Below are 72,089 nucleotides of genomic sequence, written 5' to 3' on the forward strand. Positions count from 1 at the left end.
AAGACAGTACTGGGGACATATCCAAAACCACAAGGAACCCCCGACCCAGCAAATCTAGGGAGTATAATACCTCCTAATGCCAACCTTCTATGAGCTTGGAAACATAGGAATGTAGATGCTCCGTATACCCTAGTTAGAAGTACTACTGATAGTGTTTTGACCTTGATTCAGCATACATATTGAACATATTGAAGAGTCAGTATGAGACGCGGAATCAGACAAGGATCCAAAACCTGGAGAATCAACTTACAGTAGAGAAGTTTGATGAAGGAGAGATAGCGGAGGTGTTCATAACCTGAATCAAAAATCTATGTAACCAGATGGCTAGTGCTGGGATACAAAAGACTAGCGAAGAGCTAGCTCGGCGGTGTCTCCGGGTATGTCCACCAAGGTTTGATGGACTGGTAATAGTGCTTAACACTCAGGTGAGACCCCAACCATTGTCATTTGAGGAGTTCTGTGCTTTACTTATGGAGGAGGAATTGAGGCTTAAAGCTCGAGATGGAGGCGGCAATGGGGATGCTGCTTTCTCTACCACTGCGAAAGGTAAAGGTGGTTCCTCCACCAAAGGTGAGTCCTCTACTAGTGGTGAAAAAAAGAAGAAGGGCGGAAAGAAGAAGTTTCAAGGAGAATGCTTCTACTACAAAAAGAAGGGCCATATGATTGCAAATTGTCGAGTCAAGAAAGTAGATGACAAAAATGGTATCCTGAAGAAGACAAATAAGGGGAAAGAGATAGCTAACACAGTGGAAGTAGAGTTGGATCTATTTCTGGCCATTGAGGAAGAGTGTTCCTCAGCTCAAGAAGCTTCAACCACTGATTCATGGGTGTTGGATAGTGGTGCCTCCCGTCACTTGACCTGCAAGAAGGGTCTATATTGTTCCATGCAGCCTCTACAGGAACCCATCACCATGACGGTTGGTAATAATGCAAAATGCCTGTTGAGGGTACAGGTACGGTTTCATTTATTTCTGTGAATGGAGATGTTAAGAAAATATCTAATGTGCTATATGTTCCACTAATCAAGAGAAATTTGCTATCAGTTGCTTCCATAACTGACCTTGACCATGAGATGAGGTTCAACAAGACAGGAGCAAAAATTTTGGATAGTGCAGGCAATCTTGTTGGCACAAGAGTAAGGAGGAACAACCTCTATGAGCTAAGTGTTGGGATATCTCAAGGTGTATGCCTCAGGCACACCTTGGTTTCTATGTGTGAGTGCTAGAGGCACAGTTAGGTGCCCAGAAGCACAGTTAGGTGGTGGAGAGCCACATAGGATGATTGAGAGAATCTAGGAGCAAATTGAGGAGATGATTGTGGAGCTCTGAAGTCATCAGTGATGTCAGTGAGCATGTATGAGGTGCCTACTTAAGGACCTCACTCTTCTTCATTCCATAATGCAAGTATTGTGAGTTTGTGTCCACTCTTTTCTTTCCTTTCAGCTTACCAACATGGTATTAGAGCCCTTTAATCCCCCTTGAGCCCATTTCTGCCACATCATCTTCTTCTTCCCCATTTTCCTCCTTCTTTCCAAAATCTTTGAGAGCTTGGTTCTCTGCCTACAAACAACCATTGCCCAAACCCTTTGAGCTGTAAACTCCTCTAGTATGGGCAAACTTCCACCTACAAGCAATTGAGAAAAAAACGTCTCTGTTGGCTGCCATTCTCCAAACAGCGCATTTCTTCTATTGCTCAATACTCCCTGCCTGCTCTGCCATTGCTTGAGCCCTCTTAGGAGTAGATGGGCGACGTCAAGACAAAGATTTTGAGCCATTTTTCAGCTCATTTGATTCAGTAACAAAGGAGAAATCGTCAAAATTCAGGTTCAGTCTGCAACAACTCCCCCGGGCAATAGCGCACGCCATTTCGTCCAACCTCTGTGCTGGATCCTCTCTAGTATATGAGCTTTCTTTTGCTTTAGAAATCCCTCTTTTCCTTGCTTTGAAGAGTGAGCTACAAGCCCTCCAAGTTCAGCCTATTGGTTTTGATAGTTTTGACAAGTTTTTGAAGAAGATGCTACATAAGATGCTATTCTAGCATTTCTGGTTTTTTGAAACTTTCAATAACTTCAGTACAAGTGTGGCTTCAGTTTTGTTTTGAATTGCTAGACCTTGTTTTTATTGGAAAGTATTCATTTTAGCCACCTCTATGAAGCATGTAAGAAGAAGCATCATTGTTTGAAATTTGGTCACAAGACTTTGCTACATTAAATGCTTATATTTTGAAGCAGTTCAATTGTTATTCTAAGCCCTGTAAGAGAGAAGACACTGCCCAATACTTGGGTTAGACCCTCTCATGGCTTGCTTATGCAAAATATGTGAAAAGCCTAAACATAAAGCAATGTCTTGTTATGCTACAAAGGATGAAAATGCCAACCTGACTTCCTTGTTGAAGATTGCCAAATAAATGGTTGCCAAAAAGGAAGCAACTACAAAGCCAGAGATCTACCCTCTCATGGCACCTTCATTTGACTCCAAGTACAAGAAAAAGATGAAGGTCAGATACCTAAGATATGCTTCTCTACACAACTATGGAGATGACAAGATAATTGTTCTCTTGAAGGATATGATTTTCAGATCCACCTGTTCTATCATAGTACCATCTTATAAGGCACTAGACACTGCCCATGTGGTAAGACCTTGCCTTGACATGGATATTTTTCCTCCACAAGATGAGGCATCCCATGAAGATTATGCATTTTAAATCATCTCTATGTATGCTCTAGATCTCTCTTTTTATGTCAAGGTACTCAGCCTGGATAGTCCTCCAAAATGAATGAAATAAAATATTGTGTTTTTGTGTGTTCTGTAAACACCTCTGGTCACCTTATGATGTAGGCCATGTGTATGTTTTGCTCCATGGTACCTCCTACAAACATTGTGTGCATGTACATGCAGGGGAGATAACCATTGGAAGGTCTTATTGTATCCCTTTTGTTTACCTTACACCCATGGGAACCCTTGCTAGCATGAGAACCTAGCCATAGATTTATCCTTGACCACCATGAGATGGCATGAGAAACTATGAGACTAGATGTATCCTTGACATAGCCTGAGGCATTCCCTTGAGGGGGGGTTTGTTGAGATATCTCAAGGTGTATGCCTCACGCATACCTTGGTTTCTATGTGTGAGTGCTAGAGGCACAATTAGGTGCCCACAAGCATAGTTAGGCGGTGGAGAGCCACATAGGATGATTGAGAAAATCTAGGAGCAGATTGAGGAGATGATTGTGGAGCTCTGAAGTCATCAGTGATGTCAGTGAGCATGTATGAGGTGCCTACTTAAGGACCTCACTCTTCTTCATTCCATAATGCAAGTATTCTAAGTTTGTGTCCACTCTTTGCTTTCCTTTCAGCTTACCAACACTAAGTGCTCTTACAACCACCGCTGGAGTGGGCACAAGCAGACTTTGGCATGAAAGATTCGGCCACATCGGATTTGCAGTGCTGAAGGAGATGCAAAAGCAAGGTATGGTTGTTCACTTACCTGCAGTCATAGAAATCAAAGAACCATGTGAAGCTTGCATGATGGGCAAGCAACAGAGAAAGGCATTCCCACAAGAAAGCAAGAATAGAGAAAATGCTCCTCTAGAGTTGGTGCATGTTGATTTGTGCGGTAAGATGCCTACACAGGCCTTGGGGGGATCTTCCTATTTTTTATTGATTGTTGACGACTATAGTAGGAAGATGTGGGTGTACTTTCTTCACGAAAAGGCTCAAGCTTTTGGTAAATTTAAAGAATGGCTACAGATTGTTGAAAATGAAATAGGGAGAAAAGTGAAGAAAATCAGATCGGATGGTGGTGGTGAGTTTGTTTTTATAGAGTTTGGAGATTTTTGCAAGAGCAAAGGGATCAAGCGACAAGCGATGACACCACATACGCCTCATCAAAATTCAGTTGTTGAACGCCGAATGCAGACCATGGTGGAGATGGGGAGGTGTATGTTGAAAGGTGCTAGACTGCCAAAGGCTATCAATACTACGATTTACATCCTTAATTGCAGCTATACAAAGGCACTCAAAGGTAAAACACCACATGAGGCTTACAGCGGTAAGAAGCCATCTATCTCCCACTTCAGAACGTTTGGGTGTGAATGCTATGCACATGTACCAGACAAAGAGAGAAACAAGCTACAACCAAAAAGCACCAAATGTATCTTCTTAAGCTATTGTGATGAGAAGAAAGCCTATAAGTCATATGACCAAGAGGCAAAGAAGATCATAGCGAGCCGCAATGTGGTGTTCAGGGAGTAGCCACATGCAGAGGAGGTAGAGAAGAGCTCTTCCACTTTATCATCAAGCGAAGAGGTAATTCACTATGGACCTATCTTAGGAGCTATAAAGGAGGAGGAAATATTAGATGATGAAGGTATAAGTCACCTACCTATTGTTACACCACCGGAAAAGCCATTGTTGTGATGGGTAAGGTAGCTCTATGACCATAATAACCAGATGCCTATGTCTATTGAGCAGCATGCAGATGGACCAAGGCAGTCTCAGAGAATTGAGGAGCAAAAGAGGGCTTCTACTCACATAGTCAATATGGCCTTGATGGCTGAAATTATTGCAGAAGTAAAGGAACCTGTGAGTTTGGAGGAAGCATTTTAGACCAAGATTGGAAAACTGCTATACAAGTAGAATATGACAGCATCATGAAGAATGAAACTTGGGAGCTAGTAGCTCGACCACCTAATAGAAAGGTTATTGGCACCAAGTGGGTTTGGAAGGTAAAGTACAAGGCCGATGGGACTTTGGAAAAGTACAAAGCCAGATTGGTTGCACAAGGATTTTCGCAGGTAAAGGGTTTGATTTTTAGGAATCTTTCGCTCCGACTACCAGAATGACCACTATTCGCATAGTACTATCAATGGCTGCTCATAAAAAAGTGGCTAGTTTATCAAATGGATGTTAAATTAGCATTCTTGAATGGTGACCTCAAGGAGGAGGTGTACATGGCTCAGCCACCTAGATTTGAGGCCCCCCATTCTAAGAACAGGGTATGTAAGCTAAAGAAGGCTTTGTACGGGCTGAAACAAGCCCCAAGAGCATGGTACCAATGGATAGACAAATTCTTTCATAAATTAAACTTCAAAAGATGTGCCTCAGATGCTAACTTGTATGTGTACAGGAAAGGTGGAAAAACTGCTATTATTGTTCTATATGTGGATGATCTCCTTATTACAGGTAATATGAAGACATGATCCAGTAGACTAGAAAGGCATTGAGCATGGAGTTTGAGATGACAGACTTAGGCTTGATGCACTATTGTTTGGGGATTGAAGTCTGACAAGAGCCAGGCAAGATCTTCATCTCTCAGCAAAAATATGCAAGGGAGATCTTGAAGGCATTTGGTATGCCTGACTGCAAGGAGATAGCTACACCTATGGAGGTAAATGCGAGGTTGTCTATGGAGGATGCCTCACCACTAGTAGACATCGAGAGCTACAAGAAGTTGGTCGGCAATCTCATCTATCTGTGCAACACCAGACCAGAAATCAATTTTGTTGTTGGTGTTTTGAGCAGGTTCTACAATAAGCCCCAGGGAATCATTGGAATGCAGGGATGTGGGTGCTTAGGTATGTGAAGGGCACTCTTGATTATGGCATCACCTATGGTACGGGCACTTCCTTGGCTGGTCATTATGACTCAGATTGGGCTAGAGATGTTGATTCCAGGAAATCAGTTTCTGGATATTGTTTCTCTTTAGGTTCAGGTATCTTCTCTTGGACCAGTAAGAAACAACCAACAATGGCATTGTATTCTACTGAGGTTGAGTACAAGGCAGCATGCTTTACTGCATGTGAAGTAGTGTGGCTGAGGAGGATGTTATGGCACATGGGAGTGCAAGAGGATGAGGCAACTGTGATGAGGTGTGACAATCAAAGTTGCATGGCCATTGCTAAAAATCCAGTGTTTCATGCGTGCACAAAACATATAGAGATTCAGTGTCACTATATGCATGATTTGATCGAGGACGGGATAGTGGAATTGGTCTACTGTCCAATAGAGCAAAATGGAGCAAATATCTTTACCAAGTCACTCGGGAAGGATCAGCTTCAGGGTCATCTTTAGAGACTCGACATTGGGCTGAGAAGGTAGTTCACCTGAGTGGACATTGAGGGGGGGTGTTAGATATGCTCAATGCCCCACCCTCTTGGTAACCACCAGTGGTCCAAGGTGCTCAAGTTGTAAGGCCCCCATATGAGGAGAAGCCACGTGTGAGCCCAGGACACTGGACGGATCCTGACTTGCATGTCAGATGAGGTCTATCAGTGAGACTGTTGATGTTATAAAGGTGATTGCATCGGGGCCCCTCATTCATGCTGGGGACCCCGTATTCTTGTTGGGGCCCCTTATTCTTGCTGCAATGGTATAGGGAATATTCCCTAAATATTCCATGGATGACTAGTTGGTTCCATCGACCAGGTTGACTGGTCGGCTCCATTGACTAGGTCGACTAGTCGACTCCACCGACTACATTGATCTGACTACTGCCCGTGAAGGCAAAAGATATGGACGTGTACATGGCACCTTTGATAGATGAGTTACAGATATTATGGAGAGGAGTGCGGGTCTTTGATATTTCCAGAGCTCCTAGACATACCAATGATATTTTGTTCAGGGGTATCTTGATGTGGACCATGCATGACTACCCAGGATATGGAGAGTGCGCAGGTACGTGGTTGTGTCTCTACAAGTATAATATAGGATTATGCTTTTGTGATTCTCTTTCGCACGCATGTCTTATACTAACACATTCATGCACGCATGTAGGACTTGTTACAAGTGGATATCATGCTTGTCCTATTTGTGGACTGTGGACCGGGTTTGAAATCGCTTGCATGATACTCCAAGCATATGAGGGAAAATGTTTATGAAGGTCATGCTCAATACCTTCTGTCAGACCATCTCGCACGTGGAGGTCAGCTTGATCCACCACCATCATATTTAAAGGCAAGTGACTGGATTCAGGCTTGGAGGGTGAATGGAGAGGAACCTCCTCCTGGTATGAAGAGGCTATCAATCTTTCACGAGCTTCCTTATTGGGGTCAGTTACAAATCAATCATCTCTTGGATCCCATGTATATCTTCAAGAATGTGGGGGCTACTATTTGGGCACACTTGGTTGGTTCCAAGGACTTGAGAGGAGTGCGAGAAGACTTGCATGCTATGAATAGGATGTCTCGTTTTTTGCCCCAAGTGCATGCTTCGAGAAAAGTTGTCCTCTTGAAAGTAAAGTGGATCCTCTCTACGAGGGAGGAGGCAGTGGTCAAGGCGGACATTGCCTCTTTTCAAACACCGACAGGGTACATGTGTTTCTTGAAAGGAGCATTTTCAAAGGATAATAAGCTTAGTGGGATCAAGTCCCATGATTGGCACAAGGTCTTACATGTACTCTAAGCTGTAGAATTAGTATACCGATCTCGATACCGATAATAGTGATATGTTAGCGTAATTATGATTATGTTATATTATTGACATGACTTCTTTGTTGCTTTGATAGTTCATCCTCCCAATTACAATAAAAGGGTGCTTACAAGAAGATGTTAGAAATGCTATATTCAAGATCAGTGGTATTTTGAGGTATGCTTACTATCAAATCACATTGATTGGATTTTCTTCAATTTAAGCTGATTAATCTGTAGACTGATTATGAAAATATCTTACATGGACATGTGAAATAGGTGGATATCTCAAAAAGAGACCTCCATATCAAGCATCGAGAAGGCTAGGGTGGAATCCATCGAAGCCATATGCTTGCTTGAGAAGCACTTTCCCTCGAGCATTATGACAACTCAAGTCCACTTGCTTGTGCACATAGTTGATGAGGTGGCTATTGCAGGTACCGTTCATAGTCAATGGATGTTTTTTCTCGAGCGGTTTATGAAAACTTTGAAGGGATTTGTAAGACAAAAAGCAAGACTAGAAGCAAGCATGGCAGAGGGATGGCTTGTGCAAGAGTCATTAGTATATATCACAGAGTTTCTTGCATCCACGGATCCCGATATGCCGCAAGCTTGGCATAACAAGGATGATGATCACATCATTGGTGAGGTTCCCTAAGGAAAAGGAATTGAAAGAAAGATAAGCGAAGAGAGAATGGAGAAATTCAATAAGTTTTGTATCCTCAATAGCCCTGAGATGCAGAAGTGGATTGAGAGATATGAAGCGGCCAAAGCAGAAAGAATAAATGCAAGGACAAGATTCAGAGTAATGTATAGGCGATCACAACCATATCCACGGGATCTGGCTCTTCTCCCCACACACATGTCACTTGATTGGTTATAACTGGCTCTACGTAAATCCGAACGCGATGGAGAGACAACAAATGAGCGCGGGCGAGAGTTATCATCTAGATGTATGATGCATGTAAGTTTCTTACCTCTTGACGTAATTAAGTAATTATTTGTGGCAATATACACTATAAAATAGATGCATCTTTATTTTTCATCCGGATCGTTCTGATCCAAGATAGAGATGTGGATATGGAGATGCCACTACCAATGCCGGATCCAATTGATCCCCCGATGATTCTAGCAAAGAAGATGAAGATCACCATATGAGCCAAGAGGAAGATGCGCATAATGACATTGCACGAGAGGAAGATGGAGATCACGATATTGAGGAAGAAGACAACGATCATCAAGAATCACCACACTTTATTGAAGAAGATAATCAAGTACTTTTAGGTGAATGTACGATGCTAGAGTACGATGATGATATAGGAGATCAACTCGATATAGAGTTAGAGATAGACTTGTTTGGTGTGTTAGAGTTGGCTCAAGATGAAACAGTTGATGTAAATACTTTTCATTGATTTTTTTCATCTCAAACTTGGACATGAATATATGAGCTTCAAAGGCTTGATGTACATGCTCTCATACTTTTATTCCCTCAAAAGATCAAACATGTATGAAAATTTAAAAAAATTTGTCATTGGAAAAAACTAACTTTTAAGGCCTATATGTATAGAAAAGCTCTCTGAAAAACGTCACTAGAAAATAGTATCTTAGTGTCACTATATAGTGACGCTTATATTTTTGACAAACGTCGCTATATAGCGACTTTAGAAATCGTCACTATATAGTGACGTTTGCTTAATATCGCTATATAGTGACGCTTTATGAGATGCGCTTCCCATACCGATGATTAGCACCCCGCATTCGCTAAATGTCGGTACTTAAACGTTACAATAGGATCTGTGTGTAGTAGTGATAATAAAACAAACATAATCTTTACCTTCAGCATATGCTTCTTCTTAGCAACTTCTTTGAATAAATGCTTCAAAGTGCATCATTGGGATTTTTTTGATGGGTGAATGCTTTAGCAAAATTTCCTTGGGGGGCTTGCTTGGAGAAGCATAAATCAAAGGCAATGATTTTGGAGTAGGTGGTGATGCACCCTTATCCATGTAAGAGATGCTGCAGGGCGGCCTAAGCAAAAAAAAGGTGGACGTTTTGCAAATGTAATATGCAAAGCAAAAGACAATTGTAGTATAAACAATAGTGAAAAACTACATGGTATCCCTAGTCAAAGAAATCGTAATGTGCAGAACTTTAAAAAATAAAATAATCTCTCATTCGGACTATACGTGCCTTTAGAAACCAGAATCTGTTATAAAACTGTGTATTCAAGTTTTTGGTCAAATGCTCATTACTATCTCGGAGACTAAGAAGGGGCTTGGTAGGCACAAGTAATGAAGCATATGAAATAAACACATGCTTACGATAGGGGAACACTGTCCTAACGACTAAATTTTATCTCGATACCGCTTCAACAGGAGGTGGAAATCATTGAAGTGGAGACGGCCTATCTGCTGCTAATAGCTGTGCATCCAAAAAAATTTAAGAATGCTTGCAGCAAACACTTCTAGTAATAGACTTAGAACAAATGATGCTTTTAGAACGGTTTCCCACTGCTTGTTTCGCCAACTAGAGAACAACATATTTCGTATCAAAACACTCAACCCGACTGAGAAATCTAGTAATCGTTCGCTTGTCTTTACAACAAACGGAAAGGTCCACTGGCGATAATATTTCTAACTTCAGAAGAAACACCTTTATGCAGTGCTACAGGTAGAGAGAAAGTACGGGAGGCGAGCAATGTACTCATAAAAAAGCAACGATGGAAAGATGAGGCACAACAAAATGTTATCTAACTACAAGCAAAGAAAGAAATGTCACGTAATCAAATATGTGAAAAATCAATTTTTAGAGACTGCTCGCAGACAACGCAAATAAAGAAGTGCGAAGGAGGGGATTACCGTCCACCGCAGACTTGGCTTTACGAAAATTGTCCACTGCCTAGTTGACAATGGCCTTCCCAAAAGGCGGAGTCATGGGAGATTCCTGCACGATTTCAGGACATGCCTTGGAAAGTCCTGCACATGCAAATAAAGAGTGTAACGAATTATGAATAAGATTGAAAACAAGGAATGATGATTGAAAACACAAAACAAAATTGAGTGAGCACCCGTTACAAAGGCTCCACTATTGGTCTCCATGAAGTCTCTCGATCAATATTCTACTCCTGCCATGATCGTTACTCGTCCGCTGGTATGAGCAATGAGAAGTACTTACGCCTCACACCTCTCCAATTTATAGGTTAAAGGTAAGGTCGAAGGAGATAGACCACGACAAACAGAAAATATTCTTCAAATATTTGATTCAGAGGTATTACATGCATAGCGGAAGAAGTCGCTGGGGTGCCCATATCTTCAATAATCACCATTACTCATGACTAATAGAGGCAAAAGAAGACGATGGAAATGAGCCGCCAAAGTTGACTGAAACGTTATGAATTGCATATTCTCGATAATAACATAGCAGCAGGCATGGGAGAGGCACCGCAAAAGCAGTCCCAACTCCCCGGAATCCATGTCCCAATAGTTACAAAGTACAAAGTCTTGCATTTCAAAACTTCAGAAATAGCAAAGTCACGAAGGTGTGGAAGGCAAGCAAGCCGGTACGGTTAGACGTGCAAAACGAAGGCATGAAATTGTGCAAAAACCAGACGAAGGAAGATACCTAAGACCTTCATAAATCCGTCAATTTTGACATTGATTTCGTCGTCGTGGTTGATCCTCCTCTCAATTTTATCAACATGCAATTATAGGCAACTCTCCACCCACAACTATGCCCATCTTCCTACTCTACTACTAAATGGCTTTGGAAGTCTAGTGAGTCTTTGTACTGTCCTGTTTCTCTGATAGCAGATACCAACTTCTCAATCGACCTACTCATCATGACATATTAAAAAAACTTAGTGTGTCTATTACATAAGGTACATAATATAGAAGTAACAACAGATTAATAGAATACTTACATTTACACTGAGCCATGAAAGCCTACAATCGAGGTAACAAACCAACAATAGTTGTCTTCAAGGTCCCAAACCACCAAACTCTAATGTTCCCTACATGAATAATTAAGAACCATTATTATTTAACCGTAATGTTACCAATATAAGATGAAAATAAAGGTTGCCATTATACTTACATCTTGTGATATGCCATAAATAGGACTCGCACACCATGTAAATGTAAAGGTTGTAACCATTTACAAACATCAGCTATCGTCTTTCTGCTATCGCTAAGTATAGGAGAAAGGAGGGAATCCAACTTATACACATGGTTTTGTACGGCTCTACCAAATCGTGAGATAACTATACTGCACCAACAAATAAATGAATATTAGCTTATTATATTTAATCAAAATATTGAATTATCAAGCAGAGAAAAAGTTTGTATCAAACCTGAGAATGGCCATCATAACGTTGTTATTGACCTCATTTGAAGCTCTAGAGAGGATTGAAATCTCCTCTCCCCCAAATTCAAGATACTGAGGTCTATGTTGAATCATAACCCTAACATTAAAAGAGCTTCCCAATTCTTCCAATGAAGCCATGTTTGTAGAGTTGAGGTCTTCTATCCCCTTTGACTCTTTGATGGCATTCATTTTGCACTCCTCTGAGCCATTATCTATTTACCTTGTGGGAGGGTCCATAATGTCACCCTTAATGATTGCTCGAATGGTACATGTTATAAATGCATAGAGATAAAGTACCAAAAAGCAATTGTAGCCCACCCTCCATCCACAATTATAGATGTGGCTATTCTCTTGATGTGATACCTGACATGTTATATACTCTATTTGTTGTGCCAAGTCACATTGCCACATTACTGTGTCGATAGCACCTACTAACTTCCGAGCTGATCTGCACATCAAAACATATAACAATGGTGAAAATGTGCATTGCATATCAATCTACATGTCAAGAAGTGACAACAAGTGTAGTCTATACTTACTCTAACATAGTGCCATGGACGGATGTCATTGAGTTGGCAAAGAAGCACTTCTTAGCAAAGATGTCCACGACTACCAGACTCCAATGTGAGCTGCATTATCAATAAAGAATAATTACTATGTTTGAGATAATTCTAGCAATGCAATAGAAAAAACAAGTAGGGTTTGATGCTTACTTCTCATAATATGCTGTAAAAATAACTCACACATCATTCATAGGAACGTGCTTCAACCACTTGCAAACATCCTCTATGGTTTCTTCTTTGTTGCTAAGCACTTTTGAAATACGAGGATCGAGCACATATGAAACGCTTTGTATATTTTGTGGAAAATTTGCTATAACATTACTATATTTAAAAAAAAAGTATTAGCTTCTTGGGTTTAATCAAAACAAGCAAAGTATAAAGCCAAGGAAAAGGCTGCATCAAACCTGAGGATGGTTGTAATGACTTTGACATTAACCTCTTTCTTAGGATTCAAGAGGATTGAAATCTCTTCTTCACCAAATTCAAAAAAATGAGGTTGTTGTCGAATTAACAACATAGCGGTGAATGAACTTCCAATCTACTCCAATAGATTCATATTTTCATGACTCATCTTATTGAGAGAGTAGTCTACATCGTATTCTTCTTCACTTGCTATGTCTTCTACATCCTCCTTCTACTATAAAAATATAAAAAAGTTATGCGATGTACACATCCCAAATAAAGGCTTAAACAAGCAGATAAGGTTTCATACATGCTTTCATTAAACTGACTCTCTCCTCCTCTTGGAGCAAAAATTTAAAAAGTAAGGTTTCATACATGCTTTCATTAGAGTGAGTCTCTCCTCCTCTTGGAGGAAAAATTTAAAAAGTCATGAGATTTACACATCCCAAATAAAAATAAAGGTTTAAATAATCATAGAAGTATAAAGATAGCATGCTTTCATTAGACTCAATCTCTTCTCCTCTTGGAGGAAAATATAAAAAAGTTATGAGACTTACACATCCCAATTAAAGGTTTGAACAAGAATACAAGTATAAAGATAAGGTTTTATGCATGTTGCAATGTAGTCATATTTTTAGGTTGTTTCCCAATGGTAGCAATTAGACACTGAATACTCTCAGCTCGAAACGCTAGTAGATCAGCTTCTGTATATGATTCCATTTTGACTGGTAACTCCAAATCAAAAATCTCTATAAGAAACAACATGCAATTGTAGGCAACTCTCCACCCACAGCTGTGCCCATCTTTTTGCTCCACTGATAGATGTCCTTTGAATTCTACTTGGTCTTGTTGCTCCGTGGTTGTTCTGATAGTAGATACTAGCCAATATGCAGCACTGTCCATCATGACATATTAAATATATTAATATGTCATGATCATAAGATACAAAATAAGAAAGTAACAAAAATATTAAGAGAATAATTACCTTGGGGAGTTGGCATGATAGCGTTCCATTGAATTCACAAACCACAAATGGTTGACTTCAAGGTCTCAAGCAATCAGACTCCAATGTGAGCTACACGACCAGAATAAAAATGATTATTGTTTTACACAAACTTGCCAAAGAAATAGTAAAAATAAGATTGGAGTTGATACTTACTCCTCATGATAAGGCATAAAGATGACTCGCACCCCATCTAAATTAAAAGTGCTTAACCAAGTACAAACATCTTCTATAGTCTTTTGAGGAGAGCTAAGAATAGAAGAAAGGAGAGCATCGAGCATGTAGACACGATTCTGCACTGCACTAGGAAGCTAAGAAATAACTACACTACACCAAGAAATAAACAAACGTTAGCTCATAGAATTGATATGCATTCTGCACTAGGAAACTGATATATAACTACACTATAAACAAATAAACAAATGTTAGCTCATTGAAGTAGCAACAAATAAACAAACATTACCTGAGAATGGCAAGGATAACATTGTCATTGACCTCTTTTAAAGGATTGGAGAGGATTGAAACCTCCTCTCTACCAAAGCTCAAATACTGAGGTTCTCGTTTCAAAACGATCCTAACTTCAAATGAGCTCTCCATTTTATCCAATGCAGCTAAATTTTCAGAATGGGTCTCTGTCATAGCTTGTATTCTATGTTTGCGGTCATTCTACTTTTCCATGGTGTCTTTAAAGCTCTTGTGCTCATGGGATTCTTCAATCAAATCTAGAGGTGGTTGCATTGCTGAAGTAGAAGGGAGTGCCTCCATATTGACTTCATCCATTTCTTCTCCCTCTATTGCCTATAAACAAATATGAGAGATTAGATTCATTATCTTTAAATTTAAATCTTATTTTAAAAATTGTATTTTGTTGAGAAATAGAGAGTTCATACCGCTAAGTATTATCATAGTGGCCTTTTTACATAACCCTGCGAGCCATAATTATCAAAGAAGGCATCATCATCTTTCTCTTCATCCACCAACCTCTCTCTGAATGGGTCATGTAAGTCCATCTTTTCATCATCATCAACTGGGACATTATGATCTTCAAGGTAATCTGCATCCATGTCATCAGTGTCCTTGTGCTCTCTCTCTTTTTCATAGTCTGTGGTTAGATCTGCTTGAAGCTGAAAATAAGCCATGAAATGCTTGTTTTCAATAATATTTGTGGAGTTGCCTTTTTGGAGGAGATCCTCAAATAAATATCCCATCCTGCACAAGGTGACCTCCCAACCTGCCGGTAGCAAATTCTCCATCATGGTAAGCAAGAGACTCCCACTTTTTGTAGGACTTCCATAGTTGTTTTTTTGATAATGTATGGACCTGGGAATATCTTGCTCTTCTAGCATCAATCTCAAATTATTTGAATTCTGTCTTATGTTCTTTTGTAAGGAGTTATTAGGGTTGGGACTCTGCATACACAAGAAGAATGATTCAAGAGATTGAATCGCTTTGCCACATTCTCTCTTGCCTTTCTTTGTTGCATAAATACCACTATAGATCTTCAAATATGATGAATATGCTCGCTCTAGAGTAACCTGCATGGCTTCTTTGTCTTTTTTATCAACAAAAATGACAATGTTGCAAATTGCCACTTTGCTAATGGTAGTATATACTATTCTATCAATGAAGTTATGGATATCATCGCTAGAAACTTCATTGATAAAGAATAGTTGTGGCTTATCCCATGCTGACTCATTCTTAATGAAGTCATCCTTTGAAACTCCCCTGAAGTTCACAAGCTTTCCAGACTCTGCCATAACTTCTACATTGAATTGAAAGATTTGGTGCATATTTGTCGGCATCCTTATCTCGCTGATTAATCTTTCCACATATGCAACCACCTCTTGTGGTATTTCTTTTCTCATGTAAGAGGTTACTATTTCTGACCCATCTTCATCCTTTTTAATCCACCTGTTTGCCCATAGCTTTACCTTGGGTGTTGACAAAGAAGCTATGCTTGACCACATTATAGTCAATGTTACAATGAGTAAGTGGAATTTGTTTCTCTGACAGCAAATACTTAATGGCACTATGCACTGCATCATGCCTCACCTGTACATTGATGCATTCTTCCATGTAGTGGTCTTTGTCTCTCTTTCCAAAAAACGAGGTAGTCAATAGAGCGAGCGAGAAAAAGCGAGCGGGCCCAATAAAGCGAGTGAGTTTTTTTACAATTTCTCCGATGAGAACAAATTTGAAACCAAACTTACTATAGCAAGATGTTGTCATAATAAGCATACCAATAATCAGACTTACAATCCACCCTATCTTTCACTTGAAGAACATAAACTAATTACCAAACTCATAACATAGATGACTATTGAAATACCACTTCACCTGCAAAATGCACTAGACCAAAACTTTCCAAATGTGTCCATGGTTCACCACAACAATTATCAGTCTATGAACAAAATGGTGTTTTAAACCATATTCTAATCCCCCTGACATTCATCATCAAGAAAGTAGTTGCGCGCATGTGGTTTATCTAATTGGCACTCATCATATCTCTTGTCGGCTGTCATGAATCTTGCCATTTTTTCTGCATAGCATGGTAACAAACTACAACAAAACATACATTTCAAAGGAAAGTAAGTCAAAGTGGAACAATGAAAATAATTTCCAATAAGAAGAACTTGCCATCCTTATGTGTTATAAAAAAGACAATTTGCTACCAACAAAAAGCAGAAAAAATCAATTGCTAGATCAAGGCCTTACAAACACTATCCAAAGCATCAAAATTTGTACTTTCTTGATTCAAAGGCACCCGTAAATCTTCACTATCTACCATATTATAAAGATGCTAAATAACACTTTCAAAGTCCTCAATTTTAGCATTCGAAATATATAACAAAAAAACTCAGGGCCAGTAGCATACTACTCATCAAAGGGGTTTGTGACAGGTTCCACTCTCTCTTCTTCCCCCTCTCCATCATGCTCTGACCTGATCCGTTTTCCAGAATGATCTGCCACAAGTGGCTCAACAATGCTAGCCACAATACCGTTGTCTGAATCAAATGAAAAACAAGGCCTGCCAATGGCCTGACAAGCACGCATAAGAGGGGCTGTACCACAACCCATCTCTAGAACCAGCCCTCCAGGAACACAGAGAAGAGACATAATGCAACCCACAAAAAAACTACTCCTCTCTAGTCCACCTCGTGCTAGCTGAGAAGACATCGGCACGATTGTCCTTGAAGAGGGAGGTATGTGATGAGTCCAGACATCTTCACGTGGATCAATCAAAAGCTGTTGGAAAAGTGGAAAGATCTCCTCCCAAAAAACTGTTGGATTCTTCTTTGCTCTACGTATTAGAGCTAATACTGAAGATTGCATCTGGAAACCACATGGAGAAAAACATGTATAGTATATTGACTTCAACTAGCAAGCATTATAGCATGAAAGATGGCAAACATAGCATGCATAGGACTTATCCTTCCAAACATATCATGCATAGAACTAACGAGGAGACATTTGTCAAAGACACTTTTATCATGGAATGCAAACATAGAATGCATGGAATGATAGCTTACCTTAACACTTTTATCATGTTCTCTACAAAATCCATATGGAAACTTGTCATGAATGATCACACGTCTGACAACCTCCAAGCCCTGGACATATGCAAACCGTTCCATCCAACCAATACATTGTCCTGCAAGCAATTAATTTTATTTAAAACTAGTAGAATGGAAACACAAAATGTGAAATGTCAATTGTGGTATTGTGCCTTACCTGCCAAAGGACATATGCATGCCAACCAACCACTATCAGACAAAGAAGCTGATGCAACTGCAAGCCCATGCCGCACATGGTCCTCGAGCAAGACATTCCAAGTAGGAGTGGATCCTCTCTCATCAAGTGGATAGCCAGATGGAAAATCAAGCAATATAAAATCTGAAGCCCACTTCACCTTCTTACCCATCCTCTTGTAGTCCTGATCTCGACTAGCCACTGTAATAAAAAACTCATGCAAAATAGCATACTTATCATTTCTTTTAGAGTCAGCAAAGTCTTTTCCCATTGCAATGTAATCTCCAACTATACAAGCAAACAAAGGTGTGATGCCACGGGCCAAGGAAATCTCAGGTGACTGTGATCGATGGAACACGTATTGCTTCACAAGTCCTGAGATTAATTCTCCACCTATATGCAAAAGCAAAACAATTACAAGTAAAAGTAGTGTTAAAGGAACAACTACATATGTAGAACACAACAACACCCTTACCTGCACTCTCTATGTGATCCGTTTCATGCCGCATAGGACTAGATGGTCCCTCATCTAGAAAGAGAACAATCATAAACTTATTAATGCAATGTCAAAACGAATTGAAGACAACATCAACAAATAATCATATTGTATCTTCCTTACCTTTTTCTATAGGATGTTCTTGTTTCTCTTTGTCTTTCTTATCTCTCCTTGAGCTTCCCTCCACTTTGTCCTTACTTGCTTCATTGGCTTTTTGTGAAGCATAAGTATTGTACAAGTCTCTTTCTCGCACCAGTACTTGTCCTTTAGGGAAATCTATCCACCAGGGACAATGTGCTAATTCCCATTGAGAGAGATGGTGCATGCCCGGTGGATACATGCATGTAGCATGACCAATCTCCACCCAACTCTTACACAAATTTGGAATGTTAGAGATCCTTTTCTCTATTGCCAAGTGGGAGAGATATCTATCAACCAAGAAACAAAAAAAAAAAGGATGTCCCAAACCATCAAAAATTGTGTAATTACATGAATCAACAACACAAACATAGACAAATGAAAAATGAACCTTCAAATGAATTGACAACGTACCTATAAACCACCCTATGGGCAGCCATGTCCAACTCAGATAGTCCATATCCTTTTTTTCCACCCTTGCTCTCCATCTTTGTTTCCTTTGATCTTAGCACCACAAACATATGTTTTCTCCCCTCCAATTTTATATCCTCCATATATTGCTGCAATGTGTAATCCTTAGGGGTATCCAAAGGCATGCCCATTGTTGTGATCACCCTCAAATCTTCAAGCACTTTCAATGACTGTCTCTCCACCTTCTCCAAAAATATCTCTCTACTAATCCACCTAAAAAGTAAAAGTTGACGCAATTTTATAATAAAAAAATAAGAGTCATGCCATTAGCAAGAAACAAACAAACACCATGAAAGATGATTTGTATTGGTAGAAGAAACACACCCTCTGTACTCAAGGTCGCCCACAGGCATGAAGTACATGTCTCGCATAGGTTTAGTGGCTTCTAACAAAGAAAGGAAAATATTTTTTTTTTCTAATCTCAAATCAGACTTTGCAATGAGTTGGAGCTTCTCCAATGTCACGCAAGAGTCCGCACCATCAAAGCGCAAGGCAAACAACTTTTCCAACCAAGCCTCTCCAAGACCAGGATCTCAGTACAATTCAACACCTATCCAAAGATGACATGTCAGTCACTTAACTTCAAAATAAATGCAACAAAGTATAGAAAATTCAATTCACACCTTTCCCATCCTATCAGCAATTCTCTTTTGAATTATGGTACGCTGCTTTAACTTCAAAATAAATGCAACAAAGTATAGAAAATTCAATTCACACCTTTCCCATCCTATCAGCAATTCTCTTTTGAATTATGGTACGCTACTTTCCTTCTGCCTCTCCCCTTTGATCTAAAGGTAGCTTTGTAGATATTTTGTCCATTGCTTTTTTAAGCTCTGTATTGTACTGAACCTACATACATAAGTTCCAATTAGAGAAAGCAAAGGAGTGATAAAGATCTAAGCATCAATACAAATGCAACATTCTACCTAGAAGACAAGCCTTGCTAGATAACCTCTTGTCAATGGAAACCATGGCTTCTTCCCTTTACTCTCTTGAGCCCTCCAATTCTCTATTGATTTGATCTCACTCGAAGACAATGTTCTCATAAACACCATAGAGTCACACTCACAAATGTTGTGTGCATTTATGAGTATGTCCCTTAGACTGGGTTTGATAATGGCATGTTCATTCATGCTAGAAAACAAACAGCAAAGTACACAACCCAATCAATAAATGCAAAGTATCATAAAACACAAATGTGGAGAAGATTCAAAGAGTCCATGTACTTACGAATTCATTCGTTGTAGCCCTGCCAAGAGAGCAATCTCACTAATTTTCCTTGGGTCAATTATTGTGCATACCACTCGTACATGTCTTTTCTTGTTTGTAGGAAAGATTTCCTTGATAACACTCATCCATGCAGTGGTCCTATGATTGCCCTCCCAAACAAATAACATCTTTTGTGACATAAAATGAAAGTCAGTGTTAGACATCACATCTTTCTCAAACTCCCCATCCACCTCTCTCCAGGTGGGAGACCAACTCTTCCTCATATCATCTGTCACAACTATCTCCTCTCCATCACTCTTGCAGACAGATACAATGAAAGACCCTTTCTCTGGGAGATAGCCCTCCACTTGAAATGTACTTTTGAGTGAAGATACATCATCACGAAGTCCTCTCACTCTTGCATAAGGTATCAACCTACACAAGGGAATGCGAGGACACTGATTTGAATCAAGCATCCTACATTTGCCAATCACATCACCTCCTCCTTCCACCTGAACTTCACTATCATCCAACTCATCCTCCTCTACTCTTGGACCTTCATCTCTTTGAGTTGATGATACTTCAACCTCTAGACCCACCACACTTTCTTGCTCTTCTGTTCCACCTACTGATGATTCAACATTGTGATCTACTTTTGTTCCTCTTGTCACCTTTGTAGAATGTGCCACTTGAACTTTTCTGCCTTTTTTCCCTGTCATCCTGGAAAGACAAAAAACACGGCATTTTTCCAATCATAGTTCTCAAAACCTTTTCAATAAAAACCAAAACTAAAAACAAATACATGTATCTACCAATGCAATTGATTTCCAGCTTAGGGAACATTCACCCACTTGTGTCCTGAAAGAAAAAGGTTCATCTCCAATGCACATAGTATATAAACTTGCTTGGATATATGGAATTGCAGTGGTAAATATGCACTTCTATGCCTACCCCTTACCCTCATGAAAAGACACCTTGAAATGCGAAAAAGGACAGCGCGTTAATGCGCTATCCTTTTTGGCATCTCAAGCTGTCTTTTCATGAAGGCTTTTCTACTCAATCCTCCATGTATCAATACTTTCTTTCATACTCACAAAAGGTTGCTTCGACCATTTCATCTTTTGTCTACAAGTATGCTTTGGTGTACAGGTCTAATGGTCTTTGGAATGCTATTGGACTCTTGGAGAGATAGGTCACATGGTCTTTTGAACGCTATGCAAGGAGGGGACTATTGGACTGCCCGAGGGACCAAAATAGGCAGCGCGTTAATGCGCTGTCTCTTTTACTACCCCCGACAGTCCAAGTTCCCCTCCCTTGCATCTGATTCACACCACTCGCTCCTCAATCGAGTTGTTGTGCGAATCAAAAACTCACAAGAAAGAAAAATGATCTTTTAAAAATCACACACACATATATGTGCTTTGAGGTTGGATTATATTCACCCATTTAGATCTAAGGGCTCTAATTCATTCCATGGTCCTACCATTTAGATCTAAGGACTTTGATTCATTCCATGGTCCTAACCGATTAGCCTCATTAATATAGAAACAATGTATTAAGTTCCTCCATAGAAACAAAGAAATGCTAATGCGAAGCTTCACAGGGTTTTCTTTAAACGCCATGATCTTAGTATGAGCAGAGTATGAGCAGAGAAGAAAGCTTCTGCACAGATCTTCTACACAGATGCTGCGTAGAAAAGGCTTATGGGCGAGAAGCTAATAACATCCATAGCCAAGACATTGACAAAACGCTTCATATAGACACAGTCCAAACACAGATATGGTCGGTTCCTCTTTGTCCCATAACGTGAATGGCAGATCTTTTGCTTAATCTAAAGGCGCTGCACCCAGTTCAAGAAGCGATGTAGGACCAAGATGTATGTGGCTCCAAAAACACCAGCGACCAAGCCCTGAGAATCGAGATGGGCAAGATCCACGGCGCAAGTCATGCGACTATCTGCCACCTTGAGGAAGTTGATTTTGGGACCCAATGAGAAAGAGCAAAGGCAAAAGATTTGTTAATCAATGGGAGCAGCAGCGGTGGTGCCATCGAAATCCGCAGCGAAGTCTGATGGAGCGATGCTCGGCATCTTAGAGAGGCATAGCATTTACATGCGTGCGCAAAGGCAAACAATCACTGATCATCTACCTTGCTCAGGAAGGCAATCCAACTTCCTTCCTGGACTGCCTGGGGCAGCAAAAGAGGCAGCGCGTTAACGACTGCCAACTTCCTTCCTGGACTGCCTGGGGCAGCAAAAGAGGCAGCGCGTTAAGAGCACCATCGAGATCCGCAGCGAAGTCTGATGGAGCGACACTCGGCATCTTAGAGAGGCATAGCATTTACATGCGCGCGCAAAGGCAAACGATCACCAATCATCTACCTTGCTCAGGAAGGCAGTCCAACTTCCTTCCTGGACTGCCTGGGGCAGCAAAAGAGGTAGCGCATTAACGACTGCCAACTTCCTTCCTGGACTGCCTGGGGCAGCAAAAGAGGCAGCGCGTTAACGCGCTGCCTCTTTTGCTGCCCCAGGCAGTCCAGGAAGGAAGTTCCATTGCCTTCCATGAGCACCATCGAAATCTGCAGCGAAGTCTGATGGAGCGATGCTCGGCATCTTAGAGAGGCATAGCATTTACATGCGCACGCAAAGGCAAACGAACACCGATCATCTACCTTGCTCAGGAAGGCAGTCCAACTTCCTTCCTGGACTGCCTGGGGCAGCAAAAGAGGTAGTGCGTTAACTTCCTTCCTGGACTGCCTGGGGCAGCAAAAGAGGCAGCGCGTTAACGCGCTGCCTCTTTTGCTGCCCCAGGCAGTCCAGGAAGGAAGTTGGCAGTCCAGGAAGGAAGTTGGACTGCCTTCCTGAGTAAGGTAGATAATAGCTGGTTTTGGGATCTAGATGTGTTTCGGGATCTAGATGGTATCGTCAGGCGCATCTTGCAGTTTGGCTTTGAAGTTATAGGACCTCGTAGAGAATGTGTTCTCATAGCTTAGTTAATTCGGCGATCATGAACGGATCTCTGATTCAGATCTATGGCTTCGGTGGATGTTTACAGGCCTCGACAAGTTGTCTGCAAGGCACTCTCGAAGCTCCTCGTGCGTATGGATTGACAACTCTCAATTTTTAAAAAGCAACGCCAAGCTCCTACGACTCAGCCAAGCCTTCAAAACCAATTGTGTATTAAAGGATACAGGCTTTTGCTCAACAAAAGACGTTGCAAGAAGTTACTCCCTTGGATCCTTGTACATTGTATTTCGAGGAAATTGTGCACATTGCTCAAGAGAACTTACCTTCACCTCTGTGAAGAGCGAGAACAACCTTAAGAAATGCTTGAGCAGCTGGAATTCTCAAAACCTGCATTCTCAAAATTTCCTTGTACAGCTTCGGTTATGCAAACTTAATGTGACTTGTTTTGCTTCCGAGGGCCGCCGTTCTGCCTGGCTAGAAACCAAATCCCCGTTCATAAATGTGGTAGGCTTGGTCAGGTGTTGGAAGGGAACGAGCCGGCATCAGATTTAAGAGTAAGGAATGTATCACCGAAATGGTATATGATTTGTCCAATGACCACCGAAAGAGCAGTTATCCAGGGAAGCTGAAGCTCTTCGAACTGATAACAAGCAGCTCAAGCTCTACTTGGAACTTGGCACTTGGAGGAGATGCAGGCTCTCCTCCTCCTCCTCCTCCTCCTCAGTTGCTCCTCCTCCTCCTCCTTTTCATCGCCTTCGCCATCTCCCACCTTCCTTCCTTCCATCCTTCCCCTCTCATTTCCCTCGCCGTTCCTCTCATCACCTTGCATTCGCTTCTATCGGTTTTACCGCAGAGCCTCGCGCCCGGTACTCCATCCATTTCTCTTTTACATCAATCTTCCGTCTCTGCTTTGCACCATCAACCTAGAATTTGATGTTGCTGCTGCTGCTGCTGCAAGATTATTGTTTGTCTCTCGTTTCTGTGTACACTGTATGGCTTGGGAAAGGAGGGCTGCTCGAATGCGGTCTCTGACTGCTCTTATTTCAACCCCCTTTAGCAGCCATGGCTGCCAGGAGACCCTCTTCTCTCTCTTAATCTCTCTCCCCCTCTCTCCTCTCTCTCTTTCTTTCCCTCCCTACTCTTCTCTCTCATTTAAGGAGCCCCTCTTCTCTCTCTAAATCTCTCTCTCTCTCTCTCTCCCTCTCTTCTCTCTCTCTTTCTCTGCCTCCCTACTCCTCTCTCATTTCTCATTCTCTCTCTCATTACTATTCTCTCTCTCCCTTTGGTGGCCACGGTCGCCAAGAGTCCCTCTTCTCTCTCTTAATTTCTCTCTTTCCCTCTCTCCTCTCTCTTTCTCTCCCTCCCTATTCTCTCTCATTTCTCAAATTTACAAACTCAAATTTAAATAAGAAACTAATTAAAATAGAACTCAAAAACTCAAATAAGAAACTAATTTAAAAAGAATTGTAATGCCTTCTAAAAAACCCCCTCCTCTAGCTGCCACGGCCGCTAAGAGTTTTCTCTCTCTCCCTCCGCCCCTCTTCTCTCTCTTGATCTCTCTCTCTTTGTCTCTTTCTCTCTCTCTCTCTCACTCTCTCTCTCTCTCTCTCTCTTTCTCACTCTCTCTCTCTCTCTCTCTCTCTCTCTCTCTCCTACTTTCTCTCCCTCCTTTCTTTTCTCTCTTAATCCCTGCTATCTCTCTCACACTCTCTCTCTCTCCTCTCTCTCTCTAGCTCTCTCTTTCTCTCTATCTCTCTTTCAAATTTAGAACACAAATTTCAATAAGAAATTAATTGAAATAGAACTCAAAAACTTTAACAAGAAACTAATTGAAAAAGAATTGTAAGTAAAGAAAAAGAATTACAAGAATTTTAAGAAATAGAACGCAAAAACTTTAACAAGAAACTAATTGAAAAAGAATTGTAAGTAAAGAAAAAGAATTACAAGATGAATGAAAAAGAATGCAAGTACCTGGAAAAGGTGAAAAAAGTAAGGCTCTGCTTATCCTTTCTCTTCCGCTCTTGGTTGCTTTAATGAAATGAGGAGAGAATGAGAATGAATGAATGGAAAGAAGAGTATATATAAGAAAAACTAGCCCACTCCTCCCATGCATAAATTTGAATTTTTAAAAAAGAGAGGGAAATTTGAATTCATTATAAATTTGAATTCAAATTTGTGTTCAAGATTCTTCTTGATACTTTCTTCTCGTACGTTCCTTTTGAATTCAAATTTGTGCTCAACATTCTTCTTGATACTTTCTTCTCGTAAGTCCCTTTCATTCTTCTCGTAAGTCAAATCTTATTTGTCGCTCTTGCTCATGATAGTTCTACTCTTAGTTGTAAGAAATCAAATTTGTGTTCAACATTCTTCTTGATACTTTCTTCTCGTAAGTCCCTTTCATTCTTTTCCTAAGTCAAATCTTATTTGTCGCTCTTGTAAGAATTCGACCTCTCTCCCTCTACTTCTCTCCTCTTCTCTATGTAGTGGGCTCTCTCTCTCTCTAATGGCGCTCCCTATCTATGTGATGGAGCTCCCTCTCTAGTCGCATATCTCTCTCTCTCTAGTCCCATACCTTCCCAACCTTCCTCTAGTCGCGTACCTTTCTCTCTCCCTCAAGTCTTCTCACCTCTCCTCTCTCTCTAGTTGCTTACCTTCCCCTCTCCCTAAAGTCTTCTCATCCTTCTTCTCTCTCTACTAGTGTTTCCCTCTCCATCATGTCTTCTCACCCCTCTCCCTCCCTCACTCCTCTCCCTCCAATACTCCTATAACTCTCCTCTCATCCCTGGGGGCCGCGGCCCCTAGAAGTCCTCTCTCTCTCTCTTCCTTCTCTCTCTCTCCTCCCCTCCCCTCTCTCTCTCTCTCTCTCTCTCACTCTCTCCCCTCCCTCCCCTCACTCCTCTCTCTCTCTCCCCTTCCTTTTTCTCACTCCTCTCACCCTGGGGCCGCGGTCACCAGGACCCCCCCTCTCTCTCTCTCTCCCTCCCCTCTCTCTCCTCACTCCTCTCACCCCCTCTCTCTCTCTCTCTCCCTCCCCTCCCTCTCACCTTGGCGGCCATGGCCGCTAGAACCCCCCCTCTCTCTCTCTCTCCTTGCCCTCCCTCTCACCTCCCCTCCCTCTCACTCGGCGACCGCGGCCGCCAGGAACCCCCCCTCTCTCTCTCTCTCCCTCCCCTCCCTCCTCTTCCCTCTCTCTCCCTCCCCTCCCTCCTCTCCCCTCCCTCTCACCCTGGTGGCCGCGGCTGCCAAGACCCCCCCCTCACTCTCTCTCTTGCTTTCTCTCTCCCTCCCCTCCCTCCTCTCTCTCTCCCTCCTCTTTCTCTCACCCTGGCGGCCGTAGCTGCTAGGACCCCCCCTCTCCCTCCCTCCGCTCCCTCCTCTCTCTCTCACCCTGGCGGCCGCGGCCGCCAGGACCCCCCCTCTCTCTCTCTTACTCTCTCTCTCCCTCCCCTCCCTCCTCTCTCTCTCCCTCACCCTGGCGGTCGTGACCGCGAGGACCCCCCCTCTCCCTCCCTCCCGTCCCTCCCATCCCTCCTCTCTCTCACCCTGGTGGCCTTGGCCGCCAAGACCCCCCCTCTCGCCTCACCTTGGTAGCTACGGTCGCCAAGATGTTCCCCTCCTCTCGCCTCTTGCCTCCCCCCCTCTCTCGCCTCCCCCTGGTGGCCATCCTGTCCCCCCTCCCCCGCTCCCCTCCCCCTAGCGGCCGCGGTTGCTAGGATGCCCCCCCCTCGCCTCCCCCCCCCTCCCGCTCGTCCCCCCCTCTCCCTCTCCCCTCCCGTTGGTGGCCGCGGCCGCCAGGATGCCCCCCTCACCTCCCTCCTCCTCCCGCCTCTCACCTCCCCCCCCTCTTTCGTGCTCGCCTCCCCCTGGCGGTCATGGCTGCTAGGATGCCCCCCCTCTTGCCTCCCCCCTCCCATCTCTTGCCTCCCCCCCTCTCTCACTCGCCTCCCTTGGCGACCACGATCGCCAAGATGTCCTCCCCCCCTCTCGCCTCTCGCCCGCCTCTCACCTCTCCCTCCCTCCCACCTCCCCCTCCCTCCCGCCTCTCGCCTCTCCCTCCCCTCTCGTCTCCCCTTTCCCTCCCGCATCTCGCCTCCCCCCCTCCCGCTCGCCTCCCCCTGGCGACCACGGCTGCTAGGCCTCCCCCCCCTCCCGCCTCTCTCCTCCCCCCCTCCTGCCTCTCGCCTCCCCCTACCCTGTCGCCCCCGCTCCCCCTACCCGGCCGCCCCCTGCTCCCTCCCCTCCCTCCTCCCTCCCCTCCCTTTCCTTGGCGGCTGCCGCAGCCGCCAAGATCTCCCTCCTCCCTGCCCTCCTTCCCCTCCCTCCTCCTTCCCCTCCCTCCCCCTGGCGGCTGTCGCAGCCACCAAGATCCCACCCTCCCACCTCTCACCTCCCCTACTCCCCCGCTCCTCCCTCCCTCTTTCTCCCTCCTCCTACCTCCCTCCCTCTCTCCCCCTACCTCTGCCCCTCCCTCCCTCTCTCCCTCCCTCCCTCCCCTCTTTCGTTGCTCCTCCCTCCCTCCTTGGCTCCTCCCTCCCTCCTTTCCTCCCTCTCATCCCCCTCCACTTCCCTCTTCCTCCTGGAGGCCACAGCCTCCAAGGCTTCTCTCCTTCTCTCTAAACTTTCTCTCTCTCTCTAGCTCTCTCTCTCTTTCTTTCTTTCTCTCTCTTCAAATTTTAAAAAAAAAATCTAGATAAAGAATTAATCAAAAAAATTTACAAGTACCTGGAAAAAGTTTGTAAGTTTGCTCTTTCTTGCTTTCTTGCTCTTCCTTCCTTGCTTTCTTGCTCATCCTTGCTTTCTTGCTTTCTTGCTTCAATGAATGAAATGAGGGGAGAATGAATGAAGAAGGAAGACTATAAATAAGAAAAATTAGGTTTTCCTCCTCCTCTCCTATTGGCTTTCCATTCCTTCCCTCTCTCCTATTGGCTTTTCATTTCTCCCCTCTCCCATTGGCTCCCATTACTCCCCCTCTCCCATTGGACCCCCATCCCTCATCCCAATCTTCGATTGGCCCTCCCCCCATCCATTTCTTCTTCCTCCCCCATTGCCACCACTCCCATCCCACATTTCCACCACGTCCCATACTCCTCCCATTTCCCAAAATCCCATATTTCCCCATCTCACCCTCCTCTTTTTCATCCCCTATTAACTCCCCTCACTCATTTCACTCCCTTATTATCCTACTCCTCTATTACCTCCCCCTCTCCCATTCCATTCTTCCCTCCCCACTCTCACTTCCACTTCCCGTTATTCACTTGCCATTTGAAAACTATTAATATATTATTATACTATTTTTTATACTTATTATCATACACCCCTATTACTTTCCCTCTCCCATTCCACTCCTCCCTCCTCACTCCCACTTCCACTTCCCATTACTCACTTGCTATACACATTTGCAAACTATTAATATATTAATATATGATTTTTTATACTATTTGCAAACTTACATGTGGGCAAAATCACAGGTGTCAAAGCGATCTTTTTGTGGTCATACAACAACTGTGCTTTTATTCAAGGGCATATTTACAAGGGCATATTTATCCTCATCAACAAGCTTATTTCAACTTTTATTTTGACACAATACTCAAGGTATGAAGTGCATAATTTGTGCACTAGGTGTTTACTTTGTTGTATCAAAATTGTTTGCCACACACACACGTATAAACACATACCGAGAATTTTCTAATATTATCGCATCTACATTTCTCCGATGGGTACAAAACTTTGTACACACCTCACCCTAGGTTGTATTGACTTGCATACAAAGTGGTGCACCCATCCCATAAGTACTTGTTCGAATAACACACTTGCAAAGGTATTTTATGACGACTGTGCATAACACTAGGAACAAAATGGTGTATAATGTGCAATCGACTATGCAAAGCATATCCAAAGGACACAAGACTTTGCACGTTCCTCAACCTAGGCAATATTGAATTGTGTACAAAGTGGCATCCCCATCCAATAAGTACTTGTTTGAAAAATACACCTAGGATCGTGTTTTTTTATGGTTCTACATGACACCAAGGCAAAAACGGTATTTAATACTCAATCTACCATGTAAAGCATATCCGATGGGCACAATACTTTGCACGTGCCTCAAAAGCAGTGGTATGGTGCTCCATGCAAAGTGGAATGTCCATTCAATAAGTACTTGGTATGATAATACACCTAAGAGCGTGTTCTTTGATGGATGTGCATAACACTAGGGGGAAAACAGTGTATAATGTGTGATCCCCCATGCAAAGCATAACCGATAGACACAATACTGTGCATGCACATCAACCTAGTTCAAATTGACTTTCTTGCAAAGTGGCTCCCCCATCTGACAAGTACCTTTTAGAATATCACACCTAGGACCATGTTTTTTATTGGTTGTTGTCCATGACACTAAGGCAAAAACATTGTTTTATGCTTAATCGACAATGAAACGCATATCCGATCGTCAGAATACTTTGCACACATTTCAACCTAGGTATTATTTACTTACATGCAAAGTGGCGTGCCCATCCCATAAGTACTTAGTCGAATAACACATCTAGGACCGTGTTTTTGGACGGTTGTGCATGACACTAAGGCCAAAACAGTGTTTAATGCTTGTTCGACAATGCAAAGCATATATAATGGGCACAATACTTTGCATGAGTCTCAACAATTGTGGTATTTCATTTCATGCAAAGTGGTACATCCATCTAATAAGCAATTGGTCAGATAACACACCTAAAAGCGTGTTTTTTTATGGTTGTGCATGACATGGAGGCACAAACGGAGTTTAATACGTGATATACCATGCAAAGTACATCCGATGGGCACATTACTTTGCACCCATCTCAACCTAGGTGTTATTGAGTTGCATGAAAAGTGGCGTGTCAGTTACATAAGTACTTGATCCGATAACACACCTAGGACCGTGTTTTTTAACAAATGTGCTTGACACTAAGGAAAAAATAGTGTTTTATGCTTGATCGACAATGCAAAGCATATCCGATGGGCACAATACTTTGCACAAACCTTCAAATAGGTAGAATTTACTTACATGCAAAGTGGAACACCCATCCCATAAGTGCTTGATCGGATAACATACCTAGCAGCGTGTTTTTTTATAGATGTGCATGACACTAGAGCAAAAATAGTATTTAATGCTCGATCGACCATGCAAAGGATATCCGATGGGCACAACACTTTTCATACACCTCGACCTAGGTGGTATTGAAATGTTCTCAAAGAGGCACACCCATCCGATAAGTACTTGGTCAGATAACACACCTAAGGTCACGATTTTTTGCAGATGTGCATATCACTAGGGGAAAAACGATGTCTAATGCGTGATCGACCATGCAAAGGAAAATCCGATGGTGACAGTACTTTGCATGCACCTCAACGTAGTTGAAACGTACTTGCGTGCAAAGTGGATCCCCCATCCGATAAGTACTTGTTTGAATAACACACCTAGGACTGTGTTTTTATATGGTTGTGCATGACACTAAGGCAAAAACGGTGTTTTATGCTTGATCGACAATGCAAAGCATATCCGATGGGCACAATACTTTGAGAACACCTTAAACTAGGTAAATTGACTTACATGCAAAGTGTCATTCCCATCTCATATGTACTTGATCGGATAACATATCTAGCAGCGTGTTTTTTAACGGATGTGCATGACACTAAGGTAAAAATGGTATCTAATGCTCAATCGACCATGCAAAGCATATCTAATGGGCACAATACTTTTCCAATGCCTTAACCTAGGTGGTATTGAAATGTTCTCAAAGAGGCACACCCATCCGATAAGTACTCAAGTGGTCAGATGACATACCTAAGGGCGTGTTTTTTTATCGATGTGCATATCACTACCGAAAAAATGTTGTATAATGCGTAATCGATCATGCAGAGCATATCCGATGGTGACAATACTTTGCACTCATCTCAACCTAGTTGAAACAGACTTGCGTGCAAACTGGAGCCCCGAACCGATAAGTACATGTTTGATTAACACACCTTGGACCGTGTTTTTTATGGTTGTGCATGACACTAAGGCAAAAAAGGTGTTTTATGCTTGATCAAAAATGCAAAGCATATCAGATGGGCACAATACTTTGCACACACCTTTAGTAGGTGGAATTGACTTACATGCAAAGTGGCATGCCCATCCCATAAGTGCTTGATTGGATAACATACCTAGCAGCACGTTTCTTTACGGATGTGCATGACACTAAGGCAAAAATGGTATTTAATGCTCGATCGACCATGCAAAGGATATCCGATGGGCACAACACTTTTCCTATGCCTCAAACTAGGTGGTATTAAAATTTCCTCAAAGAGGCACACCCATCTGATATGTACTTGGCCAAATAACACACCTAAGGGCATGTTTTTTTGCGGATGTGCATATCATTAGAAAAAAAATGATGTATAATGCGTGATCGGCCATGCAAAGCATATCCGATGGTCACAATACTTTGCACGCACCTCAAACTAGTTGAAAGATACTTGTGTGCAAAGTGGATCCCCCATCTGATAAGTACTTGTTTGAATAACACACCTAGGACCGTGTTTTTTTATGGTTGTGCATTACACTAAGGCAAAAACGGTGTTTTATGCTTGATCCAAAATACAAAGCATATCCGATGGGCACAATACTTTGCACACACCTTAAACTAGGTGGAATTGAGTTACATGCAAAGTGGCATTCCCATTGCATAAGTACTTGATCGGATAACAAACCTAGCAGTGTGTTTTTTTATGGATGTGCATGACACTAAGCCAAAAATGGTATTTAATGCTCGATCGACCATGCAAAGCATATCCGATGGGCACAATAATTTTCCTACACTTTAACCTAGGTATTATTGAGATGTTCTCAAAGAAGCACACCCATGCGATAAGTACTTGGTCAGATAACATACCTAAGGGCGTGTTTTTTTGCAGATCTGCATATCACTACGGGAGAGACGTTGTATAATCCATGATCGAACATGTAGAGCATATCCAATGGTGACAATACTTTGCATGCATCTCAACCTAGTTGAAACAAACTTGCGTGAAAAGTGGAGCCCCCATCGGATAAGTACTTGTTTGAATCACACACCTGGGACCGTGTTTTTTAATGGTTGTGCATGACACTAAGGAAAAAACAGTGTTTTATGCTTGATCGACAATGCAAATCATATCCGATGGGCACAAGAGTTTGTACACACCTTCAAATAGGTGGAGTTGACTTACATGCAAAGTGGCACACCCATCCCATAAGTGCTTGATCAAATAACATACCTAGCAGCGTGTTTTTTTCGGATGTGCATGACACTAGAGTAAAAATAGTATTTAATGCTCGATCGACCATGCAAAGGATATCCAATGGGCACAACACTTCTCCTATTCCTCAACCTAGGTGGTATTGAAATGTTCTCGAAGAGGCACACCCATCCAATAAGTACTTGGTCAGATAACACACCTAAGGGCGTGTTTTTTTGCGGATGTGCATATCACTAGGGAAAAAACGGTGTATAATGCGTCATCGGCCATGCAAAGCATATCTAATGGTGACAATACTTTGCACGCACCTCAACCTAGTTGAAAGATAATTGCATGCAAAGTGGAGCCCCCATCTAATAAGTACTTGTTTGAATAACACACCTAGGACCGTGTTTTTTTATGGTTGTGCATGACGCTACGGCAAAAACGGTGTTTCTATGCTTGATCGACAATGCAAAGTGACAAAACATGTGTGCCTCAGGATCTATGGAGCACTCTAAGGTGGATGGAACCTATGTGGAAACATGATGAAGAGAGTGCTCATGACATGTATCTCAAGTCAATTAGGTTCCAAGATAGATTAGCTTGGACTCATAAAGAGAATCTTGAGATAGTGCAAAGTGCTTAGTATGATATTACTTCAAATGAACCTCCCTTTTATAGGTGAGGGTACTTACATCCATTTGCTTGCTCACATGTGGGATATCTCCTCCATGACATGTGGCAGCTTATCCTTTGCTCATACCTTTGCTCTACAAGTGCTCATGGCACCACAACTCTCAACACCTCCCCTTGGTGCCATGATCCTTTGGCTACTGCAAGGTGGTTAGATGTGAGTTACATTCCATCACCTCCCCTTAGTGCATGCATGCTACTTAAGGTGGTCAAGTGTGGCTTCTACATGTCAATACCTCCCCTGGGTGCTTTCATAGCTACTCTCAAGTGGTCAGGTTTGATTACAAAACATAGGCAAGGTTGGCAAGGTTTTTGCTTTTCAATGCTTCATGTCGATGGCGTTTGCTTCTTCGCTTGACGTAGCTGGATGCATGATGCTTTGTTCTTCCATGTGCCTTGATGCTTTATGTGTGGATGCCATGCTTTCTGCTATGGTCATCTCATGCACTTGTGCTTTTGGCATGCTTATGACAATGATGTGTGCATTCATGCTTTGATTTGTCATTTGTTGCAAAGGTCTTACCAATTGATTTCTTTCAATATTGGCAGTGTCTAATTGCATACAATGATTCTGATCTGACAGGCACGTAGAGCTCAAAAAGAAGATCACTTTTCCTTTTTGGAGCATGTCCAAATTCTTCCTGGATTGCAAGTTATGGCTTGTTGAAGCTTTTGTGAAGAAGAAGGGCCTTTGATGATGTGGCACAGGGATTCACATGCAGAATTCAAACTGTGCTTACAAAGGGACTGTGCTTGGGTGGCACTATGCCATGTGGCAGTCTTCTAACCAGAGTGAGTTAACCCAAGTCTAAGAAAACTTAACCATGGTCCAAGTAACTGAACCTAACCATAAACTTAACCACAGTTGAACACACCCAACCTTATCTGCCACGTGGCATTTTTATGGAACCTTGGAGATTTGAAGGTTTTTTTTTGAAGGAAATTTGTTGCAGAGGACATCGACGAAGATGCCCGTGGACTGTAACAGAGGCGGGGGCGATGGCCGCTATCGTAGGAGCCAGACGTGGACACGAGAGTCTGTTGTTGTAGCGCTGTTCGAGGGAGTCTGATGGGAATTGCTTTGCTGAGCCGGTGTTCGTAGAAGCATTGCTTGTAGCAGCCCGTCGATGTTCGTTTGTAAAAGCTTGGCTGGAGCCTTTTAAAGAGCCATGACCTCTACAGGGCTGATGGACTGGTACAACTGCCAAGGAGCCTTGTTGATGGGTTGTTAGAGGCTGTGAGCATGGAGCATTCGTTGGAGGAGGCGGCTGCTATTACATAGCGTTGTGAGCTTACCGGTTGTGTTGAGTCGCAGGGGTCGAAAATCTAGCAGGCTGAAGGCATTGCAGAATGGGCTGTAGCTTTGTTGATGCTTCGTTGAAGATGGAGCTAACATGCGAGGAAGAGATTGCATGGAGACGCTGGCTGGCTCGTGTCTTCCGTCGGTGCTCAGTGGACCTTGTCATATTGATGAGAGCTGCTGATGATGGAGTTATATGGCGATGGCATGGCTCAGTGTGCTGTTGCTCTTTGATGGAGAAGTAGCCGTTGAAGGGAGCTTGTTTGCAGAGCTTGGCTGAGGAGCTCGTTGCTTGCATTTCGGCCGAGGTTGCATGTAGGAAAAGCTTGGATGTGTGGGGTTTGGTAGAGCTTCGGGCTCTCTCTCCCTCTCGAAAGCTTTTCTCTCAAATCTCTCTCAAACACAAGGATCTCTTAGCAAATCTCTAACATGAACAATCATTCAAGAGGCATGAACATGAATCTCTTAAGAAACGGATGGACGGAAAATGTTCTCAATCTAAAACTAAAACTAACCTAGGACAAAAAAACATGAGCTTCTAAGACATGCCTACAACTAATCTAGGAATGGAGGCAATCCTACTAGTGAACTACTAATGAGCTAAACTAGGAGAGCTAAACCTATGCTCTGATACCATGACAAAACATGTGTGCCTCTCTATGGAGCGCTCTAAGGTGGATGGAACCTATGTGGAAACATGATGAAGAGAGTGCTCATGACATGTATCTCAAGTCAATTAGGTTCCAAGATAGATTAGCTTGGACTCATAAAGAGAATCTTGAGATAGTGCAAAGTGCTTAGTATGATATTACTTCAAATGAACCTCCCGTTTATAGGTGAGGGTACTTACATCCATTTGCTTGCTCACATGTGGGATATCTCCTCCATGACATGTGGCAGCTTATCCTTTGCTCATACCTTTGCTCTACAAGTGCTCATGGCACCACAACTCTCAACACAAAGCATATCCGATGGGCAAAATACTTTGCACACACCTTCAAATAATGGAAATAGATGTACAGGAAAAGTGGCATTCCCATCGCATAAGTACTTCATCAGACAACACACCTAGCAACGTGTTTTTTTACGGATCTGCATGACACTAGAGGAAAAATAGTATTTAATGCTCGATCGACCATGCAAAGGATATCCGATCGGCACAACACTTTTCCTACACCTAAACATAGGTGGTATTGAAATGTTCTCATAGAGGCACACCCATCCAATAAGTACTTGGTCAGATAACACACCTAAGGGCATGTTTTTTTGCGGATGTGCATATCACTAGGGGAGAAATGGTGTATAATGCGTGATCAGCCATGCAAAGCATATCCGATGGTGAAAATACTTTGCACGCACCTCAACCTAAATGAAATAGACTTGTGTGCAAGGTGGAGCCCCAATCCGATAAGTACTTGTTTGATTAACACACCTAGGACTGTCTTTTTTTATGGTTGTGCATGACACTAAGGCAAAAACGGTGTTTTATGCTTGATTGACAATGCAAAGCATATCCGATGGGCACAATACTTTGCACACACCTTAAAATAAGTGGATTTGACTTACATGCAAAGTGAAATTCCCATTGCATAAGTACGTGATTGGATAACACACCTAGCAGCGTGTTTTTTTATGGATGTGCATGACACTAAGGTAAAAATGGTATTTAATGCTCCATCGACCATGCAAAGCATATCCGATGGGCACAATACTTTTCCTACACCTTAACCGAGGTGGTATTGAAATGTTCTCAAAGAGGCACACCCATTTGATAAGTACTTGGTCATATAACATACCTAAAGGTGTGTTTTTTTGTGGATGTGCATATCACTACCGAGAAAAGGTTGTATAATGCATGATTGACCTTGCAAAGCATATCCGATGGTGACAATACTTTGCACGCACCTCAAACTAGTTGAAAAGGACTTTCATGCAAAGTGGAGCCCCCATTCGATAAGTACTTGTTTGATAAACACCCCTAGGACCGTGTTCTTTTATGGTTGTGCATGACACTAAGGCAAAAACGGTGTTTTATGCTTGATCGATAAGGCAAAGCATATTCCATGGGCACAATACTTTGCACACACCTTCAAGTATGTGGAATTGACTTACATGCAAAGTGGCATTCCCATCGCATAAGTACTTGATCGGATAACACACCTAGCAGCTTGTTTTTTTACAGATGTGCATGACACTAAGGCAAAAATGGTATTTAATGCTCGATCGACCATGCAAAGGATATCCGATGGGCACAATACTTCTCCTAAACCTTAACCTAGATGGTATTGAAATGTTCTCAAAGAGGCACACTCATCCGATGAATACTTGGTCAAATAACATACCTAAGGACGTGTTTTTTTGCGGATGTGCATATCACTAGGGCAAAAACATTGTATAATGGGTAATCAACCATGCAGAGCATATCCGATGGTGAAAATACTTTGCATGCATCTCAACCTAGTTGAAACGGACTTGCTTGCAAAGTGGAACCCCCATCCGAAAAGTACTTTTTTGATTAACACACCTAGGACTGTGTTCTTTTATGGTTTTGCATGACACTAAGGCAAAAACGGTGTTTTATACTAGATCGACATTGCAAAGCATATCCGATGGGCACAATACTTTGCAAACACATTTAACTAGGTGCAATTGACTTACATGGAAAGTGGCATTCCCATCGCATAAGTACTTGATCAGATAACACACCTAGTAGCGTGTTTTTTTATGGATGTGCATGACACTAAGGCAAAAATGGTATTTAATGCTCGATCGACCATGCAAAGCATATTCAATGGGCACAATACTTTTTCTATGCCTTAACCTAGGTGGTATTGAAATTTTCTCAAAGAGGCACACCCATCCAATAAGTACTTGGTTAGATAACATACCTAAAGGGGTGTTTTTTTGTGGATGTGCATATCACTACTGAGAAAATGTTGTATAATGCATGATCGACCTCGCAAAGCATATCTGATGGTGACAATACTTTGCACGCACTTCAACCTAGTTGAAATGGACTTGGGTGCAAAGTGGAGCCCCCATCCGATAAGTACTTGTTTGAATGACACACCTAGGACCATGTTCTTTTATGGTTGTGCATGACACTAAGGCAAAAACACTGTTGTATGCTTGATCAACAATGCAAAGCATATCTGATGGGCACAATAATTTTCACACACCTTCAACTAGGTGGAATTGACTTACATGCAAAGTGGCATTCCCATCGCATAAGTACTTGATCAGATAACACACCTAGTAGCGTGTTTTTTTATGGATGTGCATGACACTAAGGCAAAAAAGGTATTTAAAGCTCGATCGACCATGAAAAGCATATCCGATGGGCACAATACTTTTTCTACACCTTAACCTAGGTGGTATTGAAATGTTCTCAAAGAGACACACCCATCTGATAAGTACTTGGTTAGATAACATACCTAAGGGCATGTTTTTTTGCAGATGTGCATATCACTAGGGGAAAAACGTTGTATAATGTGTAATCGACCATGCAGAGCATATCCGATGGTGACAATACTTTGCATGCATCTCAACCTAGTTGAAATGGAGCTACGTGCAAAGTGGAGTCCCCATCCGATAAGTACTTGTTTGATTAACACACCTAGGACCGTGTTCTTTTATGGTTGTGCATGACACTAAGGCAAAAACGGTGTTTTATGTTGGATCGACAATGCAAAGCATATCCGATGGGCACAATACTTTGCAAACACCTTCAACTAGGTGCAATTGACTTACATCCAAAGTGGCATTCCCATCGCATAAGTACTTGATCAGATAACACACCTAGCAGCGTGTTTTTTTACGGATCTGCATGACACTAAGGCAAAAATGGTATTTAATGCTCGATCCACCATGCAAAGGATATTCGATGGGCACAATACTTTTCCTATTCCTTAGCCTAGGTGGTATTAAAATGTTCTCAAAGGGGCACACCCATCCGATAAGTACTTGGTCAGATAACATACTGAAGGGCGTGTTTTTGTGCGGATGTGCATATCACTACAGGAAAAACGGTGTACAATGCGTGATCGATCATGCAAAGCATATCCGATGGTGACAATACTTTGCATGCACCTCAACCTAGTTGAAAGAGAATTGCGTGCAAAGTGGAGCCCCCATCCAATAAGTACTTGTTTGAATAACACACCTAGGACCGTGATTTTTAAGGTTGTGCATGACACTAAGGCAAAAATGGTGTTTTTTGCTTGATCCACAATGCAAAGCATATCCGATGGGCACAATACTTTTCACATACCTTCAACTTGGTGGAATTGAATTACATGCAAAGTAGCGTTCCCATCACACAAGTACTTGATCGGATAACACACCTAGCAGCGTGGTTTTTTACGCATGTGCATAGCACTAAGGCAAAAATGGTATTTAATGCTCGATCGACCATGCAAAGCATATCCGATGGGCACAATAATTTTCCTATGCCTTAATCTAGGTGGTATTGAAAGGTCTCAAAGAGGCACAACCATCCGATAAGTACTTGGTCAAATAACATACTAAGGGCGTGTTTTTTTGCGGATGTGCATATCACTACCGGAAAAACATTGTATAATGTGTAATCGACCATGCAGAGCATATCCAATGGTGATAATACTTTACACGCATCTCAACCTAGTTGAAACGGACTTGCGTGCAAAGTGGAGCCCCCATCCGATAAGTACTTGTTTGATTAACACACATAGGACCGTTTTTTTTTTATGGTTGTGCATGACACTAAGCAAAAATGGTGTTTTATGCTTGATCGACAATGCAAAGCATATCCGATGGGCACAATACTTTGCAAGCACCTTCAACTAGGTGGAATTGACTTACATGCAGAGTGGTGCACCCATCCCATAAGTACTTGATCGGATAACATACCTAGCATCGTGTTTTTTTACGGATGTGCATGACACTAGAGCAAAAATAGTATTTAATGCTCGATCGACCATGCAAAGGATAACTTGGCATGTCCATCTGATGAGTACTTGATTGCATAACTTCTCCCACTAATAAACTAAGTATTAATTAAAAATTATAATAAATGAGTAGATTATTAAAAAGAGACTAATATTTATGTAATTGTTGCCACTGCAGCTTGCTTGCAAAGGACTCTCACAAAGGAGATGGCTATAGATTTTGTTCTAGGGATGGATGTGATTTTATGTAGCAAAAGAGAAGTAGTTGCATTTGCCACAATCCATGATAGTGATCCCAATTCAGTTTGCCACTTTCGAAGACTTGGCGAAGATAAGGTGGCAGTTACTATATCAAAGATTCTTAGCACACATGTTGAGCTAAAGTATAAATGTGGAGGTATGGAAAAACTTGGAGATGTTATGCCCTACAATACATCCAACAAATCATTTATAGCATGGGACAAAGATGAGACTTATGCAATAGACATTATCAAGAATACAAAGTGCACCACCTTGGATTTTACTATAGGGGACATTTTACAAATGAGATCATTTGCAAATAAGACTGTAGCAGAAGGTGAAGTATTGGGATTTGAACAAGTGGAGCAATGGTCATTTGCACAGATGAGGATTCTAAAAGTCACGGATGATGGTATGGTTGATAACATAACATCCTTATGTGATCCCTACTATGAGGTAGGCAAGAATATGAGATGGAGCATGCAATTTTTAAACATGAGAAAGAGGCACATGGTTTTCAATGATAAAGACAAGGTATACTACAACATCAAAGGACCTAAAAAGAGTGCCCATGTGCCAGGCTCTATCACTTCAAATGTGGATGATTTCAATGTACTCAATGATAGAAGTGACATCTTATCTGGAGTGGATGAGTTCATTGGTTCCGAGAAACAAAAATATTTTAGAGGCGAAGCCTTATCTGGGGTGGATGAATTCTTGCACAGTGAGAAGGGCATATATTAACAAACCTGGTGTCAATCAAGCTTGTGGATTTGTGAAAGCCATGCAAGATGTCCCAATGAGCGATGTTCTCTTAGGAGTGGAAGAGTTTCAAGGTTCTCAATACTCTCGTAGAATATTGAATTCATTGAATGGTCCTAAGAGTATGTTAAAAACAAGGATGAGATCAACAGAGGATTATTCAATATTTAACTTTGATTGTGATATGGCCAAGGATGCAACGACCAATCATGGATGCTTGGTTACAAACAAATGTGAGGAGAAGAAGTGCATAAATACAGATAACAACGTGCATGAGGAACGAAAACAGTCATACATATGCATGAAGAGAAAGCGAATCCAAGCAGATCCACAAAAGCAACCAAAGGGGAAGAGAGTAATGAAGGAGCAGAACATGTTAAATGCATTGGGATATCTATGTTTCAAGTGAAGATGTATGCGCTTCATTGATCTTGCAGACATCAGGGAATGTAGAGGACACGTGTGGCAAAGAAGAGGAAGCAAAAGAAATGAATACCTTCTCACAAGTCTCTCTTGCTTTCTTCAGAATGGCAATAAAAGGCTAAGTTCAAGACAAAAGGTAAAACCTCTCGTAAATGGAAAAAAGATTTGCAATAAGGCATATCGCAATATTACTGGATTATCCCATGGTACATATTGGGATTTAGTCACCAAGCCAACGGCAACAAATTTAACATTCACGGTAATAGAGGAAGGTCCAACTCAAGAATCTCAACTGTCAGGGCAGCAACAATTTTGCAAGATTTCATACATGAAAATGCTTTACCTCAACCCCATATATCTATCAAACTCCCTAACAGTGACGTGATCACTGAAATGCACCTTTCAATGGGCTTGACAAAGCTTGAAGTATTTGACTCTATTGCAGAAAAGCAAAGGCAAAGAGGGGATGGCGTAGCTTCTTCTCATACTTTGTATACTCTTTGGAAGAAGAACTTTGGATATGTTAAAATCCCAAGGAGGCAAAAAATGTTGAAGTGCAATGTCTGTGATGATTTAAAGCAAGCGATTGAGAGTGCAACATGTCCAAATCAAAGGTAATTATACAAAAAAAATCAAAAATCTCATCATGACCTTATTCGACATTCTAGACAAAAATATGCATTTTGGAAGGAGCAAGCTATTTTGCATCCCGATGACTACATGTGCCTTATTGTAGATGGCATGGATCAGAATACAACAACATTGCCTCATTTTGTTACCACTTCACCTAAATGACAAGGAAAGCACTTTCTAAAGACACATCTATGTGGAGTGTTAGTGCATGGAATTAAGTTATTTGCAGATATATGGATTGATTCCTTGCATCTACATGATAGCAATCAAGTTGTAACATCTATTATGAAGGCAATTCGCAATATACATGTAGAAAAAGGTCGCCTACCACCGACTTTGAGAATACAAGTTGATAATTGCTGGTGAGAAAATAAGAATGTATTCATGTTTGCATTCTACTCCATGCTAGTTGCTCATTGAATCTTCAATGAGGTCAAATGTGGATTTTTGTATGTTGGGCATACACATGAGGATATCGATTAGGTTTTTAGCACAATCTCAAGGGAGCTTAAATGCAAGGATGTGGAGACAATAGATGACTTGGTAAGAAGATGTGGCAGGCAAGTTGGTGGTCATAAGGAAAGTACAGTATGTGAGAGGCTCGAAAGAATGTATGATTGGAAGAGCTTCATTCTACCTTTCATGCAAACGGGTGGTGATGCATTGACAGGTCATACCAATCCACACTACTTTCATTTTTTTTAAAAAGATGAAAAACCCGTAATGCAATGGCAACAGTATTCTCATGATACAAAATGGGAACCTGAAGAACCTTATAGTCTCTTAACTTCAATTCCCAGCAAGGAAAGGTATCCAACATAGGCTTCTATACAAGAATTCAATGAGAGGTCTAACTGTGAAATAGAAGGATTAAAAGCATTTATTACATACAAAGAGGAAATGCTCTAGAGATATCCTGATTCAAAGCCTACTTGGAGAGAACACAATACCACTGTAATTAACAAGACACGAAATTTAATAAAGGACCTTAAGAGAATGTGAGGCTCAAAGGATGTCAAGGAAGAATGCAATATGTTTTGGCCAAATGTTCATAACGATTTGCGCCCAGCTCCAGTCTTTGAAAATCAATTTGTATCATTACTCCCACATCCATATTGTGGACCGAAGAAGAGAGAGTTTATGCCACAAGTAGATATAGAGGTCGATTTTTTTGTTGTGGTTCGGCCATCGGATGTTGAATATGAGAATATGAAGTTTTGGGTTGCAAAAGTAGTTGATGTGCAAAGAGATGACCAAGGGAGAGCTACAACATTTACAGCGGTATGGTATGAGCCAAAGGGCAGGAAGGAGAATATGAATAACAACACATTGTATACTAATTATATAATGAAGGAGTGGGTCCCAAATGATGAAGCGGTCTCTCAAGTTTCGACGGAGGTAATCATAGTGTCTTGGCATTCAAGGGCAAAGAAATCAAAGAAGTGCATGGGATATGAGGTAGAATGAAAAGTAAAAATACCACAGCAAAGTATTTTGCATATACACGAATTTTTAAGGATGCTCACCATGGAGGAAGTAGAAGGAGACAACGCAAATGAAGAATGTCCATGATTAAAGCTTTGTATTGAAGTCCATTGAAGGATTTTATTTGGGTACTAGGTAAGAAGCTAATTCAAGACAATTATAATTAGATTCATCACCTCCTATGTCAAATGAGAGTCAAAATATGCACTGGATGTCACCCAAGGGTCAAGGCTTGGCAAGACAATAGGGAGTTAATGCAGATGGCACCTGGCAAGGGACTGTCACATTGAGCAATAAGATAATGGGGAGTCAATGCACCCAAGGGGCAAGGCATGCAAGACAAGTGGGAGTTAATGCAGATGGCACCTGGACTGTCATGACATTGAGCAATAAGACAATGGGGAGTCAAATTATGCAGATGGCACGAATTGAGGCTCTTTAAGAGCAACAATTTAAATTGTAAACATATGTTCAATCTATATCATTTTGGATATAAAGACTCTAGCTGAGAGCAACGTCTCTCAATGTAATCATATAATGATAGCTATAATTGCTATTATAATTCTTTGGTTCAATACAAAACAAATACAAAACTTGGGTCTTATGGCATCATGTCTTTTTTCTATTTATTAAAAGTTTTAAAAATTTTGTGCATATTGCAAGTGACAATGTTATTTTCATGAAATATTTAAGTCTCCTTTCATGGATTTATAAATTTATCACGTCAAGGAAAAATATTAAAAATAATTAAATTAACAAATAACTTAGGTATAGCTAGAATTTCTAATATAGGATTAATTCAAATTCTTGCATGTTGGTGCAAAAGTATAGATTGAAAAAACAATATTTTTATGTGAATATGATAGTGCCACAAAGTGAACTTTTGATTTGGGAAGAATATTTTCAGAAAGTAAAATTTTGATTTGGGAAGGATATTCTCACAAAGTAAACTTTTCATTTGGGAAGGATTTTTGGGCTTCATCTAGAAACAATATAAAAAAGTCCAAAATTAATGAAATACGTGTTTGAAGAATAAACCAAAGTGTCACCATTGCAAGAAGATGAGACACAAGGAAGAAGATTGAAAATTGAAGAGCCAGCAGGACAACTACATGGAGTCATCATCAAGCCATGAGTAGAATGATAAGAAGAACATGTATTGAGAAACAAAAGCCTTGCCACCTTTCGCCTATATAAATCAAGCCTAACCACCTCAGAGTAGCTATGATAGAACCCAGGGGAGGATTTGATCTTGTAATACCCACACTTGACCACCTTAAGTAGCAGGTATGCACTAAGGGGAGGTGATGGAATGTAAACTCACATTTGACCACCTTGCGGTAGCCAGTGGATCATGGCACCAAGGGGATGTGTTGAGATATGGTTCCATGTGCACATATTAGAGGCTAAGGTATGGTATAGGAATGCATTAAAGTAGCCACCCTAGGATGTGGACTACATGATGTGAGGATGTGGATCAAGGACATCCACAAGGAGAGATGTGGATCAGAGGATTCCACAAGTATTGACTATTCTAAAGGATCTCTCTATATAAGAGCCTATCTCTGTTGGGATATCTCAAGGTGTATGCCCCAGCACACCTTGGGTTCTATGTGTGTGTGCTAGAGGCATAGTTAGGTGCCCATAAGGACTGTTAGGTGGTGGTAGATGCCACATAGGCTGATTGAGAGATTCTAGGAGCTGATTGAGGAGATGATTGTGGAGCTTGGTGGCTCATGTAGAGGTGCCTACATATGGACCTCACCCTTCTTCATTCGATAAGCATTCTCTTATTTTGTGTTTAGCTCCATGCTTTCCTATCACTTTTGCAACATGGTATCAGAGTGTTATGATCCTCCTTGGGCCCATTTATGCCATGTCATCATCTTCTTCTTCTTCTTCCCCACCTTCCTCTCCATTTTGCCCCTTTCTACCGAACCACTTGGAGGGCTGAATTCTCCTCCTATAGGTGACCTCTTCTAGAGTCCTTCTGGCTGGAGAGACCCTTCATATAGGCAACCTCCCACGTCAGAGCAATTAGGGAATGGTGCCCTCAGACCCGCACAACAACTGCTTTCTTTCTGATGCCATTTCATGCAATATGACTTGTTGGAGCAACCATTTCAAAATTCCTCTGAGCCACACTTGTACAACAACATGAGCTAGCCCCTGTCCAAATTTGAAGTGAAATGGTCCACCAAGGAGGGAGCAAATGTGAAAAAACCAATCGACAATCAAGCTCTTGGCTATGGTGATGTGACGCGGCATTTTGACTTTCCTCTTCAATGGCTCTTCTCTGGTATACCAACTTTATTTCCACCTAGAAAGCCCTCTTTTCTTTGTCTTGAAGAGTGAAATACAAGCCCTCCAAGATTAGGCCTCTGTTTTGGACAGTTTTGACAGTGTTGTGAATTTGGTGCTACATTAGATGCTACTTTGGCATTTCTGGTATTTTAAAGTGTTGAATAGCATCAATACAATTGTGGCTACAACTTTCTCTTAGGTTTCTATACCTGGATTTGCTCGAAATACTTTCATTTAGCCACCTCTATGAAGCATGCAAGTTGAAGTATCATTTCCACTATGATTTTTATTATGGAATTTGGTTACAAATCTTTGCTACACCAAATGCTTGTACTTTGAAGCTTTTCAGTTTTTTCTAGCCTTGTAAGAGAGTAGACACTGTCCAATTCTTGGGTTAGACCCTCTCATGGTTTGCTTATGCAAAATATGTGGAAAGCCAAATCATGAAGCAATGTTTTGTTATGCTAGAATGGAAGAGAATGCCAACATGGCTTCCTTGTTGCAGATTGCCATGCACTAGTTTAGATTCCAAAATTTCAATCCGTTTTGGTTTTTAACAAATCAAAAAAAAGCTATGGAGCATGCCCTCAAATGGGTATCATCACTTTAGCACAACATTGAAGGCCCATTAACGCATGCCTAATGTTCTCATTTAGGTGTGTCCTTGGGTTGAGGAGAAGCTCACATAGTTTATTTTGAATGACTACTTGGTTGCATGTATGTATAGAACGAAAATTTGATGTTCTTTAATCAATTTCTATATCCTATAGTCTTCACAATGAATGCTTCACATGCAACATAGCACTAACGGTCTCGTTCCAAATCCTTATTCCATAATTGCTTTCTCTCATGTTCAAGTTTGGAATGTAGATTTATCCTTGACCACCATGAGATGGCTTGAGACACTATGTGACTAGATGTATCCTTGACATAGATTGAGGCATTCCCTTGAGGGGGGGTTTGTTGGGATATCTCAAGGTGTATTCCCCAGGCACACCTTGGGTTCTATGTGTGTGTGCTAGAGGCATAGTTAGGTGCCCATAAGCACTATTAGGTGGTGGCAGATGCCACATAGGCTGATTGAGAGATTCTAGGAGCCGATTGAGGAGATGATTATGGAGCTTGGTGGCTCATGTAGAGGTGCCTACATATGGACCTCACCCTTCTTCATTCGATAAGCATTCTCTTGTTTTGTGTTCAGCTCCATGCTTTCCTTTCACTTCTCCAACAATCTCTTGTATTATAAAAAAACATTGCAATAGATTGAGTGTTTGCTACCCTATGTCTCTCTCTTGTTTCTTTGATCCTCCTTGATCCCTCACTTTCATAGGTATTTTTCAATGTGGATGATGGGCAAATAGTTAGGGAGTTTGCAGTTAGTGAGAAACTCCTTAAAAAAGATTTGTGTGGCCCAAGTGGCCTTCGGTCTTCCTTGGTGAAACATGGCAATATTATTGTGGCAATTTCACCCTTCACAAGTAGAGAGATCATGGAAATTTCTTCTTCTAGAATATAGGACATACAACTTGATTTACCTTCTCTACCGACTATCTCTAGGTCAGATGGTAACAAGGCAGTGAAAGTGTTAGATATCAATGCTCCACTCTCGTGTAACTACGCGAAAACTAGCTAACTATACTTGTAAGCTCCCATATGAGGAGAAGGCATTTGAGTAGCTCGATTATCTGGTAGGTCCTAGTTTGGACACTAGATGGGGGCCATGTGTGGCCTGATGGCTGGATGGAGTTGGCACACTGCCAACTAGGCTACATGCAAGTGCGGGAAGGCATCCCATGATTGATCGCACTGAGGGTAGATGGAGCTTTTCTTGGGGCAGCCCACTCTCGAGTTGCGGGGCCCATTTGGAGCCCTAGATGATCTCGGATGACTGTGGGCCGAATGGTGGCCAAAGGTTAGTTGCTCTATTTTATGCCACCATTCTATCATGTGGTCGGTGGCCTATTTCGGGATTAGACTCCCAGTCAACCATTTTGGGCGAACTAAGTCGGTGACCCAATTGTGTCTAACCAACTATGACTAGTGGCTATATAAAAGCAAGCCCCTGAAGCCCATTTCATCATTGGCTACAACAACCTTGATTCCTTAGCATCCAGCCTCCGTTCTCTACTGTTTCTAGCTTACCATCGAAGCTTCTTTTACAGGAGTGCACAGCTAGGAGGTAGCGCCATCTATTGTATCAGTTCTATAGTAATCAAATTTTTTGAATCTCCATACTATGCTTTTCTCTCTTGCGTATGAGATCCTGTTATCTGTTGAGCATAGACGTTGTATTGTTTTCTTACATTGTATCTGAGCCTGGACTTTAGCAAGAAGATTTGGTAGTGTGTTTTTATTTGCAAGCAGATTGTGAGAGATGGCCTAGCCCACAAGATTGCAAACCCCATTGTTCGGTGAAAGCAAAAAGTTGGATGGCTCTAACTATCCACTTTAGAAGTTCAAGATGAAGACCATCCTAAGCACATATGAGCTTTGCAAAACTACTACTGGGGTGGACGTTAGGCTGGTTGCAAGACTAGATCCAGCCAATGTAGGAAAACAGATAGTACCAACTGTAGATGAGATTCTCACATGGACAAGAAGAAATGTAGATGTGCTTTGTTCTATTGTCTGCAGTGTAAGTGATTTCATCATGGCGTTAATTCAACATGTCACCATAGCGGAGGAGGCATGGACAGTCTTGAAAAATCAGTACAAGACCACGAATCAGATGCAGATTCCAAAATCTAGAGACTCAACTCGCGAACGAAAAACCATCTGAGCGTGAAGTAGTAGAGAAGTTTATCACCAAGGTGAAGAATCTGCGCGATCAGATGACTGCAATTGGCATCACCATCACTAGCGAGAATCTGGCACGAAGGTGCATATGGATTCTCCCACCGAAGAACGACGGTCTTGTTACAGCGCTGAATAGGTAGAACAAAAATCCACCCCTCAACTTTGAGGATTTCAGCGTGATGCTTTTGGAGGAGGAGATGCGTCAAAAGATGAGGACTGGAGAAGATTCGGCTTTCTGGACTAGATCAAAGAAAGATAAGGGTAAGGACTCTGGTAACCCATCTTCTTTTGATGATAAAAAGAGAAAGAAGAAGATCAAGTGCTTCTATTGCAACAAGTCAGGGCACAAGCAGAATGGGTGCCAGAAGAAGATCATAGATGAGAAGAACAGAGTAAAGAAAGAGTCCAGCAATAGCACGCAGGTAGTACCAGTAGAGCTGTTCGTAGCAATTGGGGAGATTGCACGGAGGAAGCTCATGTACCTGCAGATGAAGCTTGGATCATTGACAGTGGTGCATCGTGCCACATGACCAGTTGGAAGGATTGGTATACCTCTCGACATCCGATAGGGAATGACATCTTGGTAGCAGTCGGTAATGATGCAAACTGTCCAGCAAAAGGAAAAGGTACGATAGCTCTCAAGTCAGATGGAGTTGTAAAATAGTTGTCTGATGTTCTTTATGTGCTAGATATCAAGACAAACTTGTTGTCCGTTTTTGCGATCACGGATCAGGACCTCAAAGTTCAATTCGATAAGAATGGTGCACAGACCTTGGATCTTCAAGGGAAGGTCATTGGTAAAGGTACACAGTGCAACAACATCTACAAACTCTCATCTTTCAGTGCTCGAGCCGATGTGAAGAACACTAAGCTGTGGCATGAGAGGTTGGTCATCTAAACCTTAGTTCTTTAAAGGAGATGCATAAAAGTGGAATGATTGTAGACCTACCAGAAATTTCAAATCTACCCGATGTATGTGAAGCTTGCATGATGGGGGCAAGCAGCATCGGTAGCCCTTTCCTAAAGAGGCCAATAGGGCGAAGGCTCCTCTAGAGCTCGTTCACACGGACCTCTGTGGAAAGATGAAGATGGAAGCTTTGGGTGGTTCCTACTACTTCATGATGCTGATCGACGACTATAGTAGAAGGATATGGATATACTTCCTGAAGACTAAAGATGAGGCTTTTAGTAAGTTCAAGGAATGGCATGTAATGGTCAAGAAAGAAACGGGGAAGAAGATGAAGAAGTTGAGATCAGACAGCGATGGAGACTTCACATCAACTGAATTCGAAAGTTACTACAAAAGTCACAGGATCAAGAGGCAAAAACCCCCGCCACATACATCACAGCAAAATGGAGTAGTAGAATGCAAGATGCGTGTCATCTGCAAAATGGGAAGGAGTATGATGAAAGGGAAAGATTTGCCAAAGACTTTCTGGGTTGAAGCATGTAACACTATAGGTTACATTTTGAATCGTAGCTACATGAAGGCTGTGAACGGGATGACTCCACTGCAGGCCTTTTCTGGTAAGAAACCTTCAGCTGCACATTCAGAGAGTTTTTGGATGTGACTATTTTGTGCATGTCCCTGATGCTAATAGGACCAAATGGGAACCGAAGAGTCGGAAGTGTATTTTCTTGGGCTATAGTGAAGAGGTGAGGGGTTACCATCTCTATAACCCTATTACCAAGAAGGTAATAGTAAGTCGCGATGTGGTCTTCTCAGAACAGCCGCATCAATTGGAGGAGGATGCTTCCTTCCTAAACAACCAGAACCAGGATATCCATCTAGTACCACCACCAATAGTAGAGCGAACTCCCCCAGCGGTGCTTGGGAGGATTCAAGATAAAGAAGATGAAGAAGAGCCTATAGAACCACAATGGCAATGGCCATTCCTGAAGTGGCTAAAGTAGCTTTTGGATGGCAGAGAACCTCCAGCCATTGAGGAGGAACCATCCAAACACCGCCGGTCCAAGAGATTAGAGGAGCAAAGAAGAGCGCAAGAACACTTGGTCAACTACGCTTTGATGACTGAGGTGATTTGTGCTGATGAACCCAAGTGTCTTGAAGAGGCATAGGGTGATGATAGGTGGATGGAGTGTATGTAGTCAAAATATGGCTCCATAATGAAGAATAACACTTGGGACCTTCTAGATCGTCCACCAAAATGCAAGGTAATTGGCACCAAGTGGGTGTACAAGACCAAGTACAAGTTCAATGGCACGTTGGATAAGTACAAGGCTCAGCTCATGGCAAAAGGATTCGCATAGTTACATGGTTTTGATTATCAGGATACTTTTGCTCCCACAGCTCGACTAACCACAATTCGCAGTGTTTTGGCTTTAGCTGCCTAGGGAAGTTGGCCCGTGTTTTAGATGGATGTAAAATCCATCTTTCTTAATGGGGATCTCAAGGAGGAGGTATATGTGGAACAACCACCGGGTTTTGTGATCCCCGGTTCAGAAGGTAAAGTCTGTAAACGGAAGAAGGCACTTTACGGGTTGAAACAAGCCCCACGAGTGTGGTACCAGTGAATTGATGCCTACTTTCTGCAAAATGAGTTCAGGAGGAGCCCATCAGATGCAAATTTGTATATCTTCAGAGAAGGAGGCAGGAGTATGATCATGGTCGTTTATGTGGATGAACTTGTCATAACAGGGAACCATCAAGAGAAGATCTAACAGACAAAGCATTTGCTAGGAAGAGAGTTTGAAATGACAGACCTCGGACTGATGCATTTCTATTTGGGGATTGAAGTTTGGCAAGAGCCAAAACAGATCTTCATTTCACAGCTGAAGTATGCTAGAGAGATACTAAAGGCATTTGGCATGGCTGAGTGCAAGACAATTGGTACCCTATGGAGGTTGACGTGAAGCTATCAAACGAGGATTCATCACCACTGGTGGACGAAGCAAACTACAAAAGCCTTGTGGGTAGTTTGATTTACTTGTGCAACACACGGCTGAACATCAGCTTTGTGACTGGTGTACTAAGCAGGTTTCCCAATAAGCCTCGGGAGAACCATTGGAGGGCAGGGATACAGGTGTTGAAATACATCAAAGGCACACTTGATTATGGCATCACCTATACCAAGGGAAATATCTTGACCAAATTTTGTGACTCAGATTGGGTAGGAGACGTGGACAGCAGGAGATCAGTGATAGGTTACTAATTCTCACTTGGATGTGGAGTTGTGTCATGGGTCAACAAGAAGCAACCTACAATTGCTCTTTCTTCTACCGAGGCTGAGTACAAATCAGCATGCTTTGCTTCTTGTGAGGCAGTGTGGTTGAGGAGGACTTTAGGGGACATGGGTGCAGTGCAGAACAAGCCGATGTAGTTATCATGTGACAATTAGAGTTGCATGGCGATTGCAAAGAACCCTGTGTTCCATACTCACACAAAACACATTGAGATTCAATATCACTTTATACGCGAGCTCATCACGGATGGAGAGGTCAACTTGGTGTACTGTCTGACTATAGCTGACTATAGAGAATGTTGAGGACATCTTCAAGAAGGCTCTTGGAGGAGACTTGCTGGAGAGGCATCTTTATCAACTTGGCATTGGACTAAAAAAGTAAGTTCACTTGCGGGTGGACATTGAGGGGGGGTGTTAGATATCAATGCTCCACTCTTGTGTAACTACATGGGAACCAGCTAGCTCTACTTATAAGCCCCCCATATAAGGAGAAGGCATTTGTGTAGCTTGGTTATCTGGCAGGTTCTGGTTTGGACACTAGATGGGGGCCATGTGTGGCTTGATGGCTAGACGGAGTTGGCACACTACCAACTAGGCTACATGCAAGTGCGGGAAGGCATCCCATGATTGACCGCACTGAGGGTAGACGGGGCTTTTCCCAGGGCAGCCCACTCTTGAGTTGCGGGGCCCGTTTGGAGCCCCAGATGATGGCTGTGGGCCAAACAATGACCGTAGGTCAGTTGCTCTATTTTACACAACGGTTCTATCGTGTGGTCGGTGGCCTATTTCGGGACCGACTCCAAGTCGACCGTTTTGGGCGAACTGAGTTGGTCACCCAATTGTGTCTAACTGACTATGACTAGTGGCTATATAAGAGCAAGCTTGTGAAGCCCATTTCATCACTTGCTACAACAACCATGATTCCCTCTACTTTCCAGCTTGCCATCGAAGCTTGTTTCATAGGAGTGCACGGCTGGGAGGTAGCGCCATCTATTGTATCAGTTCTACAGTAATCAAAATATTTGATTCTCCATACTATCTACTTTTCTCTCTTGCGTACAAGATCCTATTCTCTATTGAGAATAGATGTTGTATTGTTTTCTTATAGAAAGCAATTGTGGTTGCTAAACAAAAGAGGCTAAAAAAACAAGACCTGTTGCAAAGCCCTAGCTCAGATGAATTAGGAGAGGGGTAAAGAGAAATTATTACTCCAAGTGGTGAGCTTACCTCTGGGGTTATCACATCTGAGCAGAATAAAGTGAGGGAGGAAAAAATAATCTTGTCAATGGAAAGGTCTATAATCTCCCTATTGAGAGGGTGCATCATCCACCTACAAATCCAAGATCTAGAACAAAATTTTTGGAAGTTAGGGCTCCCCATGCATTGCATGTGAAGAATTTTAAAAAGATAATGAAACTCAATCCACATGCAATTGTTTTTCCTTTCTTAATTATGGTAGATCTAGAGCAATGTCCTAACAAAGCTAGCTTTCAAGATGAGGAATAAGAGATCATTGATGGGTCACATTCAGTAGAAGCAAGAAGAAAATTAGTATGGGAACATCCAAATACAATCTTCTTTAAGTATGTGGAATGTAAGGTGTATGCAAGTTTATTTATAAAAGAATCAAATCTTCTCGCTTGGGATCATAACAACGACAATGACTGTAACCATGTAGAAATACCATTTATTGAAAGAATTTGATTTTTTCATCATGAGCTAGAAGAATACTTGGCTGTATATGCAACATTGAGGCGGTAGTGCCTTATGGAGGTGGGAATTTTAGTTGATGAATCTAAAAGACCAGATGGCCTTTGCAAATATGACCCCTTCTTTCAACTGGCCTTTAGAAGGGGAGAAATTTGGGAATTACAAGATAAGATTTTCTCAATTTGGGAGAAAAAATAACTTAAAGGGAAAAAAAATCATCAGGACAAAATGGTGCCAATGTCATTTAAAAGAGAAAAGGGCGCAAGGTCTAGATGTCACTACTGAAGAAATTTCAAAGGATATAAAACAACATTATTGTTACTCTTTGCAAGGAATTGAAGATGATAAACTATTGGTATCAATTCTACCGAGAGTGATCTGAAAAGATGTTTCATTAAACGAGATAGCAATGGAATTCAACAAGTTCATTTTCTCTTAGTGTTATGATGGTCACTAAAATTTAATTTCATGTATATTTGATCATAGCACTACCAAATGCTTTTTGTGCTATAATATTTATGATATGGTTTCTTACAGTCATAAGATCTTTATCCATATCTAAGAAGTAATGATTAAGAAATTGTAACTCTTGGGAAGAAGTGCTTCCTGATTATCCATATTTGAGCTCACTAGATGCATTGAAAGAATTCTTTCTTCTTTCAAAAATTGGTTAAGATTGAAAACCTTTTCTCTACACTTTTTTGGATATACATGGGTTTTATACTTTAGGATATGTCAAATATGCAACTCATGAGTTGTTTTAACATGGCTAGCTCCACAAATGACAAAAAGGCATTCATATACATTGAGATTGGTAAAATAATTCAAGACTTTAAGAAAATCACCACCTCCTCCATGTGGAGATTTGTTATCTTCCATAGTGCTACCCAAGCAGCATTAGTTATTGGTACTTTTAGAAAGGAAACTCATGGTCAGGAGTCTTTAATATTTTAAGTTTCTTGTTTATCAAACCTAAATGTTTTTATATGTAGGTTCAATTTCTAACCATAATAACTTGTTTATTTTAAATCTTTTATTATTGGTGCAAGACCAAGACTAATATCAATCATATGCCTGGATTTTGTCTCAAAAGATGTTTTGAGATGATTATAGTTGAGTATTGGGATGATATTAAAAATAAGAGAGTAAAGGCATGTACATGTACATGAGCAAGGATGCTCCAATGTCCTCTCTTTTCTAGAAGTTACAAGAAAGTTAAGGCATGTTGATTTCACCAAATCTCGTTTTTTGTCCTCAACCTCTAAAAATTAAGCATGAAAATTAGCACATAGCCTTAGCAATACAAGGAGAAACATGCTTCCACACTCACAAAACGAAATCTCACAAAAAGTGAATCTACATTGCTTAAAGGGACCCACCTTCTTGAAAAACTTCCTTTCACACAAGTAGAGAGGGAGAAGGGTGGAGAGGGAGCACAAGTGTTGAGAGAGGGGCTGGGTAGGGGTGAGGAGTGGGAAATAGAGAGGAGGAAAGCGAGGCCATTGAATATAAGGTGGGAGGAGAGATTTTTGCTTTTCCCACAATAGAGATGTGAAAGACAGCATCGTGCGGGGTTTCGCGTTTAAGCCCCTAGCATCGCTATATAGCAACGCTAGTCAGTCGCTATATAGCGACATTTATATCTAAAAAGCATCGCTATATAGCAATGAAACAGGGCAAAGCATCACTATATAGCAAGCCCATAGTTTAGACATCCTAGCACCCTCATACAACTGTGTTTATTGCAACTCTTGCATATTGACCTCAGAATCTGACATCACATGTACATGTGATGTAGTGCCCCTAAAATAGAATCCATCATGTCCACCATACCCTCGTCATCATTTGGCACATTAGGAAGACTATAGGATTGCTCAAAGTGTGAAGGTATATGCGCACCCTCGCCACCCTCCTCATCCTGTCTCAAGATTTCGTGTAAATATAAGATCTTGTCTCAAGGTTTCGTGTCATAATGGTATCCAATATTAATCACCAACTCAAATAGCATTGACTTGCCGATGATCCATCACCATGTGCAACACCAACGGTGGGTACTGGTTCGGGCTCTTCCCCATACATCCACAAGTGGCACATGACAATATGATGATGTCGTACTTCTCGCTTACAATGAGTGCAATGACAATACAACCTCTCCGTGAGCCACTCTGTGCTCCTGGGTGTTGGCACATCATCTGATGAGCTTCCACTCATCCCTTCCATCTGCACACTTTCAAAATCACAACATGAGCTATAAGGAAATCTATTAAGGTTCAAAAAATAGCCACCCATGAGCTCCTTTTCTCTCTTCTGACAATAAGTGCCCTGAACCATCTCAATCTTGAATCTGCAAGCAAAGTATGGGTGGTCGGATACAAGTGTCTCGGCCTTAATGAGGTTATCTCCCACATTAATTTGACTCATTATTTGGATATTGTTTGTTTTGAGAATCATCATGTATGTTTGAGAATCATCATTATTCGAAGCCTATGTATGCTTGAATTGTGACTCTCTTTTAAACTTCTCTCTTTTATCCTCTCTTTTTGTCTCTTCTCGTCTCTTTTCTCCTCTCTTTTTTTCTCTTATCTCTCTTTTCCTTTTCTTTTCCTTTCACCCTTCTCTTTCTTTGATACTAAGCGCAATTGTTTTTGAGTAATTATACTCAAAATTTTCATAATAATTATACTCAATTTATTTCATAATAAACACGCTCTTTGTGAAACTAAATAGTTTTATAATGTCATCCTCTTTCTTTTTATTAATAAATATCCTACTAAGCACAATTGTTTTCATAATAATTAGACTCAATTATTTTCATAATAAACACAAGATTTTTGAAACTACTAACCTCACAAATACTTGTATAATGTCAATTGTTTCTCAAAATCAGCTATCCATTGAATCACGCCTTTTTTAAAACTATTAACTTCACTAGGTGCGTTATCCAAACAAGTACTTATCAGATGGGGGCACCACTTTGCAGCTAAGTCAACACCACCTAGGTTGAGGCGCATGCAAATTATTGTTCCCATTGGATAGGCTTTCCATTGTCTATCAAGCATTATACACCTTTTTTACCTTAGTGTGATGCACATCCATTAAAAAACACGCTCTTAGGTGTGTTATTCAAACAAGTACTTATCGAATGGGCATGCCACATTTCATGCAACTCAATACCACATAGGTTGAGGTGCATGAGAAATATTGTGCCCATCGAATATGCTTTGTATGGTCGATCAAGAATTACATCATTTTTGCCTTAGTGTCATGCACAACCATAAAAAAATATGGTCCTAGGTGTGTTCTTCAAACAAGTACTTATTGTATGGGTGTGTAACTTTAGACGCAAGTCCATACCACCTAGGTTGAGGTGAGTGCAAAGCATTGTGTCCATCAGATATGCTTTGTATGGTCGATCAAGAATTAAACATTGTTTTTGCCTTAATATCATGCACAACCATTAGAAAACATGGTCCTAGGTGTGTTATTCCAACAAGTACTTATCGGATGGAGGTGCCACTTTGTACGCATGTAAATACCATGTAAATTGAGATGCATGCAAATTATTGTGTCCATCGGATATGATTTTCATGGTCAATCAGGCATTATATACCGTTTCCCCCTAGTGTTATGCACCACCATAAAAAAACACGCTCCTAGGTGCATTATTTTCTAACAAGTACTTATCGGATGTGTCAGCCACTTTGCCTAAAACACAATACCACCTAGGTTGAAGCGCATACAAAGTATTGTATCCTTTGGATACGATTGGCATGGTCAATCATGCATTATACACTGTTTTCCCCCTAGTGAAGCAACTACAAAACCAGAAACTGCCAATTTACTTTCGGTTGATGTGCCTCCACAAAATGAGGCCTCCTATGATGATTATGCTTTTTGAACTAGCTCCACATATACTCCATATCTCTCTTTTATGTTGAGTCAAGGTACTCTCCCTAGATAGTCCTCCAAAATGAATGGAATAAACTATTGTGTTCTTTGTAAACACCTCTGATCACCATATGATGTAGGCCATTTGTATGTGTTTAGCTCCATGGTACCTCCTGCAGACATTTTGTGCATGTACATGCAGGGGAGATAACCATTGGGGTTCTTATGTATCCCTTTGTTTGCCTCACACCCTTGGGAACCCTTGTACTACAACTTGAAGACAAAGTTTACCGAATTCCGTTGAGCAATGCATAAGTTATGGGTTATGCAAGATACCTATATACAGAAAAGTCCCTTAACCTCACCAAAAATGGCTACATCCAAGCAAACAATGACCCGAAGAGGAGGCATAGGCTCTCATGATGGTGATTGGAATTTCTCATTATTTTCAATTACAAGAGCGCCAACTTTCTCATCTTCATTGGGTAACTCTAGCATGCCCTTCACATGCATTTGAATAAATGTTGCTTGTATCTCATCTTTCTCAAGTGCTACACAATTTCTCCCACTCTTGATAGCACCAGCTATTGTAGTACCTATGTTACAAAATGTAAATAATTTAGTAGAAGATCTTATACTACCTACTCTATACATCTTTAGGATGCTTATTTACAACTTACTAACAAAACATAAGACTTGTATAATAGCAAGATAAATCATACTTGTTCCAAAATGTTAATCAAGTACCCAATCATCCTTAATAGAGAAAAGGTTGAGGAGGCGATTGATAAGGCATTGAGGCTTTTGGTAAGGGATAACTAAGTTCTTAGACCCATGCATAAACACAAGCTTATGCTTTCTCTCTTTTTCTTTTATGCTCATGCATAAGCATAAGCATATGCTTTCTTTCTTTTTCTCTTATGCTTATGCTCTTTTTCTCTCTTCTTTTTCCCCTCTTTCGATCTCTTTTCCCCTCTTCCTTCTCTTATGCTTATGCTCTTTTCCCCTCTTCTTTTTCCCCTTCTTTCAATCTCTTTTCCCCTCTTCCTTCTCTTCTTTTTCCCTCTTCTTTTTTCCCCTATTTCAATCTCTTTTCCCCTCTTCCTTCTCTTCTTTTCCTCTCTTTTTCTCCTCTTTTCATAAGCATATGTATTTGCCTATGCTTATGCTTATGCATGGGCATATGCTCATATGCTTGTGCATAAGAACTAGCTTATGCTTTCTCTGTTTTTCTCTTATGCTCATATGCTCATGCATAAGCATAAGCATATGCTCTCTTTATTTTTCTCTTATGCTTATGTTCTTTTTCCCTCTTCCTTCTCTTATGCTCATTCTCTTTTCCTCTCTTCTTTTTCCCCTCTTTGGATCTCTTTTCCCCTCTTCCTTCTCTTATGCTTATGCTCTTTTCCCCTCTTCTTTTTTCCCCTCTTTCAATCTCTTTTCCCCTCTTTCAATCTCTTTTCCCCTCTTCCTTCTCTTCTTTTCCCCTCTTTCAATCTCTTTTTCCCCTCTTTCAATCTCTTTTTCCCTCTTTCATTCATATGCTTTCTGTCTTTTTCTCTTATGCATATGTTTTCTCTTCTCTTATGCTTATGCTTATGCATGAGCATATGACTTCTTCTCCTTCTCCTTCTCCTTTCCTTCTCTTATTTTTCCCTCTCTTTTTCTCTTCTTTTCATAAGTATATGCCTATGCCTATGCCTATGCTTATGCTTATGTTTATGCTTATGCATGAGCATATGCTCATATCCTTATGCATAAGCATAAGAAATATGCTTTCTCTCTTTTTCTCTTATGCATATGCTTTCTCTCTTTTTTCTCTTATGCATATTTGGTTCTTTTCCCCTCTTTCAATCTCTTTTCGCCTTTTCTTTCTCTTCTTTTCCCCTCTCCTTCTCTTATGCTTCTCCTTCTCTTCTGCATATGCTTTCCGCTTCTTATCTGCTCTTGTTTTTGTTTTTTGTTTTTGTGTTTGTGTCTACGTTTGTCCAATCCCCCTAAATTAGACATGGGATCACATCGCACATTCGATGAGTATGGAAACCCTCATAGGAGGAGACATCATGATCTCTATTCTCCAGAGGACTTTGATTCCACTCAGGCAACACCTGAGCAACCTACCCCTGTGACTACCCTTGGCCCAACTCCTCTCGGATGTAGCACAGTGACTACCCCTTAGGGAACTCCTTTGCTGAGCAGCCTTGGCTTTGTTGGGAATCCCGAAAAGTTTGTCACACAGATGACCGATGCGGAGGCATCGAGATTCTTCTCTTTGCTATCCCAGAGGACCTTAGCAAAACCCTCTCCTACACCAACGGCGGCTCAACCTATTGTCCAGCCATTCCCTCTAGCCCCTTTAACTAAGGGGTCATCACCTGGGTGTGCCCATCATAAGGGAAGGAAGAGTAGGAGGGGTTGCTTATTTTGTGCTGACTCAGGAGATGTAGACGAGTCAACACACTCACATCCCTATACATCTCCACTTGGTCTCGAGACCCAGTACCAATCAGGTCCCCTGCCCTCTCATACTCCCACTGCTACTCCTCGCTCCAGAAGTGCTCGTAGTAACACCACTCACTCTGACTTTGCCGCTACCATGAAACCTCCTAACTTGGTCAAGGACTTGTCCTATGAAATCACAGTTGCTGTGGAAAGATAATAGAAAATAAAAAGGGCACAACAGTGATGGCCACCATGAGGCGGTTGATGAGCCACCACTTAAGGAGCCTCACATGTCTTGCATTTGCTACTTCACACAATCTACTAGTCTAGCATTCTCCAACCATCATCTTAGTGACATCTCAAGCTCTCCCAATTCTTTATTCTAAATTTCATCTCACCTTATGAGTTTGTAGTTCTATAAATTATTCCTCTTTAATCCTTCGTCTTCTACATCTCGCCCATAGCCTTATAGCCAAACACTTCTTCCACTTTGCTCTCATTACCTTCCTCCTCTCCTCAAGCTTACTCCTTCCATCTTGTGCCCACAACCTTATAGCCAAACACTTCTTCCACTTTGCTCTCATTACCTTTCTTCTCTCCTCAAGCTTACTTCTTCCATCTTGCCCGTAGCCTTACAGCCAAATACTTCTTCCACTTTGCTCTCATTACCTTCCTCCTCTCCTCAAGCTTACTCCTTCCATCTTGCCCGCAGTCTCACTCTATTAGCACTTAAATATTTTAAGTAGCCCAGTGGTTGAAATCTAATGGTTAATGATAACCAGTCTAAAGGGCACTATTTTAGTATAGCACTATGTAACAAATTATAGGATAGCATGGTAGTAGTGCAAGAGCATGGTGGTTGGTTGCATTAGGATAATAGCCACTAGCACAATGGTGTCCTTCTATTATTACAAGATGAATGGATTTGTAGGATATATGGATTCATTATGGGAAACCAATGCGATGGTTATTGGGATATACTAAAAAAAATCATGGGATGGAATCTGACGGTTAACGAAACGATAGACAATCTAAAGGGGACTGTTTTAGTATAGCACTGTGCAACAAATTTGAGGATAGCATGGTAGTAGTGTTGCATGAATAGCATGGTAGTAGTGTTGCATGAATAGCACGGTAGTAGTACACGATAAGTTATCGCCAGCATGGTGGTTGGTTACACTAGGATATTAACAGCCATTAGCACAATGGTTTGCTTCTATTATTACAAGATGAATGAATTTGTAGGATGTGTGGATTTGTTATGGGAAACTAGCACGATGGTTGTTGGGATATACTAAAAACAAGCATGGGATGAAATCTGACAGTTAACAAAACGATAAACAATCTACAGGAGACTGTTTTAGTATAGCACCATGCAACCAATTTTAGGATAGAACGGCAGTAGTGTGTAGGAATAGCACGGTAGTAGTGCAGGATAAGTGATCGCTAGTGCACTAGCAGTGGTTGGTTGCACTAGATTATTAATAGCCACCAGCGCAGTGGTTTACTTCTATTATTACAAGATGAATGGATTTGTGGATGTGTGGATTTGTTATGGGAAACCTGCAGCATGGTGGTTGTTGGGATATACTAAAAACAAGCATGGCATTTACCATTTGGGATTTACAAAAACAATTTAATAAAACCAGCACGGTGGTTGTTTGGGATATACTAAAAAGAAGCATATTCTCAAATACAAATTCCATTTTCTAGGACAAGTGGACATATTGTTTCCTTGCAATGAGACTACCCCTTTTCTACAGTGTGTGCACCTAAATTGTGGGAAACATCAGTGAGGGTTTGAATTCACTTTGCTACATAGAGTTACTCATTTAATAGACCCTCAAATCTAATAGTATATTGACTCCAAATTTACATAGATCTTATTACAGAGTAAGATCTCCATCCTAGCTACCCATCCCTCCCCCCACCTTGATCTTATGCACACTACCCAATAGCATTTTGTGTTGGAATATCATGGCTTTTTGATCCACCAATTTTTTGTCACCCTCACAATTGATAGCTTGAGCTTAGTCATCTTTCTATTTTCATCACCACAAAATTCAAAGAAACCACTAACAAATGGCACCAATTCTAGTAGCACAAAATTTGTATACATTAATCACCCTCAACAAACCGTACCTCTATGAACGTATGCTTCTCATATGCAAATCTACCAACAAATTTTATTCCCTATGTTAAAGTGTCCACTTGCATAAGACTAAACATATTCATATGTACATAAGGATCTTTGTCAGTAACATCAACTTCCAATATTCATATGTACAAAGGATCCACTAACATCAACTTCCAATATTTTGCCAAACCTCTCACCACAACACATCACCCCTCCCCCAATCCCACAAAACTCCAATGTGACACACAACACTTTGGTAGAGACATCCTCTCTGACACTAACACCCCACCTTGATGCCATATGTTCCAATACCTAGCTCACAACATCTCACCTACACGCACAAACATGCATACATAGAATGGCATCTCAAACATGGTGCTTTTTAATACAAGGCCCAAATAATTTTACACATGTTTGCAACTAGAAGTAGCTATTAGATTTCATCGTACATCATATTAGGGATGTCCCAAATAATGTTTGCAGGGTTCCTAGGCCTTTTGTCACCTATAGATATATTGGGATTGTCGGTTGTAGTATATGTGTAGCTTAGGACCTTAAGTCGTGTTCCGGTGAGAGATGTAGGTTTAAGTGTGGTAAGCAAACAAAGTGCATGCATGTGTAAAAGGAACATAAATCGTCTTTGTTGAGGTAATGAAGGCTTTTGCCTTCATTGGGGGTTGTAGGTTTTAGGAGGAGTTTAAGGGTTAGAAGGAAGTTCTAGGGTTAGAAGGAGGTTCCAAGGTTAAGAAGAAGGTTCCAGGGTTCAAAAGGAGGTTCCAGGGTTTAGAAGGACGTCCAGGGTTTAGAAGGAGTCCAGGGGTAGAAGGAGGATCCAAGGTTTAGAAGGAGGTTCCATGGTTTGGAAGGAGGTTCCAAGGTCAGGGTAGAGTACATGGTGGAGAACTAGTCTCCCTCGTAGATCATGGAGTTTTAAGGGTTGAGGAACAAAGGGTTCAAGGGAGCATAGGAGTGGGAGAGGAAGAAGGTGTAAGAGCATGGAGGAAAGAAGAGAGAGGAGGGAGGAGGAGGAGGGAGGAGGAGGAGAGAGGAGGAGGAGGAGGAGGGAGGAGGAGGAGGAGGAGGGAGGAGGAGGAGGAAGGAGGATGAGGGAGGAGGAGAGGGAGAGGGTGGGTTGCAAGGTTGGAGAAGAGGGGAGGAGGAGTTGCAAGGTTAGGACATGCTTTTGGACATGGAGTGCGAGGAAGCATGGACACTTGAGACAAATGCTTGGAATACCAAAGTAGACTCAACACAATGCCCCAAAGAGTGTGGGATTCATTCCATTATGGGGTATTTATACAAGTTGGAGAGCTTCTCTCTCTGCATGTAACACAAAGTTGTAACACATTCTCTTTCTACATGTCGAAGTCGTATGTAGAAGTTGTAACACAAAGTTGTATCACAAAGTTGTAACACAAAGTTGTAACACAAAGCTGTATCACAAAGTTGTAACACAAAGTTGTAACACAAAGTTGTATCACAAAGTTGTAACACAAATTTGTAACACATTCTCTTTCTACATGTAGAAGTTGTAACATAAAGTTATATCACAATCTCTTTCTACATAATTTCATGTTGGCACAGAGTCAACATACTCCCAGATCCATTTTATTACCCATCCTCGGGTTATGGCTTATTTTGATTTCAGAGTTGGGATGCCATGTGCATAATCCAGTGGCTATTTAGCTTGTGGCATGCGAGTCATTCCTATTGTAATGGTTTGCACCATACAATTTGTAGTCTATAGTCAAGAAGCTTATCTCCTCTTAAGGAGGGGTAGATGGCTGTGTGACAAAATATGAAGAGGGGAGAGGAGAAGAGTGGAGATGAGGAGAGAGGGCACAGCTAGAGAGCACACCACAAATGACTAACTGTACACTAGATTTAGTTGAAAAAATAGAATATATACAAACCCTTTTAGGGTTAGGGTTAGGGGATCTAACCCTTTCCTTTATAGCACTCTATAAGGTTAGTGCTATGCACATATGATCACGTGATGGTGCTATGCACACATGATCACATGATGTTAAGCGTGAACTCTCAACACCTTCCCTCAAGATCAACATCATGAAGTAGGCCTTCCCTCAAGATGATGATTCTGGGGAATCAAAGAAGGACTGAGCATTACATTCCATCACACCCCTTTAATGGGAATGTCCTTCCTCTACGTCAAACCAAGAGCTAGCGGATGTTTCTCGAATAGCTCTTTATTGAGTGGTTTGTTAAAGATGTCTGCAACATTTTCGTTGCTATCACAATGCTGTAGTGTGATGTCACCAAGTAATACTCTTTCTTTGATGAAGTGCTCTCTGACATCAATGCGCTTTGTCCTGGAGTGATATACTGGATTTTTGGCCAATGCTTGAGCCGATTGATTATCACAGTATATTGTTGTTGGCTTTGACTCATCAAAGTAATCTGTTTCTCACAATAGTCTTCTGAGCATATAGCCTCACATGCACCTATAGTGAGTGCTCTATATTCTGCTTCAGTCGAAGATAAAGAAATAGTTGGCTGTTTGTTTGACAACCATGATATAGCACCTTGACCAAGGAAAAATGCATATCCCTGTGTCGATCTCCTGGTCTCATGATCTCCGGCATAGTCACCGTCATAGTATCCATGCAATCGTGGATGAGTTCCTATGTATTTTATCCCAAACTATCTTGTACCTCTGATGTATCTAAAGGCTATTTTGGCTACATTCGAGTGAGACTGTTTTGGATTTGCCATAAACTGTGCTAGTGAGCTTAGTGCATAACAAATATCTGGCCGTGTGATTGTCAGATATATAAGAGATCCGATGAGTTACCTGTAGTATCTGTCACTGATTGTATGCTTTTCTGAATCTTTAGTAAGTTTCAAACTCTGTTCCATGGGAGTGGCTACAATCTTGCAATCTATCATATGAAACTTCTTCAAGAGACTGTCAACATACTTGAGCTGACTCATGAATGTGCTATATTAATCTCTCCAGAACTCAATTCCAAGGCAATAGTGCATAAGTCGAAGATCTTTCATGTCGAACTCTGCAGATAAGTCTTGTTTCAATTTTTTGATGAAGCTATCCTTGCTTCCTATCACAATTAGATCATCTACATACAAAAGTGCAATAGTAATGTCTTCCCCTTGAACTTTGCAGTAGAGAGTATGATCTGCATTGGACTTCATGTATCCCAAATCAGCAAAATACTTGTCAATTCTGATGTACCAACTTCTGGGTGCTTGCTTTAAGCCGTAGAGACTTTTCTTGAGATGGCAAACCTTATTCTCTTTTCCTGGTTCAACATAACCTACTGGTTGTTGCATGTAGACTTCCTTGTCTAGATAACCATTGAGAAATGCATTCTTGACATTGAGCTGATACACATTCCATTTGCTGAGTGTCGCTAGTGATATCAAGAACCGTATGGAATCCATCTTTGCTACTGGAGCATAAGTCTCATCATAGTCTTGACCATATTGTTGTGCAAATCCTTTTACAATTAATCTGGCTTTGTATCTTTGAATACTTCCATTTGGATTGTACTTTACTTTGTATACCCATTTGTTTGCTATGGCCTTCTTTCCTGGTGGAAGGTCGCATAATACCCAGGTGTTATTCTTATACAAAGCATCCATTTCTTCATTCATAGCAGTTTGCCATTCTAGCTTGTCTAAGTACTACGTCTTTGAAGTACACTGGCTCTTCTGTAGCCATTAGGAAAAAAGGGAGCTCATTTTGGGGCCTTTTACGGTTTGGAAAAATAAGCTCTCAACCAATCAATAGAGGGCCAACGTAACGTTGAAATTTCACAAAAATAAGAGAAAATAGAAAAAAGAAACAATACTTTATGTAGGTACAAGCGTGCTACATTAATGTGGAGATTGGTTTTTTATTCTCACAAGATCTTTGGACAAGAAGATAGAATCTAAACTGACATTTTATCTGACAAGGGCCTTCCCACTTCCACCTTCCTTTGAACTTTGAAATGTTGTGCCGCCTTTCCTTCAAAAGGTCTACCATTATACACCATTGCCTCATTGTGCAGCAGCCTTTCTTTTCCAAAACTGCTCCCTTGATCCTGTTTGGCATAGAGTAAGATGTTTCTCGTCAACTGTCTGTCTGCCCACTTTCTCTTTCTTGAAACTTCAAATTGTTATCTTAGTTACATTACTTTGCTATTGTTATAGATTCAGAAAATCTCCATGGTGAATCAAAACCACGGCCCTTCTTGTGGAAGACGCTCTGTGGATGATAATGCTACGAAGGCAGAATTATACCAAACATCCTTACCCCATCGACCTGCTTCTTCTATTTCGTCCGTAGAGAATTCAAGTACAGTCAAAACGGAAGAAACTTGGGAAAGGTTTAGTGTTTCGAAAGGAGCATGGGTGCTCATGCAACCTAGCAAAAGAAAAAGACCCCAGACAAAAAACATTTTCTTGGCGTCGTGGAAGGGAAGAGTACGAGATTTTAAAATCACCAGAGGGAAGATATCCGTGAAAGAAGTTTTGATTCAGCACGTGTACATGCATAAAGAACTTGTCTTGTGAGACTATCCAAAAAATCTTCCGCAACACAGGCCTAATTGTATATTTTTCTATTGTGGTTTTTTTCTTTACGAGGTGTATGGATTTTTAAGATGAAGCTTTCTCTTTTAGCTTATTGACATTCTTGTGTTGTTTTATTTCAGATTTATATCCTTCATCGTATGAGACATGGCAAAACATCGATTGTATTCTGGGATTTATAGATGTTCTGCATGGATCGATAGGAGAACAACAATACCAAGGTCGATGTGCAACAGAGCTAGCTCAATCGGGTATATTTTTTACTGATCATTTTTATCAGTTGCTAGACAAAGCTAACACACATGGTGTATTAATCAAACAAGACCTTCCGGCATGGAATTCAGTCGATTGGCCTCACCCACATTCTAGTGTTATAGAGGCATATAGGGCGAAGCTTTTTACAGAAGTATAGAAAGCTCTGAGGCCCAATATTGCCACTAGGATAGTAAAAATTTCTTTATGCATGCCTCTCACAGTTTTTGTGGACTTGTTTAATACCTTTCTAGTGAAGGTTTCAAAAACAATGTTCACAGTTAAAGCAACAAATTCGACATGCATGCCACAATTTTTGGATAAAGGTTGGGATAAGAAGACATGTAGTTCAGTGTTTTGTGAGGTTGTCCGACCTTCTATGCAACTGAAGTACATGGTTGCATCACAAAATTTTATTTTCTCTTTTTATTACAAGCGCAGTCGAATGCTAGGCACAAAACTAGTCCCAATGGATCAAGATGAAGATTCTTTTGGTGCAAAAAATAAACTTCTTGATATTGATGTTGTTGAGAATGGTGATGTGCTAGTCAATATCTCATTAAGAGAATGTTGCTCCCTAGCTCAATTGCGTAGTGACATTCTGTTTGAGACAGAAGGTTCTATCTCAAACGACTTTTTATTTATCTACAACAACAAAAAGGTACACCATCTGATTTATCCTAGTCTCATTAAGCATTGCTATTAGTTTAATTTACCACTCTGATTCATATTGCTTTTTTGCAGTTGCTCAAAAGAAGAGAGAGCACAATAAAATGCAAAGACATTGAAAATTTAAAAATTGAGATAACACAGACTCCATAAACAAAGGTTTTGTATTCAATCAAGTAAGATTTTGTACAGAACTATTTAGTTAAATATGTAGAACATATTTCTGACATCCATTTTCTATTTATGTACAGCCTTTTGTTGCAAATCTCACTTTTCGGCCAAATCGCGTTTCACTGCAAATCTCACTTTTCGGCCAGAGGCTGCTCTACATTTTTTGGATGATCTTTTTTCTGCTGCTTCATCCTATCTTGTGCAGTATGTTGGTGTTGCTCCATTGTCTCCTCCACTACCCCAGGAGCATCTCTTCGCTGCTGCTCCACCTTCTCCTCAACAACATCAGTAGCAGGTCTTTGCTCCTGTGGCTTCTCCTCCTCAGCACTAGGTGATTGCTCCTGTGGCTTCTGGTCCTCAGCATTAGGTGCTTCATCTGTGGCATCAAGGTGTATGACACCTTCTTGTACTACTTTAGAGCTCTCACCCAACTCCACAGTAGCTGGTACAATAGGTTTGGGGGAGGCATAGCTCAAAAACCTCCAAATTGTATGAGCTCTAAAATTATGTAATTATTTTTTCTTACAAGGTCTGGCTGTTCCTTCTCAAAGTAGCTTGAAAGTAGATATTTTGCATTGATCATCACTCTCCATCCACAGCTACTTGAATCATCTTGTTGTGGTGTCTGTACAGTTGGAAAGATATGTTAGAAACTGTTAGCATCTGCACAAAACAAAATTATTCAATAAGCTCAAAGACATAGCATTTAATAGACATCAGTAGAGGGAACAACTTTTTACCTCTAGACTTATTGGCTCTATTGAATGCTCTATTGAATCCAAAAGAGAGACATTGGGAGGACAGTGATCCAATGCATCTAAAAGCCTTCTAATACAACTGCAATATGTATAATTTAGTTAGTATGATATCAAAATAATGAAGTTTTAAGTTCAAAAAGCACACACAGCACTTACAATTTCAGCTCTCTGTGTGTGTTTTTAAGAGAGTTGAATAGAAAGCATTGCTTCTGCTGGATGTCAATAGAAACAAAACTCCAGTGGTCATTGCATAAGGAAAAAAGCATAAGGAAATCAAAGGCTACAAGAGTTCCCAATCTTAAAGAAGAATCTTAAAAGAAGTAGTCACCCACATACCTGCTATGGTATGGAAGTAGCAAAACATCAATTACTTCAAAATTGCAGTGTTTGAACCAGCTGGAAATACTAATGGGAGTCTCCTTTGCATCTCTTAATTTAGAAGAAATGGCAGGATCAATAATATGGACTGTATGCTGTACACAGAGGGGTGAAGCTAGCTTCTCATCATGCTGCATAGGACCAAAAAATAATTAGGGTAGGTTATAAAGGAGGTACAAGGAGTATTGATTTGCAAAAAATGTAAAATAATAGACACTTACTAGAGCATTGCAAGAATGATAGTATTTGAGCAATACTCATTCTTATGAGCCAATGCTGCTAAGCATTGTTTTGTCAAGTCAAAATCATTCAATGAAACTTCATCCTCAATATGGACAACTACATTAGGGCCCAGCTCCTGCAACCTTCTATGTATCTGCAGCTCCTTCTTTCCAGTCTCCACATCTATAACAGATTTTGTTTCTTTTATTTGCTGCTTCAGTGACTCCTCATAAGCAGCCTTCCCTCTGGTGTTCTTTGAGTGCGTTACCTCAACAACCTTTACCTCATCTACCTTCAACTTCCTTGTAGGTGGAATTAGCAATATGTCTCTCATCTTTATGTCTTGCCATTCCACAGGATGAACAAGCTTGTCATACCTCCATCTCACTCTAGACAAAGTGTTGAAGTCTTTGGCCATCAAAGTCACCCTGTGAGCATGGGCTGCTACCAGCATTGCATCTTCAAAATATTTTTCCAAGTAATCCTCTGCCATTTCCTGTAAGGAAAGAATGGCAGTTCTATTCCACCTGAACCCAAGGTTCCAACTATCACAAATTTCTCTCACCAGTCTTTGAAAAGGTGCCTTGGGTATTGCAAAGCCTATAGCTTTCCGTTGCCTCCTGATCTCCCTTAGCACACCTGCACCATGATTCAATCTTTTGGCCTTTTGCTTGAGCAGGCTCATTGGCTTACCCTTCCTGCCATGTGCAGCTCTTCCCTTTGGAGGCACACTAAATTTCTTGGTACCTGCCCCAGCTGCTGTTGCTGCAAGCCCTGGCCCGTTGCCAACTTTCCTTGCAGTTGACTTGGTTCTTGCCATCACTCTGAAAAACTGCATACAAAGGATTGGAAAGAGATTACAGACATGGAGAACATGTTTTGACAAAAAAAAGGCAATCACAGGGGTGGATGAAGCAATATAGAGAAATTTGCAATAAAATGCGATACGAGGAGTTTGAAATTCCAAACAGGTCCAAATCGCGTTTTCCTGCAAATTCCTGAAATGACATGCTCGTGCATTCCTACAATGATTTCTCTGTCTCTACAACTAAATACAGTATGAATAGAGTTTATGCAAGAAGATTACAGCCATGGATAGCTATGGAAGTCACAAAACCAGAATGACAGGGGTTGATGAAGCAATATTTCAATATTTGCAACAAAACGCGATTTCAGCTGTTTGAAATTCCTAAGGCCTTCTCCTTGCATTTTCCTACAAATTCATGAGGCAGCATGTTGGAATATGCCTTCAGTCATTTGAAGGTGTTTGCATAACCATGCAGGATGGATTGAGTCTATGGAAGGCAAGAAGTGTGCACAGACTGAAGGAAGAACCCATAAGTACAGTTTTACCCTCACATGCAAATATCACACTTGAAGATCTGTATTCCTACAGTGATTTCTCTGTCTTGACTTGAGTCTATGTATTTCCATGCAGGATGGATTGTTTCTATTGTAGGCAAGAAGATTGCAGAGACTAAGGGGAGAACCCATTGTTACTAACCTGAAATCTATCTGTGGATGTGCTGTGCTGCTGATGACCTGTGCTGAGGATGAACCTGTGCTACTAGACAGGATGCTGATGTTGCAGAGTATGGAGGTAGGGAGGCAAGAGAGCAGAGATTGGAGGGCAAGAGATCTGAAACAGGATACCACAAATAAGTGCAAATACAAATAAGGCATCTTCTAAATCCCACACGTGTGGAATGTAGTCGTTTTTCACACGTGTGGATGGGACCCAGATCTCTTGGAGTTTGAAATTTGGCACGTATGAAAGGTACACTTTATGCCTTGGAACTTGTGCCATTCATGATTTCATAATCAATTCCACAACCACTCTTTCCTCCCCTGCCTCCCAATCTTTCATCCCTGCCACGACCCTCGCATCTTCCATTTCCTTCTCTTTGATCCTTTCCTACCCAGCACACTCCATCTAGACTGCAACCTGCCTGAAGACTACTACCACTGCCAGATCTCCAGGTTACCTGGAGTGCAGAGTTCAAGCTAGTGAAAGAGCAGGAGATTTACCAGTGCAACTCCAACACCATGGAAAAGGAAAAAAAAGGTCAGAATTCTAGATTGGTTTCAATGTTTTTTAACATATATTTCTTCCATCCATTGGATTTTTTATGTCCAAATGTCTTCACTCAGCTCCACCCTTCTAGTTACATTTTCAATTTATACTGTCCAAGAATGTGGTAAATCACCCAGGAATTTGATTGGAGATGGATAGGAATAGAAACTAGAAATTTGCAACAAAATGCGAGGAGAGTGGTTTATAAATCTCTAAATAGCCCATATCGCATTTTGCTGCAAATTCCTGTTGTTGACACATTCCTCATGAAAAGTTTCACTCAGCTCCAGCATTTCTCTTGCATATGAGATCATAGTGTCCAGGAATCATTGAGATGAACCTAGTGTTTGATTTGACATGCACATGGACAGAACTGGAGAATTTGCAACAAAATGCGAGGAGAGTGGTTTATAAATCTCTAAATAGCCCATATCGCATTTTGCTACAAATTCCAGTTGTTGACACATTCCTCATGAAAAGTTTCACTCAGCTCCAACATTTCTCTTGCATATGAGATCATAGTGTCTAGGAATCACTGAGATGAACCTAGTGTTTGATTTGACATGCACATGAACCGTATTAGGAAAAAAGGGAGCTCATTTTGGGGCCCTGTAAGAAATTCACTATTTTCTCTTTTCTCTCTCTACAAAAGCAAGAAAATATGGATACTTGCGTGAGAAATGTTAGTGTGAAAAGGAATAAATATATTCTTTCACATGCTTTATATTCAATGTTCATATAAGAGCAACACTTTTTTGTGCAGAATTTGGTGATTTTGACACCGCAGACGCGTCCGGAACGGCCTAAAACCCCAAAAACGGCACTGGAAATGCTAGAATCGGACATCCGGAGGCTCGGAAACGGCCAAAAAAGGCCGAAAAGTGAGATTTGTAGCAAAACGTGATTTGGTGCCAAATCGCATTTTGCTACAAATCTCAAAAGGTGCCAAATCGCATTTTGCTACAAATCTCTTTTAAAAGGTGCCAAATCGCGTTTTGCTACAAATCTCACTTTTCGGCCTTTTTTGGCCGTTTCCAGGCCTCCGGATGTCCAATCTCAAAAGGTGCCAAATCACGTTTTGCTACAAATCTCACTTTTCGACCTTTTTTGGCCGTTACCGAGACTCCGGATGTCCGATTCTAGCGTTTCCAGTATCGTTTTTGGGGTTTTGGGCCATTTCGGACGCGTCTGCAGTGTCAGAATCACCAAATTCTGCACAGAAAATAAATTTTTGAAAGATTCAAATTAGATCACCTCATTAATGTGACATGCTTCTACGAACATATAGTACTATTTCTTTTTCTTATTTTCATCTTCTTTTGTTGAATTTTCAATGTTACGTTGGCCCACTCCTGATTGGTTGAGAGCCTATTTTGTCTCTCTTCTAAAAGGCCCCAAAATGAGCTCCCTTTTTTTCTAATCTGAGAACTGGAGAATTTGCAACAAAATGCGAGGAGAGTGCTTTATAGTTTCCAAATGGTCTCCCATCGCGTTTTGTTGCAAATTCCTGTGTCTGATTTGGTTCTCACTTCTACCTTATTAATTTGCTATCTTTAGCCCTGTGGAATTCTTCCTCGATGATGAGAAATGTTTTTGCTTTAGAACAGCTGGCTCCTAGGCTCCACCTTTCAAGAGAAAGCTGGACTTTTCTACTGCTATTATTAGACCACAGCAAACACCAGGTGAGTCATGAGATGTCATGAAGGAATTATCTGGTGATATCCAATGCATTCACTGATTGCATATGTCAGCATATAGAATTCATAGTATATAAGTTTTTGAACAGGCAAAAAGAAGAGACTGGAGCAGAGTGCTGATTCTTCCATCAAAAAACAAATGGAACCAGAAGAGGACAAGTCTCCAGATTTGCTCCTATTTGAGTTTCTTCACAAATGCAAGGCTCAGAGTAACTTCCATATATACCACAGTATTTTCAACATGGAGTTCACAATGAGCTCTGTACTGGAGCATCACAAAGATTTTCTTTCAGACTATTGGGATACCTTCAAAGAACTGACAGAGGCAAGAAGAATTGTGAAAGGAGAAAAGGTTTTTGTGCATATAAATCA

The 72,089-nt window shown here is 41.2% G+C and overlaps 1 protein-coding gene and 1 pseudogene across 1 annotated transcript; both read right to left on the reverse strand.

Annotated features, from left to right (window-relative positions):
- Nucleotides 1-16,167: 16,167 nt before the first annotated feature.
- LOC147896899 (uncharacterized) lies at nucleotides 16,168-19,087 on the reverse strand. Its single transcript, XM_087381174.1, has 8 exons — nucleotides 18,915-19,087; nucleotides 18,534-18,803; nucleotides 18,273-18,409; nucleotides 17,961-18,014; nucleotides 17,468-17,878; nucleotides 17,266-17,387; nucleotides 16,611-17,068; nucleotides 16,168-16,294 (listed from the first exon to the last, which is right to left on the reverse strand). The coding sequence occupies exons 1-8, from the start codon at nucleotides 18,959-18,961 to the stop codon at nucleotides 16,168-16,170; spliced, it is 1,626 nt and encodes a 541-aa protein (XP_087237300.1). The 5' UTR covers nucleotides 18,962-19,087.
- Nucleotides 19,088-66,719: 47,632 nt separating this feature from the next.
- LOC147896900 (uncharacterized) lies at nucleotides 66,720-67,612 on the reverse strand (annotated as a pseudogene).
- Between the last annotated feature and the right edge of the window lie 4,477 nt (nucleotides 67,613-72,089).

This window comes from Dipteris shenzhenensis, chromosome 11 (assembly GCF_047967505.1).
Source record: "Dipteris shenzhenensis isolate YYH24624 ecotype China chromosome 11, Dip_SZ_1.0, whole genome shotgun sequence".
NCBI classification, from domain to species: domain Eukaryota; kingdom Viridiplantae; phylum Streptophyta; class Polypodiopsida; order Gleicheniales; family Dipteridaceae; genus Dipteris; species Dipteris shenzhenensis.

Excerpts from the sequence above, each read along its gene's own strand:
- LOC147896899 (XM_087381174.1), bottom strand. The coding sequence starts at position 18,961 with ATGCGAGACATGTACTTCATGCCTGTGGGCGACCTTGAGTACAGAGG. Across the intron at positions 17,388-17,467 it reads ATGCATATGTCCTTTGGCAG|GACAATGTATTGGTTGGATG; the intron begins GTAAGGCACAAT and ends AATTGCTTGCAG. Across the intron at positions 16,295-16,610 it reads ACAAACCCCTTTGATGAGTA|TTTGTTACCATGCTATGCAG; the intron begins GTATGCTACTGG and ends GTTTTGTTGTAG.